Raw genomic sequence first — 72,089 nt, forward strand, 5'->3', positions numbered from 1 at the left:
TATTGGGATTTTATTGAAGCGATTTTGGAGGCCTAGGGGCTGTTTGGTAAATCAGGTATCAAATTTGAAGGGGATTTCCGAAGCTGGGGTAGAAAAGGTAAAATTTGGGCTTAGTTTGAAAGATATGGGAAGAGAGGGACTAATTGTGGCATTATGGAAAAATGTTTAAGGGCGTCGGGTATATAGGGAACAAACCCTAACCCTATTTACCATTTTATGCAGCCGTCACCCTCCAACCTTATACCTCCCTCCAGCCGCCACCATTCACCTCTTCAATCTCCGGCGCCGCTGCTACCTCCGACCACTAAAGCATCCACCGCCAACTGTTGATGTCGGCGAGACGGTGCACTGCTGTTACTTCTTCACCGATGAGGACAAGAACCGTCGGCGGGAATTCCTTCATCTGTTGCCGCCGCCGTATGGGTTGTCTCCGTGGTTCCGTTCATCGGTCGCCACCCCGAAGGGCTATCATGTTCGAGTGACGTCGTTTCAGCCGTCGGAAGCGCTGTTTCCGCCTTCCTGAGTTGCTGCTGCCATCGCCATCCACCACAGGTGGGTGTTGAGTTCGTTTTCCAAGTGAGGCTGTTGTGTGTGGATTTATGTCGAAGGGAGATAGTGAAGAACCACCATGGCCGCCGGCCATGGTGGCTGCCACAAATGACGAAGCTGCTGTTGTCCCATTTTCTTCCGCCGTGCTGCTGCCGCTGCCACCTTTTCGTGTCATTTCTGCCGCCGTACGCCACCAGGAGGGTGGTTGGCTTTCCTTTCCGAGTAAAGAAGCAAAGATGCGCGTTTCAGTTGGTGTGTGTGTATAGCTGTAGCTCTCGGTAATGGCATCACCACCACCTTAGGGTGGTGGCTGCCGCCATGCGTCGTCGCCGGCCACCACAGTGTGGTTGTGTGTGTATGTCTGTTCTTTTATGAGTGTGTGTGTGTGTCTGTTGGATATTATTGTAATTGTGATGTAATCGGAATAATAAAGGAAAATGAAAAAAAAACCACCACCTTAGGGTGGTGGCTGCCGCCACCGGCCGCCGTGTCGGGTGGCGGTGTGCTTGCCTCGTTAAGTTTGATTCGTTTGGGGTGCTTGAAACCCTAATGGGTCTAATGGACCCTAATTGGCCCAATAAAGTCCTAATTGACCTAAAAGCCCAACAAATTGATAAATGGGCTAGTATTTGGGTTGGAAACCCTAATTAGGGTTTGGAAAACCCTAATGCCAATAAAACCCTAATTTTGAGAATTAATCAGGACAAACACACGGGAATTATTTAATAGCTGAAATATTAAATAATAATCATTGGCAAAGATTAATCTAAGCAATATTGGACTTAATGGATTAAGCCCTTCGTGGATTAAGTCCTTATTGGGTTAAGTAGGAAACTTAACCCTAATCATCATTTTATGTGAAACCCTAATTTGAGTTGGGCCTTTCTATTGGGCCTAGATGACTGGGATGATAATGGGCCATCCAAGAGAATAATTTAATGGGCCTAGAGTAAGGCCCATGTAAGGGGTTTGGGCCTAATTTGGAAAATTGGGCCATAGATGGGCCATAGTGGGGCATTAATGATTACATGATGTTGGGCTTTAATTCCTAGTTGACTTTGGGCCTAAGGATTGGGCCTTGGGCTTGAATAAGCCAAGCTTATGGTAATGCAGTAATTATCCAAAGTATGTACTTATGGTTATGTAGTGAGACCCAATTATTAATTGGGTGTTATTTTGGTGTTGACAGTTCGAGAATCTGTCATTCAGTAGATGGGGTTGAGTATGCGGGACTTCAGCAGTGTGGGATTGAGTCTGCGGGACTTCAGCAGTGCCAAGTGAGTATTCTCACTATACCTTACCTAGAGTGGTAATTATGTGTGACCGGAAGGTCTTCTGTGCTTACATGAGTTATGTGATATTATGCATTTTGTCTATGTGATATTATGCATTTTGTTTATGTGATATATGTTCTTATATATGTGATATGTATATGCTATATCCTGAGCTTGCAGGGTGTGGATCGGAAGGTCAATAGGGTTTGGACCGGAAGGTCATCAGAGTATGGACCGGAAGGTCAGTAGAGTAGGACCGGAAGGTCTACAGAGTTAGGACCGGAAGGTCATCATTGGTAGGATCGGAAGGTCTACCAGAGTTGTGGGATCGGAAGGTCCCACTGAGACACATTGACCGGAAGATCTAGTAGAGCTATAGCCTCGAGTGGCTAATTATATGTGCGCGGTATTTAGGGGAGCTCACTAAGCATGTGTGCTTACCGTGTTATGTGTTATGTGTTTCAGGTACTTTGTTTTAAATGAGAGGAGTCGGCTTGGTCGCAGCGTATCACACTATGTTTTCCGTACACGGGATCCTTGGGATTACACTCTGATATGTTTTATGATACTATGTTTTGATTATTGACACTTTGGTTTTGACATGAGATATTATTATGAAAATTTTTATATTGATCAGTTTTATGCAATAATTTAATTAAAATGAAATTTTTGGCCTCAATTTTTGGGATGTTACAACTTTATATCTATGTGTAAGATGAAAGTAACTATGCGCTCACTTGTTAAAGTGATGACTCGAATGTTGGACAACGCTTTGCTTCAGCACTTGGCTTTTAGTTTGATATAACCTAGGTTCAATTATCTCTAAGTCTTAGTTTACTATCTCTTATGACTAATTAATAGTCTAGATTTCTCAACAATCCCAATGTCTACTGATCCATAGCTGATAAGAGACAACCATATAGGATCATATTGGAGGTAGGGTCTATTTGGTATACAAAGTATACTGTTTGGAAATCCCATTTTAAACACCTCACTAAATCCAACCTAGACATCATCCTCGTAAGTAGATCAGTCAGTAATATGACGTTGGAATTACCGACAAATCTAATTTAAAAAATCATAACAACGACTATGAATTTAAATATAAATTACACTAAAATAGAAAAGAGTGTAATCTAACTTACAGAGATTCTCTAGACAAAAGTTTGGAAATTCCATTAGAAGAGTTCCAATTTTATAACTACTACTTGTCGGATACTCAAAGATTGTAGGGATTCGCCGGGATACTAAAACTAAGGGAAAATGGCTAGTAATCGAAGAATATCGAGAGAGGGGAGTTGTAGGGGTGAGGAAAATGGACATGAGACTCGAGGCTATTTATAGGGTGAGTTTCACCAATACGTGTCGCATATAGGGGTGTGCGCCGCTCACCTCGGTCCACCCGTTGGCTGACACATGTCTAATTTTGGCTGGAGCCACGTCGCCCCCTTCTAGAAGGTATGAGCATTGCGCACATGCGCATGGCGAATTTTTAGAGTTTCAAAATTGTGTAACTTCTTCATACATACTTTGTTTTTGACATACTTTATATCCACGTGTAGCTATCGACGAGATCTACAACTTTCATTTAGACTCCGTCGGATGGTTTTGACTTTATTTATTTCACACAGGCTTAGATTGTTAAAGTCCGTGTAAAATGCATAACTTTGTCATTTGACGTCCGTTTTCGACTGTCTTTATATTGTTGAACTTTGATCAATGAGATCTTCAACTCTCGTTTAGATTATTTCGGCTAAAAATCGACCGATCTAAAATTCAATTTCTAAGTTGTATACTACTATGCTGAATGTTAGAAAAATCATAAATCCCTATAATGAAGTCAGATTTTGACGTTCTTTATATGTATGCTCTCGGTTTAATCACTACTCCGACTTTCGTTTAGATTACTAAGTCTAAAAAGCGATTTATCTTCGATTCACTATTTACGATATCCGTAGCCGTATCAGGTCAAACGTTAAACTTCAACGAATCATAACTCATTTGTTATAAGTTGGATTTAAGCATTCTTTATATCTCTGGAATCCTTGTCACGATTACTTCAACTTTCGTCAAGGATATGCGTCCTAATTATTACTCTATTTAGACGTGTATTTTATTCTTATTTTATTATGTTGCTATAAGCACGTATACTACAAATAACTACACATGGAACACATAATATTCATAGAATTTTCCTTTATTATACCAAATAGGTTACCATTACTAACCCTAACTATTATATCATCTTATTAATTGCCTAGCGGGAAACACGGGTGTTATACATTATCGTTCCCTCTACGGGTGACCATATTCATTCAATTGTATCCACCATTTATTCATCATTTCAGAAACATCTTGATGATCCATCGTATTTTCAAGATAAAGCTATTTTGTTCCCTACAAACGAACAAGTCGATGTTATCAACGACTACATGTTCGAATTGATGAAATATGAAGGGAAAATGTATCTGAGTTCAGATTCTTTATGTGAGATTGAGGCATAAGATTATTTTGAGGAATCAATATACTCTTCGGATGTGTTGAATGGTTTTAAGGCTTCCGAAATTCCCAACCATAAACTTCTTCTAAAAAAGGTGTTTCGGTCATGTTACTTCTTAATATCGACCAAACCAAAGGACCGTGCAATGGTACTAGATTACATATCGTAAGGCTTGGAAGACACATCATTGAAGCCCGAATCATATCTGGTAGATTTTTCAAGGAGACCACTTATATACCTCGCATGAAATTAACCCCGTCCGATAAAAGAATTTCATTCCATTTTCAGCTGATGCAATTCACTCTAATTGTTTGTTTTGCTATGTGTAACACTTGAATCTCGGTAAATTCCTCTCTTGACCTTGCATTATTAAGTTGTCCCATTTTTACCCTTGAGTTATACGCGAGGCGTACAACAAGGTACGCTTAGTGTACAAGTGATGAAGCAAGTACGCAGGGCGTACAAAGTGGTATGCTTAGCGTACTCATGCGAGGGTGTGATCGGGGTCCCCGAATGCGTATACAGGGCGTATAAGCATCCTTATGGACTTGAAACGCTCATTTTATCAGCCTCCTTGTCCCCTGCATTCGAACCATAATTCCATCTTGTGTGTTTTTGAGCTTAGAAGGGCATTTTGAGGTGTATTTTAGTGCTTTGAAGGAAGGTGTCCATCCTTGAACCTTCATTGAAGGAATGAAGGCTTATAGATCCAGAACCTTATCATCTTTTGGCACTCATTTGAGGTATAAAGTCTTGAACTTGATGCTTATTAGCTTAGATCTCTTTTGGTTTGGGTTTATGGACCATTTTGGTCCCACTAATGAGATCTTATAAGCCCACATCATTTTTGAAGCTTAGAGTTGCCACTCTTGGTGTTATTTGGGTCCTTGAGTCATAAAGTTGCCATATTTGCGGTTGAGATCCATCTATGCATGAGTTAGGCCATTTTTATGGAAGTAGAATGTTATATTTTGAGTTTGGGTTCATTTGGGGCATGCAAAGTCACCAAGTCAGTGACTTTATGGATCTAGACATCGATTAGGACTCAGATATGTGGTTTAGACCTTTGGGCTAAGCATTAAGTGCTTAATAGAGGAGTATATTAGGCGTACAAGTCTGTACGCGCAGCGTACAAGCCAGCAAGCATGTACGCCCTGTATACAATTGAGTACGTCCTGCATACTCAGTCAGAGTGGGCTTCGCATATTTGTGCCTCGGTTTGGGCCATTTCTTGGACCTAGTTGCTTTGGGCCTTAGGGAACCATCTGAAATCAGGCTTTTTGGACTAAGGATATTATTGGGCTTTAGGGATAGGCCCATTAGAGGGTTTTTGGCCTAATTTGGAAAATTGGGCCATAAGTGGGCCTTGGGAAGATTATCTAGTGTTGGGGCTTTTATATTGTGGAATTTGGCCTTAGTCATGAATCAAAATAGGACAGGGGTAAAATGGTCATTTTACCCCAAGTATGGATTATTGGATATTAATTGAAACCCAAGTATTGATTGGGTGTTATTTTGTAGTGATAACTCAAGGAGTCGTCAAGGTAACAGTTAGGGATTTCTTTTTGTGAGATTCAACATTTGAGGTGAGTTTCCTCATTGGGCTTTAGTGGGTCTAAGGTACCAATGTCGGCCCTCTCTAATTATGTTAGGATGCTAGGAGTCTACGTGACCCTTGCATGTGTTATGTGCTGCTATGTATACCGGGCGGGGCTCGATGTCAGGCGAGGCTTGAGGACTGGAACATATGCTAGTGTTTATGATCATTATGTGTATTAGCATGATTATGTGATATTGATTGTATGTGTATAGCGGGTGAGGCCCAGTGACAGGCGAGGCCTGAGAATAACAGATCTATAAACTGAGTGGGGCTCGATGTCAGGCGAGGCCTGATGTCGGACGGGGGACCAATATGTGATTTATTATGTATGGTATGGGATAGTTTGGGAAACTCACTAAGCTTTGTGCTTACTGTTTTTAGTTTATGTTTTAGGTACTTTCGGTTGCAAAGGGAAGAGCTCGAGTTGACTTCATCGCACACACCATTAGGATTCCGCATATGATATTTTACTCTTATTTTTATGACATTTGATACATTGGTTATTTTAAGATGTATGGTTGATATTTGGAAATACTATTTTATCTATTTTAAAAATGAAAATTTTGGGACCATATTTTTGGGATGTTACAAGTTGGTATCAGAGCCTTGGTTTAAGGGATTCGGGCACACTCTCGGGTGTGTCTGAACTCAAACTAAGGACGTGGTAGAATTTTCAAAAGAAAAACATTTTATAAAAAAAGGATTTCTAAAAAGAGATGAAGGGTGTGGTACATGCAATCGACTGAGCTCAAGTAAGTTTTCCCAAATTACCTATACATGTTATTTGATATGCTTGAATATGTGAATTTGTGAATCACAAGCTAGTTAAGGCTAAGGATCTGATCAGTTTTGCATGATCGAATGTGTGACAACCGTCAATTTCTGGTCAAGTCAAAGTCAAATAAAGTCACCAAGTCAAACCGGTCAACTCAATTAACCCTTGTATATTAGGGTTTACCTTATGTTTACTATTGTACAACGCACCATTTAAATACAAAGCATCGCTTAGAAGTTTCACGTGTTCAAAAAAAAATCTTTACACCCAAATTAGGGTAAGTGATGGAATTACTCGATAAAACGTTAATACATACCCTTCGGGGGCGTATAACATTCATAACAAGACTTAACGGGGTTTACACACCTTGCGTAGCGAAGCTAAACATCCAAAAAGGTCTCAAACGAAGTCTCTCTCAAATCTCTCTCGCTCTATCTCTCGCTACCACAAATCTCTCCCAAATCTCTCTAAGCATGTGAAATCTCTCCCAAATCTCTCTAAGTATGTGAAATCTCTCCCAAATCTCTCCAAGTATGTGAAATCTCTCCAAGTATGTGAAATCTCTCCCAAATCTCTCCAAGTATGTGAAATCTCTCCCAAATCTCTCCAAGTATGTGAAATCTCTCTCAAATCTCTCTAAGTATGTGAAATCTCTCCAAGTATGTGAAATCTCTCCCAAATCTCTCTAAAAATCTCTCTCTCATAACCTCCCTCAACTTTTTAAAATCATTTGGGGCATCCCGACCCTTAACTTAGTCAAAAACTGCGCAAAACGGGGAGTTTATGCGAAAATCAGCCAAATAGGGCCGAACCTCTTAAAGGTGAACCTCTGAGGACCGAAGCCCATTAGAACCGAAACCTTAGGGACCGAAACCATGAAGAACCGAACCGAGCTTGCTGGACCGAACTGCTGAAGAACCGAACCCGAAGCTTCTGACCCGAACCCTGATGGACCGAACTTCGCCTTCGCTTCCTGCCTTCGCCTTCGGCCCATTTCACCTATTTCGCCTTCGGGTCCAAGCTGCTAAGGACCAAACCTCCGGCCCAATCTGAGAAGCTTCGCAGGAAGCCCTTTTTCACCCGGTTTTCGACCACGACTGCGTTTTAAGTCCGTTTTTGATTATTTTAACGTGGGATTTTCACCCAAACTTATATTTTGACATATAAGACCCCATATATTCATAAATTAAGCACAATTTTTAGCGAAATCTTTATTTAAGAATAAAATCTAGTGGGTGAGGTATTTAGGTGGAGTGTTGACTTATCCTTTGGGCAAGGACACAAGTTACCTCCCATACCAACTCCATGACCATTCCCAGTCACTATTCACCCATACCTAGTCAATCATTGTCCTTTTTACACTCATTTCCAGCCATAATCTTGATCAAAGGCTAGAAGGATCTTTATCTCTCCTCCCATTTCACTCACTTTTCACCAAAAAGCAAAACCCATTCTCTCTCACTTCCTCTCACCAAGAATTCGAGATTCAAGGCTGATCTTGAGCTCTTCACACACCTTTGGTAAGTAAATCTTTTCCCACACTTGATTTCCTTACACTTCTTCACTCAAATCATGAGTTCCTTACACAAATATCGTCATATTTGTTGTTAGATCTTCGAATCTTCAAGCATCTTCTAAGTGTTCTTGAGTTGAACACTTCTTTTCTTCATCATCCATCTTCTGAAATCACTCAAGGTGAGTTCATACCCCCACATTTTCATGCTTTCTTCAAGTTTTAGGGGGGTAATACAAATAAAAACACCAACAACTTAACTAAACTCAAACATCAGCTTTCAACAGAAAAGTTAATGTCCATTCACGAACTGTTTTAGACATTTTAACTTTCATTACACTTTGTAACATGTTGAGCAAAGTGTTAATCTTTGAGGATTTCATATTTTACATGTGTTTCTTGTTGTGGTATAGTTATATAACAGAAAATACTCACTAATTTGTAAGAATCCTCCATCATTACCAATAGTACAAGACAAGGCATGATAAAACATAGTTATGTTTTTGCTATACATTCGACTTACATAGAAAAAGGTTCTTTTACATTACAAACACTTATGATAAACTATGGTAAGTATAGTTTATGTTTCATACACATTACAAACAATTATGTTAAACTATAATAGGTATAGTTTATGTTTCCATTAACACAACAAACACATTTCGGAAGGTTTTATTCCCACAGAAAAAGGTTTTACACTCACGCACACTACACGTAAACTTGTTAACGTAAATTGTGAGACATTCTTCTTAGTACTCCTAGAGTACGGGTTAAAATTCCTGGTAGTTATAACCAGAGTCTCTTGTAGGGAGAACGTGATAGTTGTGTATAGAGATCATAGACTTAGAATCTGTGGTCATTGCCTTACTTCCTTTTCCTTGTTTGGATGTGGACCTAGGGTAGGATCACTTTTTCAAAGGTCTATCATATCTCTGTTATATGTAATTAGTATGTACTATGTCATTATAGAAGTAACTAATGAGGATCAAACCCCTATAAGTATTTCTAGGGATACGACTAATATATGCTTCCTACCCCTCCTATTCTCGCACGTATAACATGGCAAGATTCTACTTACCAGGAGACCCCTACTTTCCGAACCCGGAGACTTTGTGGGCGATTGGGAAAAGAGTCGGAAGTAGAGCCAGAGGTCGACAACTCTCCTTACATAGCCAGGACTCTCGCGAACCGTTTCGACTACATCGAACATGTGCCCCGTTGGGCAGCATGGATCGAGGGGTGGAGTCGCCATCAGAAACAACAATCGCCATTTGGAGACCAACGAGGTTGCTATGACCTCATCCATGGGGGACCGACTGACAGAGCCCTCCCGGCGAAGACCCGGCAGATCGCGAACATCGGGGATTAAAAACAGGGAGACTGCAAATTGAGTTCGGAAACTGCGCGCTACTACAGACCCTATCATCTCACGTACCCGAGACTTGGAAAGAGACTGATATTTCAGAGACCAACTCCTTAAGAACCTTATCGCCGCTCGGGCAGAGGCAAAAGAGAAACAGGGTAGACGCACGACACTCGAAGAGAGAATGGTTGTAGCCAAGCGTCGATTGGCAGAGCTGCAAGGTGCATCGACTTTGTCTCAGGCATCGCAAGGGATGGATCGTCGTGAGTAGAGTTCATACTGCTCACAAGACCTTGTAGATTAGGTTCATGAGTATGCGTTAGTGCTACTCTATTCTATGTGTAAGCTCAACCCTGCGATTTAAGTGGTTATTTTAATCGGGGGATTTATTTGTTGTCAAAACTTTTCCTTACAATGAAGTGGTGTAGACCTGCATCGCGGCCAAAACTTTTCTCTGAAACTAAAATTACTAGAATCATATCAACAAAATGGGCTTACGGCAGACCCATCAGACTCAAAGGTCTATTAAGTCTTAATCATACCACTAAGCATACATCAAGTGGTCGTAAGAAGGACCTAGCTTGGATCAAATTACAAGGTTTCACTTGGATACAGAACTACTAAAATACATGGGTTTATTACAGACTTTCGTTAGGAATTGCTTTCAGAACACCATAAAAATCGAAATACAATACACTTAGAACTAAGATAAACTTAGTTGGATAACCCATGACGCATATCCCTTTCTAACGACTCATTATCGTCTCACCTTTAAAACATTTTGGTTGAAACGTGCCTTCTTCGTAGACCTACAGGGTGCGATCATACCAGCACTAATGCACCGGATCCCATCAGAACTCCTCAGCTAAGAGTGTTTTGGCAAAGATAGTAACTAGGATGGGTAAACTTAACATTTGTACAAAACCTACTTCTACCCATTTCCGTAACTCCATCTCAGGAGTGTTTAGCAGAAACACTAAGAATAATGCAGCAATGTGCGAAATTTATATATGTGAATATAAATTGTAAGAATGCACTTGAGGTAATCATTCCCCACTCACGAAATCGTTCTTCATCATGAAACATAATTATGTCTTCACCAAGAGGTAACCAACCAACTAGCAAGGCGCCAACCCTGCAGATAGACTATGCTCCTTTTCAAGCTGCAGTCACGGCAGCCGTGGCAGCCGTCATGGCGCAACTCAATGCTAACCACGCCAGCGGGCGCGGAGATGGTGTCAGAAATATTAACCGCAATAACAATCAAGAACACCAGCGGGCGTCTACCAACGAAAATACCTCAGACCACAAACTTAAGAGCAAGAAACAGAAGTTTTGGAACAGAAAGAAGTGTAACCAATCTCAAAAATTCTCTAAGAGACAGCAATCCGTGGCTGCCCCTACAATTACGACAGCAGTCACAACACATGCCTCGACATCAGCCACAACATCTATCGCTCAAGCACCAGACAGGAAATATATGGGAACACTTCCAAAGTGTAACAAGTGTAACTACCATCACACAGAAGCTTGCCGGATTCCACGCTGTATCAACTGCAACAGGAAAGGACATACCGTCCGCTTCTGCAGGACCCCGACCCAGCGCATCGCTTCAACCACCAATACTGGTGTAAGTCCAGTATGCTTCCTATGCGGTGAAACAGGACACTTCAAGTGAGACTGTCCAACCGAGAAGAATGACGGAGGAGCAGGAGGAGTGTGACAACTGAACCAACGGAAGCAACAAGGAAACTTATTAGGACTTTTGTAATGTTTCCAACAACGAAAACGTTTAAGTACCATATGCTTGTAATGAATTCGGTGTGTTTGCTAAAAATTACCGTCTTTCAAAAAGTAGTTAAAATACCCTCTCGTTAAATCAAATCAAAGACACTCATATATGACCTTAGGATCATTACCGGTGAGCTGTGATGAATTGATGTATACATCAGGATTAATTATAATCAAAATACTACAGACTTAAAGCGAATAATTCCATCCTAATTCATGTTCCATGTCTAGTGGTGGGATTGGGGTAGAGCCATTTACTCGTCGGTTTCATCAATATCAAATGACATATGACTTGCATATACCGATCGATCATAGAATGATCGGTCGGGGATCGCGATATAAAGTATCATTGCTAGTTATCAGAACACATTTACTACCAGCACTAGCTACTGTGGTATAAATCATTTGCAGTAACAATAACATCGATCAAAACGGAAAACACAAAAAAGAAACACAGGACGCACTATCACTCTAACGAATACCTCTTACGAATACGACTTGATACATGTGTCATCAAGAAAATCCGGTGTCGTCATTCGATATGGATTGGTTTGGATCATCACCTTATCAATTGCATATGTTACGAGAAGACCCTCCACATAACCAGCTGAATATCGAAACCCTCGTCTCTCATAACCCTAAATCTGACTCTGATTCCCTAGTCATCCTTCACTGCGAAACCCCAAAGCACTTTCTGGAGGTGTGTTATACCTTCTGTAACCCTTTCAAATTATTCCTAGTAAACCCTTCAAGAATATCACTCGTATAGCAGGTCAAGATCAAGCACGGAAGCTTGGGACGAATACGGTTAGTCTATCACTACTAAGTGTATACGCGAGGATAATATATAATTAAGATTCTACGGACATTGGATGTGTGCTTCCGTCCTATTTCCTGTTCCTTGTCTGGTTGTGGACTTGGAACAGAGTCACCCATCCAACTGTCTTACCAACCCTAGTTACATACGACCTTTATGCGCAAGTTAAAGATAGATGGACCAGGTACGAGTCCTACCAGGAACTTCGGGACAAGGCTAACCAGGAGTGCGAGTGAACGTTCTACCATCCGAATAAGTCTAGTCGCGTAAACTAAACCCATAAGCTCCCTACCGAACTAATTAATCGAGAAGCTCTACAGTAGGCCCTATGCAACGCTCCGAGGAGAAGTTATTACTTATGACTTAAGACAGCTAAAGACGTACGGGATCGGCTAGGTCACGCATGACCTCGAACTAGGAACGGTAGTATTCGCCCTAGAGATCTAGAGGCACTATCTCCATGACACGAAGTGTACAATCTTCACCGATCATAAGAACCTAGAAGGCAAGAGCGACATGGCATGTTATCCCATGAACCGGATCTGGACACCGAAGTTGATGGAATCAGAAATGACGTCAGGATCAAAGCACACAAAAACTCGCCACTCAGTTCATCCAGGTTCAGACCAGATGTATCTGGACCTTAAGAAACATTATTGGCGGCCGAACATGAAAACCGACATCGCTACATCGGTGGACAAGTATCTGACTTGTGCCAAGGTCAAGGTAGAATAACAGATGCCTTCGTGTTTCCTACAACAACCAGTGATACCCGAAAGGAAGTGAGAGCGGCTAACCATGGACTTCATAACCAAGTTACCCAAGACAATGGGTGGTCTCGATACCATTTGGGTAATCGTCGACAGACTGACCGAATCCACACACTCCCTACTAATTAAAGAAACCGACAAGATGTAAGAATTGGCTAGAACGTACATCAAAGAGATTACACGATGGCATGGTGTGTCAATATCCATTATCTCTGACAGAGATAGTAGATTCATTTCGCGATTCTGGCAACCCTTACAGGGACTAGACTAGGCTTGAGTACGACCTACCACCAGCAAACCGACGGGCAGAGCAAAAGAAACTGTTCAAACCTTGGAAGACATGCTAATAGCTTGGGTGATTGACTTCGGTAAAGCGTGGTAATGCCCACTTACCACTCATTGAATTTTCAACAACAACAACAATCACCCTAACATCAAGGTCGCTCCATTCGAAGATCTCTAAAGCAGCAAGGGCAGATCACCACTGCGCTGGGCTGAAGTGGGAGATACACAGCTAGCGAAGGAGCAAGTCCCTAACAGCACCCTCAATGGCCCTGAAATCATAAGAGAAACAACGGAAAAGATCGTGCAAATTCGAGAAAGACTGAAAGCGTCTTGAGATCGACAAAAGAGCTATGCAGATAAGCGACTCAAACCCTTGGAATTCCAGGTTGGTAACCATGTACTACTGAAGGTCTCACCGTGGAAAAGAACGGTACGTTTTGGTAAACGTGGGAAACTAAATCCAAGATACATCGGGCCATTTGAAATCCTTGCCAGGATTGGCCACTGGCGTACAAACTTCGACTGCCACAAGAACTTAATAACGTACACCCGACCTCCCACGTATCAAACTTAAAGAAGTGTCTATCCGATGAGACTCTTGTAATACCACTCGACGAAATCAAAATCAACGAGAGTCTCCACTTCGTAGAAGAACCGGTTGAAATCATGGATCGGGAAATCAAGAGAACGAAACAAAGTCGCATTCCTATTGTGAAGGTCCATTGGGACGCTAAACGAGGACCCGAGTTCACCTGGGAGCACGAAGATCAGATGAAACAAAAACACCCACATCTTTTCCCCAACTCTTGAAGTCCCAGTCGAAACGTTATTTTCGGGACGAAATTCCTTCTAACGGGGGATGATGTGACAACCGTCAATTTCTGGTCAATTCAAAGTCAAATAAAGTCAACAAGTCAAACCGGTCAACTCAATTAACCCTTGTATATTAGGGTTTACCTTATGTTTACTATTGTTACGCACCATCTTAATACAAAGCATCTCTTAGAAGTTTCACGTGTTCAAAAAAAAAATCTCTACACCCAAATTAGGGTAAGTGATGGAACTACTCGATAAAACGTTAATACATACCCTTCGGGGGCGTATAACATTCATAACAAGGCTTAACGGGGTTTACACACCATGTGTAGCGAAGCTAAACATCCAAAAAGGTCTCAAACGAAGTCTCTCTCAAATCTCTCTCGCTCTATCTCTCGCTACCACAAATCTCTCCCAAATCTCTCTAAGTATGTGAAATCTCTCCAAGTATGTGAAATCTCTCCAAGTATGTGAAATCTCTCCAAGTATGTGAAATCTCTCCCAAATCTCTCCAAGTATGTGAAATCTCTCCCAAATCTCTCTAAGTATGTGAAATCTCTCCAAGTATATGAAATCTCTCCCAAATCTCTCTAAGTATGTGAAATCTCTCCCAAATCTCTCTCAAAATCTCTCTCTCATAACCTCCCTCAACTTTTTAAAATCATTTGGGGCATCCCGACCCTTAACTTAGTCAAAAACTGCGCAAAACGGGGAGTTTATGCGAAAATCAGCCAAATAGGGCCGAACCCACTTAGGGCTGAACCTCTTAGAGGTGAACCTCTGAGGACCGAAGCCCATTAGAACCGAAACCTTAGGGACCGAAACCGTGAAGAACCGAACCGAGCTTGCTGGACTGAACTGCTGAAGAACCGAACCCTCTGAACCGAACCCGAAGCTTCTGACCCGAACCCTGATGGACCGAACTTCGCCTTCGCTTCCTGCCTTCGCCTTCGGCCCATTTCACCTATTTCGCCTTCGGGTCCAAGCTGCTAAGGACCGAACCTCCGGCACAATCCGAGAAGCTTCGCAGGAAGCCCTTTTTCACCCGGTTTTCGACCACGACTCCGTTTTAAGCCCGTTTTTGATTATTTTAACGTGGGATTTTCACCCAAACTTATATTTTGACATATAAGACCCTATATATTCACAAATTAAGCACAATTTTTAGGGAAATCTTTATTTATGAATAAAATCTAGTGGGTGAGGTATTTAGGTGGAGTGTTGACTTATCCTTTGGGCAAGGACACAAGTTACCTCCCATACCAACTCCATGACCATTCCCAGTCACTATTCACCCATACCTAGTCAATCATTGTCCTTTTTACACTCATTTCCAGCCATAATATTGATCAAAGGCTAGAAGGATCATTATCTCTCCTCCCATTTCACTCACTTTTCACCAAAAATCAAAACCCATTCCCTCTCACTTCCTCTCACCAAGAATTCGAGATTCAAGGCTGATCTTGAGCTCTTCACACACATTTGGTAAGTAAATCTTTTCCCACACTTGGTTTCCTTACACTTCTTCACTCAAATCATGAGTTCCTTACACAAATATCGTCATATTTGTTGTTAGATCTTCGAATCTTCAAGCATCTTCTAAGTGTTCTTGAGTCGAACACTTCTTTTCTTCATCATCCATCTTCTGAAATCACTCAAGGTGAGTTCATACCCCCACATTTTCATGCTTTCTTCAAGTTTTAGGGGGGGAATACAAGTAAAAACACCAACAACTTAACTAAACTCAAACATCAGCTTTCAACAGAAAAGTTAATGTCTATTCACGAACTGTTTTAGACATTTTAAACTTTTTAGTTTTCAAAATTGTATTAGGTGTAAGTAGTTCAGGTTTATACCTTTAAAATGACTACTTGCACATGTCCATACGATTTTTCTACTATTTATGGTGATTTTTACAAAACTGCCTATCACTGTAGCTACGAATTCGGACCAGTCAGTGAATATGAACGTTTTCACACCAGTTAGAGACTTTTAAAAATCATAATAAAAATTATGGACAAACTAGACAAATTTTCTAAACTCTCAGAGTTTACGGATTTAGTTTTCGACTTCGTATTATTTTTCTGTGATTTTTCTAAGGCAGTACAGAAATGTTAAAAACAAATCAACGGCTTATAACTTTCATTACACTTTGTAACATGTTGAGCAAAGTGTTAATCTTTGAGGATTTCATATTTTACATGTGTTTCTTGTTGTGGTATAGTTATATAACATAAAATACTCACTAATTTGTAAGAATCCTTCATCATTACCAATAGTACAAGACAAGGCATGATAAACATATGTGACATCCCCAAAATCACGCCAGAAAAGACCGTTTTAATTTATGCTTTTTAAAATAGTTTCAGAGTAAATCCTTTGATTTAAAAGAGTTCCGGAATTTGTTCCCAAAAACAAAATATGATAAAATAATATTTACCAAATCATTTCATCAAGAGATGCATTTTCATTATATAACAATATTCGGGATGTCATGTTCCGATAAACAGACCAAAAGCATAAACAACAAAAGATAGACCATACAATAGTTACATATAACAACTGGTCTAATATCAAAAGATCTTGATAAGTCATCCAACTTATGCTCTCGCGCCACTACCTGTAATACAACAAAACTGAGTGGGTCGGGCTTGGGAGCCTGGTGAGAATATAGGGTTTTCAACCCACAATAAATAATTATATTTAATTTCACCAACCAACAATAACCCGATTACCCATTCCCGTTATCCTCACTTTACGTCCTTAAAACAACATCTATCTCAAGGGACCTAATCTATGATTTTCATCGGGACAGACATTACTGCAAGGGGTTTCCTCAACAATAGATGTCCTAAAGGCAACCATGAGGGGGATAGAGTACACCGGTGAACATATCGTTCACAACACCTACAGGTTATGAGCCTGCTAGCGTTCCATTGGACTGTCTAGAAAGAGTCCGTGGTCGTTATCCATACTCCGCTGAATAACTAGATCAACAACAACAACATCGAGGCCTCTCATCTGTTTATCACACATCAACTATCTACCCATGTTCTACCCAACATATTAGTAGATAAAAATATATATATTTTTTACATAGTTTAAAACTTGTATAGCATTCTCATTCAATACATATTCCAAACAACAGATGAGACACATACACATAACACGTATTTCATAGAGAATAAATCATATCTATGAGATAGAAGAAAGTGAATATACATTCACACATATAACAACAAAATATACACATAACACGTATTTCGTATAAAATACTTCATAATTATGCGTTAAAAGAAAGTAACCACACACTCACTTGATCTGAAGATGATCGGACAGCACTACGGCTTTAAAAGTAGTATTCTTTGGTGAAACCGGGATCACTTCGCACACCGGGCTTCTCGCGGGCAGAGCTTCGGCTCGGAAACTCTTTTCTTCTCGGGATCTTCGGGCTTCGGGACTTGCTTCGGGTCTCGGGATGATACCGGGGCTTCGGGGGTACTTCTTTGCACGTAAATCGAGGTAATATTGGTGAGAGAGAAGAGATTTGGCAACCACAAACGGTTGTCCCTTTAAATCTATTTATAGGGTTGTTTTCTCATTTTCCACGTCGTGGGCACTTCTTCCACGTCGTGGGCTTGGTCGTCACTGCATGCTTCATCGTCCACTTGCTCTGTCAGGCTCCAGAAGGCGTCAGAAGCATGCCACGTCGTGGTCTCTGACAGTTTTGGGGTTTCGCGCCCCGAACTTCAGAAATTCATAACTTTCGCATACGAACTCCGTTTTCGACGTTCTTTATATCGACGCGTAGGTAAAAACAATATCTACAACTTGCATTTAGACTTTGTAGGCTAATTTTGACTTTATTTTTAATATATTAATAATATACTATTTTTAGTAGGCCGGGACAGGAAAACTCCGTTAGAAATTCATAACTCCTTCATCTGACGTCCGTTTTCGACTGTCTTTTCACCGTTGGACTACTATTGATGAGATCTTCGATTCTCGTTTAGATTGTTTCGGCTAAATATCGCTCGATCTCATATTCGAACTTCGGGCTGTACACTGGTAAGCCGAAACTTCGAAAAATCATAACTTCCTCATACGAAGTCAGATTTGAGCATTCTTTTTATGCACGCTCTCGGTTTAACGAACTCTACAACATTCGTTTAGATCGGTAAGGCCAAATATTGCTCTAACGTAAATTCACTATTTACGTCTCGCTGTGTCGTACCGGTTCTGTCGCGAAACTTCGACAGGTCATAACTTCTTCGTTATAACTCGGATTTCGGCATTCTTTATATATTCGAAAACCTCGTTTCAACTACTACAACATTATCCATAGATATCGGCTTTATCTAACATTTCATTTTGACGCTTATTTTCATACTTAATTCAATTAAGACACACAATTAAGCACAAAACACATAATACTCAAATAATACACTTCTATTATTTCAAAACGGGTTACAAAGGTTAACCTAGACTATTATATCAACATTAATGACAAGCCCGGAAACACAGGCGTTACAATTCTCTCCACCTTAGAATGATTCCGTCCCCGGAATCACACATCAACAAACAAATGCGGGTAGCGACTCATCATGTCACTCTCCGTCTCCCAGGTGAGATTTGGCCCATTCGTGTGTTTCCATCGAACAAGCACTAACTTGACCATCTTGCGTCGCAACTTCTTAGTCTTTCGATCAACGATTGCCTCTGGTTCTTCAATTAACCTTTTGTTCTCATCAATTCTTAACTCAGAAAGTGGAATTATATCGGGAACTTCTCCCGTGAACTTCCTCAAATAACACACATGAAAAGTGTTATGAATACCATTCAGTTCTTCTGGTAGTTCTAGCTTGTAAGCTTGGTTCCCAATCCTATGAAGAACTTTAAACGGTCCAATAAACCTTGGACTTAATTTTCCCCTTTTACCAAATCTTATAAGTCCCTTCCACGGCGAGACTTTAAGCAAAACCGAATCTCCAACTTCAAAAGTCATCGGTCTTCTTTTCTTGTCAGCATAGCTCTTCTGACGATCCTGAGCTGCTAACATTCTTTCCCTGATTATTTTTAGCTTTTCAGCGGTTTGATGAACCATCTCCGGTCCCATAAACTGCTTTTCCCCAGCCTCAAGTCAACAAGACGGCGTACGACACTTCTGTCCGTACAAAGCTCGATAAGGTGCCATCTTTATGCTCGAGTGGAAACTATTATTGTAGGAAAATTCTACCAAAGGTAAATGTTCATCCCAGTTACCTTGGAATTCCAGGGTACATGCTCTCAACATATCTTCAAGTGTTTGTATCGTCCGTTCGCTCTGACCACCAGTCTGTGGATGGTAATCTGTACTTAAACACAACTTGGTACCCATTTCCTCTTGTAGACTTTTCCAAAATCTCGAGGTGAAACGGCTGTCACGATCTGACACAATCGTTAACGGAACACCGTGAAGCCTCATAATTTCCTTCACGTAAGAATTCGCAAGCTTATCCATAGACCATTTCTCCTTGGCTGCTATGAAGCGCGCACTCTTAGTGAAGCGATCAACGACCACCCAAATCATGTCGTGACTGTTCTTTGTTCTGGGCAGTTTAGTGACAAAATCCATAGCAATGTCTTCCCATTTACCCATAGGCACAGGTAAAGGTTCTAAACTCCCGTATGGTTTCTGATGTTGTGCCTTGACTCTCGCACAGGTCACACACTCCGCCACATACTTCGCAATGTCGAGCTTCATCGTCGGCCACCAGTAATAGGGTTTTAGGTCCCTATACATTTTAGTGCTGCCAGGATGAATCGAGTACATGGTTTTGTGAGCTTCTTCCATCAGAAGATCTCTGACTCCTCCTGTCTTAGGTATCCAAATCCGATCTTGGAACACCTTCAGTCCATGACTGGTTATACCGAACACCATCGTTTTGCCCAAACGTTCTTCCTTTCGGTCATTCTGCTCAGAAGCTTCTTCTTGAGCTTTCTTTATACTTTCCACAATGGTCGAGACAACTTCTATTCTCAACGCTCTTGGCCTTTTTCTCTCAAGATTGACTTTCCGACTGAGAGCATCAGCGATAACATTTGCTTTACCAGGGTGGTAAAGTATCGCACAGTCGTAGTCCTTGAGTAGTTCTAGCCAGCGTCATTGCCTCATATTCAATTATTTCTGATTAAGGAGATATTGGAGACTCTTATGATCAGTGAAAACTTTGCACTTCGAGCCATAGAGGTAATGCCTCCATATTTTCAGAGCGAAAACTACCGCTGCCAACTCCAAATCATGAGTGGGGTAGTTCCTTTCATGCTCCTTCAGCTGTTGAGACGCATATGCTATCACCTTTTCTATTTGGGTCAAAACACAACCCAATCCAACACCAGACGCATCGCTATAGACAGCGAAGTCTTCAACTCCATCGGGTAGAGAAAGTATCGTTGCTTCACATAGCTTCTTCTTTAGCAACTCGAATGCTTCTTTGTGCTTATCACTCTAAGCATATGTAGCTCCTTTGTGAGTCAAAGCTGTTAATGGGGTAGCGATCGAAGAAAAGCCTTGGATAAACCTTCGGTAATATCCGGCTAATCCCAAAAAGCTTCGAATCTCCGTGGGACTTTTCGGTTGTTCCCACTTCATTACAGCTTCAATCTTTGCTGGATCAACCATTATCCCTTCTTGGTTGACCACGTGACCTAAGAATTGGGCTTCTCGAATCCAAAAATCACATTTGGAGAACTTAGCATACAACTTCTCCTTCTTCAAGACTTTCAACACTTCTCGCAAGTGTCTGTCATGCTCCTCTTGGCTTTTCGAATAGATCAGAATGTCATCTATGAACACTATCACAGATTTATCATGGAACAGATTGCAAACCCTGTTCATTAAATCCATGAATGCTGCTGGAGCATTGGTTAGTCCAAACGACATAACCAAAAACTCGTAGTGTCCATATCGTGTTCTGAATGCAGTCTTCTCGATATCCTGCTCTCTTACTTTCAGCTGATGATATCCTGACCTTAGGTCGATCTTTGAAAAATAACTTGAACCTTGTAGTTGATCGAACAGGTCATCAATCCTTGACAACAGATATCTATTCTTTATTGTTGCCTTGTTCAACTCTCTGTAATCAATACACATTCTCATACTCCTGTCTTTCTTCTTCACGAATAACACCGGAGCTCCCTAGGGTGATGAACTAGGTCTTATGAAACCTTTGTCCAATAACTCCTGAAGTTGCATCATCAGCTCCTTCATCTCCGTTGGTGCTAATCGGTAAGGTGCTTTTGCTATTGGCGTCGTTCCTGGTAACAAGTCAATACGGAATTCTACTTGTCGATCAGGCGGTAATCCGGGAAGATCTTCGGGAAATACTTCCGGATAATCACACACGACAGGAATGCTCTGCATCTCATTTTTCTCCTTCTTAGCATCGATCACGAATGCCAAATATGATGTACATCCTTTGGCCAAACACTTTCTGGTTTTCATTAGCGAAATGATTCCAGAATTTACCCTGCGTTTGTCCCCATACACCACAAATGACTCCTTCCCAGGCGGGTTTACCTTTACAATCTTCTTCTTGCATAAAATCTCGGCATCGTTGGCGCTAAGCCAATCCATTCCCAGCACGATGTCGAAACCATTAAGTTCGATAGGAAATAATTCCTCGTGGAACTTATTCCCATTCAGGTCGATTAAGATGTTTTTCATACGATGGCTAACAGGTACAAACTTACCACTAGCAACTTCGACTAATAAAGCATTATCTAGTCTATCGACAGGCAAAGCTAGTTTTCTACCAAATTCATGCGAAATAAAGGAGTAGTTGGCTCCAAAATCAAATAAAATTTGGGCAGGCAATTCGTTTACGTGAAAGGTACCTGAAGCGACATCAGCTTCTTCTTTAGCAGCTTCCAGTGTCATCTGAACGGCTCTCGCTTTCGGCTTTGGAGGAATGTTGGGTCTTGCTGCCTCCTTCTTTTTCGGACAGTCCCTAGACATGTATCCCTCCTCACCACAACCATAGCAAACTTTCTTGGTGAGAGTGCATTCGTTGGCAAAATGCCCTGGCTTTCCACATTTGAAGCATGTGGCCACCACGTCACATTTTCCGTGATGCTTCTTCTTACATTTGTCGCACCATTTCGCTTCGCCTCCTCCTCCTCTCGAACCAGATTTCGAGAATTTACTTTTCTTGTTGGACCCTGAAGGTCCATCGAACTTCCTTTTCTCACCAACCTCTATTCTTTCTATACCCTTTTCCTTCTGCTGGGCCTCCACATTCTTAGCTGCTCGAACAGCTGTTTTCAGAGTGGCTGCCATCTTGACTGTCAGGCCAAAGTCGACAGGCAGTCCATTAGCAAACCTCTCAATCTTGGAGAGTTCCGTTGGCACTAGGTACGGAAATAACTTCATTTTCTCAGTAAATGCAGTAGCATAGTCGTCTATGCTCATTCTCCCCTTCTTCAAGTTTTGGAACTCATTGTTCAGATCAATCAGATCTATCTCTGAATAATACTGCACCCTTAATTGTTCCAAGAACTCCTCCCATGACATTTTCAGGGCATCTCCTCGTGGCATAGTATCTGCCAACAACTTCCACCAGCTCAAGACTCCGGTCTTCAGTTGTTTAACTGCAAAGACAGTCTTCTGTTTGTTGCTACAGTCGCAACTTTCAAACACCATCTCCATTTCGGAGATTCAGTCCATAATCTCAACAGGCTTTGGGCTTCCAGAAAGACTTGGCGGCTTGGCGCCCAAGAAATTCTTGTACATTCGCCCATCCTTGTTGTTTCCCCTTTCCAGGTCATTCCTTTGTTCTCCTTGAGTCCCAACTTGACTCACAGTGCGACTATTGTTCCCTTCCTCTGATCGCTCAGGAATCGGTTCGGGTTCCTCAATGGGTATGATAGGTTCGTCCCTATTTCCATGCAACATCTGTCTCATTTCTTCCTTTTGTTCGGCTAACATAGCTCGAATCATGGCTTGCACTCCAGCCATGGTGATTGGTTATGGTGCAGCAGCTACAACAGGTATTTGCTCAATCACTGGTTGTTGAGGCTGTTGATTCCTGTTTTCGTTCGCATTTCCAACTCCGCTTCTTGTTCTTGTCATTCTTGATCTATACACCGAATAAGGTGAAATTTAGATCTTCGTTCGTGATAGATATTACGATCTTCCATATCACTCCGAAACGTTTACATGCTAGTTCTAATACCGTCGTCATACACTTAGAATCCTAAACATATAAGGTTTCCAGATCCGGTCGGCAACAGACCATAGATCCGAACAAATAATATCATATAAGGCAACATATAACATTTAGCACATAAAAACATTTTAGGCAACTTTCCTAAAATAAACTAGTGCTCGTGTCTAAAATACAATAGACACACACCTCATAACCCTTGCTTAGCATTCTAAGTTTAAGTCTAGAAATCCTACAAATTCCTAGTTCGCTTAAACTAATGCTCTGATACCAACTGTGACATCCCCAAAATCACGGCCATAAAAGACCGTTTTAATTTATGCTTTTTAAAATAGTTTCAGAGTAAATCCTTTGATTTAAAAGAGTTGCGGAATTTGTTCCCAAAAACAAAATATGATAAAATAATATTTACCAAATCATTTCATCAAGAGATGCATTTTCATTATATAACAATATTCGGGATGTCATGTTCCGATAAACAGACCAAAAGCATAAACAACAAAAGATAGACCATACAATAGTTACATATAACAACTGGTCTAATATCAAAAGATCTTGATAAGTCATCCAACTTATGCTCTCGCGCCACTACCTGTAATACAACAAAACTGAGTGGGTCGGGCTTGGGAGCCTGGTGAGAATATAGGGTTTTCAACCCACAATAAATAATTATATTTAATTTCACCAACCAAAAATAACCCGATTACCCATTCCCATTATCCTCACTTTACGTCCTTAAAACAACATCTATCTCAAGGGACCTAATCTATGATTTTCATCGGGACAGACATTACTGCAAGGGGTTTCCTCAACAATAGATGTCCTAAAGGCAACCATGAGGGGGATAGAGTACACCGGTGAACATATCGTTCACAACACCTACAGGTTATGAGCCTGCTAGCGTTCCATTGGACTGTCTAGAAAGAGTCCGTGGTCGTTATCCATACTCCGCTGAATAACTAGATCAACAACAACAACATCGAGGCCTCTCATCTGTTTATCACACATCAACTATCTACCCATGTTCTACCCAACATATTAGTAGATAAAAATATATATATTTTTTACATAGTTTAAAACTTGTATAGCATTCTCATTCAATACATATTCCAAACAACAGATGAGACACATACACATAACACGTATTTCATAGAGAATAAATCATATCTATGAGATAGAAGAAAGTGAATATACATTCACACATATAACAACAAAATATACACATAACACGTATTTCGTATAAAATACTTCATAATTATGCGTTAAAAGAAAGTAACCACACACTCACTTGATCTGAAGATGATCGGACAGCACTACGGCTTTAAAAGTAGTATTCTTTGGTGAAACCGGGATCACTTCGCACACCGGGCTTCTCGCGGGCAGAGCTTCGGCTCGGAAACTCTTTTCTTCTCGGGATCTTCGGGCTTCGGGACTTGCTTCGGGTCTCGGGATGATACCGGGGCTTCGGGGGTACTTCTTTGCACGTAAATCGAGGTAATATTGGTGAGAGAGAAGAGATTTGGCAACCACAAACGGTTGTCCCTTTAAATCTATTTATAGGGTTGTTTTCTCATTTTCCACGTCGTGGGCTTGGTCGTCACTGCATGCTTCATCGTCCACTTGCTCTGTCAGGCTCCAGAAGGCGTCAGAAGCCATGCCACGTCGTGGTCTCTGACAGTTTTGGGGTTTCGCGCCCGAACTTCAGAAATTCATAACTTTCGCATACGAACTCCGTTTTCGACGTTCTTTATATCGACGTGTAGGTAAAAACAAGATATACAACTTTCATTTAGACTTTGTAGGCTAATTTTGACTTTATTTTTAATATATTAATAATATACTATTTTTAGTAGGCCGGGACAGGAAAACTCCGTTAGAAATTCATAACTCCTTCATCTGACGTCCGTTTTCGACTGTCTTTTCACCGTTGGACTACTATTGATGAGATCTTCGATTCTCGTTTAGATTGTTTCGGCTAAATATCGCTCGATCTCATATTGGAACTTCGGGCTGTACACTGGTAAGCCGAAACTTCGAAAAATCATAACTTCCTCATACGAAGTCAGATTTGGGCATTCTTTTTATGCACGCTCTCGGTTTAACGAACTCTACAACATTCGTTTAGATCGCTAAGGCCAAATATTTCTCTAACGTAAATTCACTATTTACGTCTTGCTGTGTCGTACCGGTTCTGTCGCGAAACTTCGACACGTCATAACTTATTCGTTATAACTCGGATTTCGGCATTGTTTATATATTAGGAAACCTCGTTTCAAGTACTACAACATTATCCATAGATATCGGCTTTATCTAACATCTAATTTTGACGCTTATTTTCATACTTAATTCAATTAAGACAAACAGTTAAGCACAAAACACATAATACTCAAATAATACACTTCTATTATTTCAAAACGGGTTACAAAGGTTAACCTAGACTATTATATCACCATTAATGACAAGCCCAGAAACACAGGCGTTACAACATAGTTATGTTTTTGCTATACATTCGACTTACATAGAAAAAGGTTCTTTTACATTACAAACACTTATGATAAACTATGGTAAGTAGAGTTTATGTTTCATACACATTACAAACAATTATGTTAAACTATAATAGGTATAGTTTATGTTTCCATTAACACAACAAACACATTTCGGAAGGTTTTATTCCCACAGAAAAAGGTTTTACACTCACGCACACTACACGTAAACTTGTTAACGTAAATTGTGAGACATTCTTCTTAGTACTCCTAGAGTACGGGTTAAAATTCCTGGTAGTTATAACCAGAGTCTCTTGTAGGGAGAACATGATAGTTGTGTATAGATCTATATTGGGTTTGACAAACCACACCTGAGCTGCATGCAACAGCTAGACCGACAGGTCTGGGGTGACAAGTGTCATTAACTTTTTCGACGCCTGAGAAACGTCGTGGCAGGTTCATTAGTCATAGTATGGTTATAGCGACTCACATAGGGAGTTAACAACACATAAAGTTTACGGGGATTTTCTCAAATCAAAAAGGGTTTTATGTCGATTTAAAATCACTTTTTATATCAATAAGTATGGATATTACTATACACTTTCGGTCTTGACTTTTAAGACTACAATGCATTCTATAAGGAAAATATTGGATTTTTCTTGGTATCACACAATTCATTACAAAGATCGGTTTCCAAACTCTTCACCTAAAAAGCTTATGAACTCACCAACTTAATTGTTGACACTTTTTCAAAACTACTTGTATTCTCAGGAAATCAACGAAACCAGGTAATCACAAGCTTTTGAGGATGGAACGCTACGGAGTTGAACAACTATTTTTATATCATGTTGTAATCAATCATTGAAATATGTAACAATTGAAACCATGTAATTCTTTTCCGATTATATTTATGATTGGTTGTATTGCTTTGATCACTATTATACTCGTTGTTATGATACTGTACATGAAGTCCGCTACCCCTGGACGTTTCTGCCATCCTTGGTTTGGGGGTGTGACAAAATGATAGGAGAGATGCCTTTGTACGCCTGTTGTATGAGCTTGTAGACTTGCATGCTAGTACTGATCAGTCAGTGATAGGATGGTCTGATTAGGTTATGCTTGATTCTGATACTTGATGCTCGAATGCTGCTTGCTTTGTGATTTTAGGAGTCCTAACTAGCTTCATCTAGCTAATAAACGAATATACTAAGTTACATATCATGTGAACTAAATAATTTTAGAAGGTTAGGTTTTAACTCTATTGCGCAGCTCTTGTTTGATTCCAAACTTTGTAGTGTGAGACCTCGCATTTGAAGAATTATCTAGTTTTAGTGATATGTGATGGTCTTCGCGAGTTAGTTAGAAGGAGATAGCTGGGATTCCTTATGCAGCTGATGGCGGAGAGTGGTGTGGAGTTGTCTAGGAAAACCTAGGAGAAGATCTAGTGTTGGGAGCCTTATCTGTGAGGGATGGATAGATGGATTTAGAGCAACCTGGTTGAGTCAAAGCAATTCTTGAGGAGAGTACATATAGATGTAGAATGTAGTATGGGCCCGTACTACTGGAAGCAGAGGATCCGTACTCGATTCAAGGAGGGCTGCGATAAAATCAGGAAGCTTGTAGGGTTGTGATTCCCCGGTATATTTTGATGTGTATTCTGATAGTTTTTGTGGTCTATTTTCAGTATGGTGGTATTGTGAGGCAGACCAGTCGGCAGTTCTGGTGCCTGTGAGGGGTCAGGCTCAGGATCTGGAGTCGGGCAGCTCGATGAGCAGACTAGGGAGTTTCTCTCATCAGAGATTACTTGTTGCATTCCCGATCAGACTCCTGTGATCTTCGGCTCGGTCAAGGAGGGTATCTTAGAGGTTTTGGAGGATCGATTGAGCTCGTTTCGTTCTGAGATAATGGCTATTGTAGGAGCTCGATCTTTTACATTCAGGGAGTTTTGGGCTTATGGAGCTCCAGATTATCATGGGGGAGAAGGACCCCATTGCGAGCAGGCATTGGTTAGCAGATGTTGCTAACACTTTCCGCACCAGTCGTTGTCTTGAGGTGGACAAGGTCAGACTAGCTTCCTGCCTTTTGAAGGACAGGGCTCGAGACTGGTGGGAGGAGGTAGGTAGTGTTGATGGGATGACATGGGATGATTTTTCGACCAGGTTTCGAGCTAAGTTTGCACCGATTATTGAGGTGCAACAGTTGGCGCGAGAGTTCCAGGATCTCCGCCAGACTATTGAGACAGTGGTTGAGATCGCTGCTATGTTCAGGGAGAGGGCGCTTCTGGTTCCGCAGTATGTGGCGGATGAGGAGATGAAGAAGGCCCGATATCATGAGGTGCTGAGCAGCGACATCCGACAGTTTGTGAGCCGATCCAGCTGCAAGACGCTGGAGGATATGATAGCCCGAGCCAGGGAGAGGGAGATTGACCTGGAAATGGAGAGGAAAAGGAAGCCAGATGAGGTTCAGACATCAGGGGGTTCGAGCAAGAGGCCCAAGGTATCAGATTCCAGATCGAGGGGCCATCAGGGCCGAAGCCACCGTGGCAAGTGCGGCAGGACACACGAGGGTGCGTGCAGTAGTGGTAGTGGTGGTGGTTCTGGCTGGTTCAAGTGCGGCCGTACCAGTCATTATAGCAGGGATTGTACTGCTACCACTACCCAAGGATCAAATCTGATTTTCTTTCATTGCAATCAGAGGGGCCACAAGAAGGCCCAATGTCCGAGTTTAGCTGCAGCAGGATCGGTGTCAGCACCCGCTCCTGCGACTTTGGGGATTACTGACGGCCGTCAGGGCCAGACAGATGCGCCTGCGGCGAAGAGCAGGGCTTTCCAGCTGACGACAGAGGAGGCGCGTGCAGCTCCTGATGTTGTGGCGGGTATGTATCTTCTCCTTATCTCTTTATTTATATTGAATTGTTCCTTATGTTTATGTGTTTTATTTTAGGATCGTTCCTTGTGAACGGTATCTCTACTTTGGTATTATTTGATTCGGTGTCTACCCGATCTTTTGTGTCGCTTGTGCTTAGCAAGAGATTTGTTGGAGCTCCGAGGGAGCTGGATCGTCCTCTTGATGTGGAGATTGCTGATGATAGGATAGTTGGGGTTGCGAGAGTTCATCGGGGTTGTACTCTCCAGTTGTTCAGCGAGCCATATCTGATTGATCTGGTTCCCATTCCTCTGCATGGGAACAAAGTCATCGTGAGCATGGATTGGTTGAGCCCTAATGGGACAGTGATCGAATGTGAGCAACAGTTAGTGCGGGTTCGGACCCGAAGTGGGGGAGAGTTGGTGATTCAGGGTGAGAGACCGCAGTGTGGGCCGATTATGTGTTCTGCAGCGAGGACCAGACGCTATCATCATTAGGGTTGCTTGGGTTTCTTCGCCTATGTCATGGATACCCGAGATAAGGGTAAGTCGACCGTGGAGGATGTGTCGATTGTGCGGGATTATCTGGATGTGTTCCCGGAGGATTTGTCAGGGGTACCTCCGGAGAGGCAGGTGGAGTTCATGATTGATTTGGTTCCAGGTGCGGCTCCAATAGCCAAAGCACCGTATCGGCTGGCTCCTCCCGAGATACAGGAGTCGTCTACACAACTGCAGGAGCTGTTAAACAAGGGATTCATATTACTATTTTTTAGCAAATAATACAAGATGCAAAATAAGTTTTTCTCTGGAAATAACAAATTTTCTATTGTTCATAACAAATTTTTACATTTATATTTTTTTCCTCAAGAAATTTTAATTTAATAGTTTTCATTCTTTAGAATTTTAAAGTTAAATTGTTAGTATTTTATAAGTTGCAATTTTAGTCCCTTTCTATATTAAAAAATTATTTTTTGTTTTATTACATAAACTTTTTTTATAGTTTTTTTTTATTAATTGCAAATAAACTTTTCGATGCGATAACTTAAATATTAGTTTATTATAAATTTCATATTCCATTAACAAATATGATTTTTTTAGTTTTTTTAGTTTGACATAACGATTCATATTATTATTTTTTTCATTACTTCAGACAAAAACACTATTTTAATATTATAACATTAAAGTATATCTTTTTTATATTTATAAATTAACTTATTTTAATTTTTTTTTATAAATTAATATGTTGATAAGACCATATTAATAATTTATAATAACTTATAAACTAATTTTTAAACAAACTATTTAAAAGTAATTTTTTAATAAACTACCCTTTTTCTTTAACATTCGAAACACATTTTAATACTCTTGACTACAAAAATATACATATTTTTGTCATTTTGTTAATAATTTAATATAACAAACTTTGCATGTTTTAACATTTTCCCTAAAATTTTGCCAAGTAGTGAATAATGGTATGGCAAAGAGTGGATAAAACAACTTCCAACCCACCAAGTCTTTCATCTATTTAATCAACCCCCCTTCACATATCCCATTTCTCTCTTCTCTCTCTCTCTCTCTCTCTCTCACGTCAGCCACCACCACCCACCGCCAGATCTTCAAATCGAAAAGCATCTCCTCTATCTCTTCGGCCACCGATTCAGCATTTTTCAGCTGCTGATTGCAAAATTCAGTGGTTGAACGTTTGCTTGTGTCGAAGAAGATAGTGGAGGTGCCAAGCTTTTTTCAGTTCACGGTGGCGGTGGCGTTCGACTTCTAGGTTTAGGGTTTCCCTGAATTGGATGAGTAAGGTGGTGCTGGTGGTTTCTTTCTTTGTTTCCAGAGAGATTTTAGATTGTGTTAGGGGAGAGTGTGGTTTGGTGATTCATAGTCGCGGTAGGTGGGATAAATGTGGCTGATTTAATTATTCCTTTCCCAATTCCGGCATCAATCGCTACTACCCTTTTGTTCTTGTTAGGTTTCTTTGATTTTTCCTACTATTCGGTTAGTTTGTGGGGTTCTCTTGATCTGATTTCCAGAAACAGGAATTACACCTTGTGAGATCAATCTCAAGTTTCGAACGATTACGATGCAACAAGATCCGCGCAGAAAGGTTTACCTTCATTCTAACTTAACTTTTCATTTGATTCATCTTCGTGCTCAATTTCATTGCCAATTTTGTAATTTCAAACATCAGAGATCTAATCTGTACCCTTTTAACTGAATTTTGAAACTCGAGCGGTTATAAATTATAATTGCCAGTTGATAGAAATTTTAAGCTGGAACTGCACTATAATTCGGTCTTGAAATTTCTAACTTCTAGAGGTCAATGCCTCCGATTCTTTCCTAACATAAAATCGCCTATCATTTGAGATTTCCAACTCCAATTATGGATCAATGAGTAAAGCATCTGTGATTTGATCTTGCAATTGTTACTTTACAGAATCCAAAAGAGGTTGAATTCTTCACGGAGTATGGTGAATCAAATCGATACAAAATTTTGGAGATCATAGGGAAGGGAAGTTATGGAGTCGTTTGTTCAGCTATTGACACACACACCGGGGAAAAGGTTGCAATCAAGAAAATAACCGACATTTTTGATCATGCATCCGATGCTATTCGAATTCTGCGTGAAATCAAATTGCTAAGGCTTTTAAGGCATCCTGATATTGTTGAAATTAAACGCATCATGTTACCACCATCAAGACGAGCCTTTAAAGATATTTATGTAGTATTTGAACTCATGGAATCCGATCTTCACCAAGTTATAAAGGCCAATGATGACTTGACACATGAACACCATCGTTTTTTCCTCTATCAAATGCTACGAGCTTTGAAGTATATGCATACAGGTAAAAACTTATTCTCTGGATAAAATAAATTAACGATGGCCCACTTGGGAAAATGACAATAAAAAGTAAATGAGAGTAACAAATTTGTAAAAAGTTAAAGACTTGATAGGATACTTTCTTTTAACTCTTCTTTCTGTATTAATACTGATGAATTAACAAATCTTTATTGATTCAGCAAATGTTTATCATCGAGATCTTAAACCAAAGAACATATTAGCAAATGCAAATTGTAAGCTCAAAATATGCGATTTTGGATTAGCTAGAGTTGCATTTAATGATGCCCCACAAGCCGTTCTTTGGACAGTAAGTTTATATATCTTTTTAAATATATACATTTACACAAGGGCGTTTTTGTAATTTCCCTATTGTGTTGCAGGATTACGTGGCAACAAGATGGTACAGGGCACCTGAGCTATGTGGATCATTTTCTTCAAAGGTATATACATATATTATAGCTGTTGTTTTTTAGAATGTAAAAAAACCACATGTTCTTATTCTTTCTAAAAGATCTTGAAAAAACTAGTTTATTTACTTTTGTTATGGTAAATGAAAGGTTAGAAAAGCTTATAGGTTATTTTGTAAAAATTACTCATATAACCTTATGTGGAGCATATTTTGTCTTTTTCAGAGATGTATGCTGCTGCATGGGCAAAGAATGATTCTTGAGAATTGAGATATGTCAGTAAATATATGATTATTTGTGTATACAAAGTTCTTTGAGTCAATCTTGAACACTGTTAATTCCATTTCTATCCGATTTTAGTTAATTTTAGATTTAAATCAATCTTTAAGTGCTATCATGAATGCTTTTATGTTTTTCTGATATCCCAATTGTGTTTTTTTTAAAAGAAAATTAATTAATTGTGAACTTTCTAATTGCAGTATACTCCAGCTATTGATATATGGAGCATAGGGTGTATATTTGCAGAAGTATTGACAGGAAAACCGCTTTTCCCTGGTAAAAGTGTTGTTCATCAGTTGGAATTAATAACCGATCTTCTCGGGACACCATCAGCAGATACAATTTCTGGAGTATGACTCTTCACCTTTTTTTTTTTTTTTTTTTTTTTTATAAAAATTCAGGTAGTGTTTGGTGTGGTGGAATCGGAAAAGGAATGGAATGTTTCATTCCATTGGAATTAAGAAAAGCTGTTTGTTTTGCATGATGGAATGGATCATTCCATTCCTGAAGGAATCTGATTCCTTCCATTTAGTTAAATTTCATTACTTAGGTGTTGGAAGTTTTTTTTTTTTTTCATCATGGAATGGAATTAAAAAAACAGGGTGTAACCGATTTTCTTTATAAATTTTTTTAACGACACAATTTTTATTTAGGAATTTCATGATTTTTAATTATATTAAATCTTATTTTATAAAAGTAACTACTGTTTTTTTTCTTAATTATGATTTTATTTGGGTTTTTAATGAAATTTCATAGTAACTAGAAAACCATAATGAGAGATTTTATCATGGTTAATTTCTTTCTTCTGTAAACATGATTCTTATTTTAGCTCCTTTTTTTTTATCCAACACAGGTTCGTAATGACAAGGCAAGAAAGTACTTAATGGACATGCGTAAAAAGCAACCCGTTCCATTTTCACAAAAATTCATAAACATCGACCCCTTAGCACTTCGCCTCTTACAAAGAATGTTAGCATTTGATCCAAAAGATCGCCCAACTGCCGAAGAGGTATCTTTCATCATCTTATATTTATTAATATTATACACAATATTATTATATGTGATTGATGACAAACATCTTAGAATATATTATATATATTTTTTTTTATTTAGGCTTTAGCGGATACGTATTTCAAGGGGTTGGCTAAATTGGAACGCGAGCCTTCGTGTCAATCAATCTCAAAGATGGAGTTTGAATTTGAGAGGCGGAGGGTTACAAAAGAGGACATTCGGGAATTAATATTTCGAGAAATTCTTGAGTATCATCCTCAATTGCTAAAAGATTATATGGCGGGAAACGAAAACACAAATTTTCATTATCCAAGGTATAATAACAATAACAGGTTATACTGTGTTTGAAACTCACTTTACCGTGCAACAAATGGACCCTACATGTTTCCTTGCTAGTATTTTTGTTGGGCCTAACATTTTTTTTGCGTCCGTGCAGTGCTATCGGTCAATTTCGAAGACAATTTGCGTATTTGGAGGAAAATGGCGGGAAAAGTGGGCCCGCTATGCCTCTAGACCGAAAACACACATCCCTCCCAAGATCTTCGGTTAATTCAAGCATGATTGCTTCTAGACCGCAACAAAACACAGTGTCATTTGACAATAGACGAGTAATAGATAACACAATCACTAGCACTAGCAGTAGAGTAACCGATACTCCCGGAAACGTGCCACCTTACAAGGCGGCCGCCTCCACTACTCGGCCGCCACCCAAGATGCCAACGCCCACCATCGGTACATGATCTTTCTTCATTACTGACATACATCCATTTGCCATATCTCATAATCATAATATTCAACAAAATCTATCTGTCATATCTCATAGTCATAATATTCAACAAAATCTATCTGTCATATCTCATAGTCATAATATACATCTGTCATATCTCATAGTCATAATATCCAACAATATCTGTTTATCATATCTCATAATCATAATATGTAAAGCAATATCTGTTTGTCATATCTCATAATCATAATATGTAAAAATACTGATTTTCATTTGAAGGTAATCAAGGAAGAGCAATAGGGCCGGTGGTACCTTATGAAGAAGTGTACGACCCGCGGGTCATGGTTAAAAACACGGTTGCACCACAATATGTATATATGACAACAAACGGGCCGGAACCCGTTAGGGACCCAATGGGTCCAAGCCCACACCCTTACCAACAACCAAAATTGAGTGGGGGGGTTGTGATTGACCTAAATAGTAACCCGTATTACACCCAACCACCACATGGGCACCATGTGGTGCACACACATGGACACGAGGTGCACCCACGGGGTCAAACACAGTTCGGTCATGGTCATGGTCATGTAACCGCTCATGCGGCTCATACTGTTGTTCAAATCGGACTTTCTTGAAAGATGTTTTATATTTGGGTCGCGTCGGGTTATGGTAACTTGGAAATGGTGTTTAGTTGCTAGTTTCTTGTCTTGTAAATGATGAACTCCTTTTAGTGATGAAAAATGGAAGAGTGGTTTTGTTATTGCCTTTTGTTATGAGTCCGTTTCTACTTTTTTCCCCCATTTTAGGTCATCAATCTACTTTTCTCTTTTACTAGAATTGGTGACCTATTTGTGCTAGATTAGCTTACACGGGAATAAATTAGAACCGAGTTGTTACTTTCAATTAAAAAAAGGTAAATGAATAAAATTTTCACGAAAGTAGGTTGCATTTGTCCCTTTGAAAAATTTGATATGTTGCTTAAAATATAGGGGAAAGGGTACATTGCATGAAATAGAATGAATTTAGTCTTTTGGGAATTATCATAGCTTAATAGCCTTTAATGAGTGAATTAACGAAACTAGAAAAGATCGTTTTAACCAAAAAAAAAAAGAAAAAAAAGCTGTGAAGATCAAGAAAACTATAAAAGGTTGTGGGCATTCTAGACCACTAGAATACGGTTATCTTCAATTCTATCAAAAAGACAAATCCCACATTTAATAATTGAACAGTTCTGAAAGGAAAAAAAAGGAAAAAGAAAAAAAGGACAGCCATTAACATTTTCTTTATTCAATTGCCGACATGTTTTTTCTTACATTGCCGGCGGCGTTAAATCTATTCCAAAATAATGCTTTTTTCTTGATTAGTCGACAGTCTAATTCTAATGATTCCATCGAATCGAAAAAAAATTACACCGTAATTACTTTTGATCATTAATAATTATGCATAAAATATATGAAAATAATATGAGCATCTTCAACTCATTAATAATCCAAAATAAAACCAACTCCAACCACAAAACACTAAAACATACTAAAATGGTATTTTGATTTTTTACATCAAAATACAATTTTCACTCCAATCACATGGAAGAGGCTGCTTTGTGGTTTGATAAAGGGTTACGTGGCTCGATTGAAGACATTGTGTTTTGGGGGGGTCCGTTCTTTGGGGACCTTTAATGACGACTGGCTTCGTTACCAATTAGGTTTGATGGTTTGAGGTTGTACTCAGCAGTAGGGATGAGATTTAAAACCGGAAAACCGGACCGGAACCGGAATCGGACCGGAACCGTTAGAACCGGAATATATAGAACCGGTTCCGGTTCCGGGTTTAAAAATTGGCTTTATCCGGGTTCCGGGTAATCCGGGTTTGGGTCCATCGGGTCCGAGTAAACCGGGTCTAAGAACCGGAACCGGTGTTAGGAACCGGAACCACTTTTAGGGGCCGGAACCGGTTTCTGTGAAACGTTTAAAACATGCATATATCATTCGTTTTAAGTCCGATTGACATACGGTTTTTTACAATGTGTAGTTTAGAGTTTGTACATGATTTTAGACTACAAATTTGTTATTTTTAGTTTTATATTCATAGATTTACAGCCCCCCAAAGTCGAGATATCAAAGCTGAAAGTTTTTACTTTTTTCAAATTTTTTGTATTCTATGGAAGTTTTAAAACGTTCATATCTTATTCGTTTGAAGTCGGATTGACACGCGGTTTTTTCCAACTTGTAGCTTAGAGTTTGTACATGATTTTAGACTATACTTCTGTCAATTTTGGTTTAATATTCAATGACTTATAGTCCCCCGAAGTCGAGATATCAAAGCTGAAAATTTTCAACTTTTCAGCTATTTGTTTTTGTACTTTGTATTATGTGAAAATGTTAACACATGCATATATCATTCGTGTAAAGTCAGATTGACATGCGGTTTTTTCCGGAGTGTAGATTAGAGTTTGTATATGAGTTTAGACTATAATTTTGTCAATTTTGGTTTCATATTCAATGACTTACAGTCCCCTGAATTCGGGATATCAATATGAAAATTTTCAAACTTTAACCCACAAAGTAGTAAGTTATTGCCAAAAAATTCTAGTTTTTTCGGGTTTTCCGGTTCTAAACCCACTTTATCCGGTTCCAACCTACCCACTTTGATGTTTCAGGGTTTTCCGGTTCTAGACCCACTTTACCCGGTACCGTACCCGGAACCAAATCGGAACCGATTCCTATATACCGGTCCGGTTTCCGGTTCTATAAAATTTCGTTAACCGGTTCCGGGTCCGGGTCCATCCGGTCCGGGTTTGGACCCACTTTCATCCCTACTCAGCAGTAGAGGCTTCCTCCTATGCTTTTGTGGCCTCACAAGCTCAATCGTGGGTGTTACAAGACCACATCTTACGAAATAGCGGCATATGTGGTATGGATTCATATTATGTTTGTGCTTTGGCCTATCTTCGTGATACGATTCCGGGCTTTGACTTCAGCAGTTTCACTAATAAGGACACCGCCCCTCCAAAAGCCCAACATTCATTGACGAGTGCCATTTTTAGTAAAATTGTCCAAGACATGGAAGTTCACTTCGACATGACGATTAGGCAGAAAACAATTTTTGAGTGTCTACGGGCCCCACATGCTCATGATTTTCTTATGACTATTCCTATTGACGGTCTTGGCCAGTATATGTCGCTAGTGGAGTATCGTGTCATCCTCAAGTATTGCCTTATGATCCCTTTATTTCCAGCTGACGAGACTTTCCCTGTTTGTCGCAAGGCATACTTGGACTCCTTTGGGGAGCATGCAGTTCATTGTAAAGAGCTCCCGGGTTTCAAGTACTGACACGATCTGGTTAAGGATGTTCTTTTCGACATATTTAGGCGCGCTGAGATTTCTGCCAAGAAAGAGGCCCCTGTGAACTTTCTGACTGACCCATTGGAAGGAAGATCAACACTTAGACCAACTGATGTTTTAGTATTTGGATGGGCTGGAGGAAAACATGCATGCATGGATCTAACAGGGGTTTCCCCTCTTGTGGGCTTGGGGAGTGGAGTTTTCACTGTGGGGCAAGCTGCTTTAAAAGCTGCATCAAGCAAAGTGGCAAAACATGAGAAAGCGTGCATGGAAAATCAACACACGTTTATACCCTTTGCATTTGATACTTTCAGTTTCCTTGCGCTAGAAGTTGTGGAACTACTCAATAGAGTCTAACGGGTCATGCATAGTAATGTTATGACTCCAAGATCTATAGATGTTATTTTTAAAAGAATTAGTTTTGCCATCCAAAAAGGGGTTGCGGCACAACTTGTTGCTCGTTTACCCGCAACGTCTATGTAAATCTTTCTTATGAATTTGGTAATGAAAAAGAAATCACATACTAAAAGTTTACACTAAAAACATATTTTAATAATATTATAATAAAATAACATTTTCTTTATTATTATATAATTCTATTCAATTTATTTGAAGACACTTTATTTAATAAATTAATAAAAATAAATAAAAAGTGATTTGGTGTTGGATGAGATGCACCGCCAAAATTTGTCCCACAAAAATAGCGACCATTATGCCGGACGATTGGAACAATTTTGACTCTATTTAATCATCTTACCGGCCAGTTAGAGTTGGCCTTAGGAGACCCCTCTTAGAGAGATATCCCTAACAACACCATCCCTCTCCAGACCCAATGCATCGATTCCGAGAACCTTACCTTTCGTGGCAAATCCATCAACCCAAAGTTTTTACGACTCCAATACACCCTTGCACTTGAAGCTTTCCAAAGCTTCACATGTATCTCGAGTCTCCTTCAGTGCTCCTCAATCCAAAAAGAATACCTAGTGTCTCATATTTTCAGTGCTCCTTAATCCGAAAAGAATACCTAGTGTCTCATATTTTCAACCATTTCTTTAAAATATAATTTAAACAACCAAAAACCATTTTCTTAAAAAGAAACATAATTATCCTTTAGGTTCAAACATCATAAAAACATATCATGGAGTCAAGCGAAAGTCTTAAAAACATAACAAAAATGTGAGTGAAGGCACGTTACACCTTTGCGCTTCTCATCGGAACAATCTGAAAAACATTTATAGATAACGAGTAGGTAAAAAGCTTAGTGAGTTCCGCAATATACCACATATTCCATCATACATACTATGCAATTTAAGGGCGAGCATCAAACCGCCCGCACCACATTATAACCGCACCACATATCGCGGTTTAAAACAATTACGGTGCGGTTTGCGGTTTGTAATTTTGATAAACCGCATTGTGTGGTACGGTTTGCCGTTTTCAATTCCAAAACCACAGTTAAACAACACGACACTACATTATATATATATATATATATATATATATATATATATATATATATATATATATATATATATATATATATATATATATATATATATATAGGGCTAGATTATAATGTGGATTGTAAGTATTGTGTGGATGTAGGAACGAATATGGATCAAGAGTTTAAAATACATATTCTAGCAGAATACATATTCTGATTGAACGAACATTTTGAAGAATAACAACATTCATAATGAATAATTATTTATTATTAACATTATTGAAGAATCTAAGGTCCAAAAATAAACAAAAAAGTAATTTTTATTGTCACATTCTATTAAAATATAATGTTATTTTTTGAATTTTTGCCACATTTTATTAGAATACAAGCTTCATAGTGAGTCATTCTTGAAAAAATCTTCATTCTATAAGAATACAATGTCATTCATGAAAGAATCTTCATTCTTATAGTTTCATGTTGTTATATTCCATCCTGGTCAAATCAGCTGGAACAACATACACAAATTGACCAATGGTCAAATCAGTTGGAACTAGATATCTGAAATAAAAACTTTAACTTATTACCATTTTGTGGGTCCCATCACATTTATATCTTTTTATATAAATGACACCATAAAAAGAAAATGTAAAAACTGTAGTGATCTAATCAAATCGATGAAAGTAGTTTGTTATTTCTTTCATATAATCCTATATAAACTAAGATAGATACAACAAATGGGACAGGTTAACATTCACATACTTCTTTTTGTCTATGTCAGGAATGTCAGATTTTTCAGCTTTCTCAACAATCACCTGAAACCAAAATTTTACTCAAGAGTTAAGAGACAAATAAAATAGCATAAAGTTTGATTGATAAAGAAACAAAATGTATTACTAGAACTCTACCAGGATACTTCTCTCTGATGCGAGAGGATTTCAATTTCCTCTTCTCTACATAAACAAAAAGGAGAAATTCAGGTTTATCAATTGATCTTATTATCTAATTGCACATCTTGATGCAATAATCGTTTAGAAAACAATCATCGAAACACCCAATTAAACAAATATTCTTATCTAATGATCAAGAATGAAACAGGAAAACCGCAAAAGGAAAGGAAATTGTGATTAAAGGCACAATACCCAATGGGTGTTCAAGCTTGAACAAGCATTTAGCCATATCTGCACTCTGATTGCTTTCTGCATATTTCAAACAATCGAAAAACATTACAACAAAACCCACAACAACTGAATTGAACACTTAAAACACGATTAAAGAAGAAAACAAGGTTATCGTAGAAAAAAAATACATGAAACGTGACAGAGTTGCTTCTTTAAACCCAATGAAGAACGCAACGACAAGAAATTAAAATTGATGGGTTTACCTGTCAAAATCAAGAAAAGAACAGAGAGAATGATTGGTATAATCCAACTTTGTAAGGCTTCTTTAAAGGAGAAATTGAGTACAAGGAAAGGGGCGGGATTCTTGATTCCAACACGGAAGGTGATGAAACAAATTTTGGGTTCTCCCAACTCTACACGGAATGTGTTGTTGATGAACAGATGAAGGGGTAGAAAGGGTCGACGACTAAAGAGTCGACGACGGACGCTGTAGTGAGGATCGACGACGAACTCAAGGGCTTACGACGACCGGCGACGGCGTGAAGGTGAAGCGATGATGAAGATGGACTGCGTGGAGAAACCTCTGATCTGATGGTTGGTACAACTCGCCGGAAAGCAAACCTAGCAACCACTGTTGCTCACCGGTTCTTACTTGGTGTTACCAACATGCCGATAAAGATGATAATGGCGGTGATTGTATACCCTAAATCTAATGGTTGAAGGCGATGATGACTCAAGGTCGTCTGATGGGGCCGAAGGTCGATAGAAGCGGGAGGGATACAATTTTGTGGGTTTTGATTGAAGAGGCAATAGGGTTTTAAATAAAGTAATTTGTCTAAATTAAAGGGTAGATGATTTAATTAATTATTTATTAAAATTAAATAATACTTGGCCCATATTAATCCCTACATCCACAAAATATTTGTTCATCCACATTTGAACCTACCTCTCTCTCTCTCTCTCTCTATATATATATATATATATATATATATATATATATATATATATATATATATATATATATATATATATATATATATTTATAGGGCTAGGTTATAATGTGGATGGACAACTATTGCGCGGACGTGTGGACAATGCTATTCTATGAGAATTACTAAAAGAATAAGTTATTTAGTAATGTGAATACGTTTAACCTCACACAATTATTGTCATTTCCATTCATTCTCACTAATTCTTATTCATTTTTGTTTTCACGCATCGTTTTTCACTCATTTTCATTCTTACAGAATACGACTTAACAAACATAATGACAACATTCTGACAGAATGTGACTAAGAAAAAGTCTATAATAACCTTATACACGATTTAATTGGTGAGAATGTGTGATAATGACAATAATTATGTAAGATTGAACGTATTTACATTATCAAATAACATATTTTCTTTGTCATTCTCACTGAATAGCACTGTCCACACGTCCTCACAATAGATATCAAGCCACATTCGAACCTATCTCTCTCTCTCTCTCTCTCTCTCTCTCTATATATATATATATATATATATATATATATATATATATATATATATATTAGTACACCAAATTACAATTATCATCACTCTATTAAATGTCTAAATGTCTGAAATGTCCATATTATTCATTTAGTTATATAAGTTTTTAGTAATAGTTAGTTAGTGATTTATAGTATAATAGGTATGTAAAACTTCTTTTAACTTATCAAATTTTTTAATGAGAACTTAGATAACACAATCTAACATGGATCGTCTATAATTTTAAATTATAAAAAATAAATATACAACCTCAACAGAATAATGTATAATGATGCACCTTATATATCTAAGTTATAATACACCAAATTAATTAGTAAAAAAATACAATGTATTGTATTTTTAAAAAGAATGATTACAGACAAATGTTATAGAGTCAAGTGTAGTGAACCGCAAAACCACATGTAAATCACACAAACTGCCCCCACCAAATCACACCACAATATGCAGCTTAAAATTTTGCGGTGCGGTTTGCAGTTTCCAAATAACTCAAATTGTATATGTGGTGCGGTTTGTGATTTTGGCTCTAAACCGCACCAAACCGCACCACACACCCCTACTATGCATACAAACGACAGGCTTACGATATCATCGTAACGCCTCCATCCCACTGGACATGTAGGCTCGTGGTCCAATACGATTCTGCCATCATCCCATTGGGCCTATAGGCTCTCGTCGTCATCCTATTAGACCTGTAGGCACACGTCCTAATATCGTTCCGCCATCATCTCATGCGAAGGCATATGATCTCATTATAAGACCTTCCAACTATTATAACAAAAGACTACTTTAGTACGTATACATCCTAACATACAAAGGATATATAATGTCACACACAATATAGTGAGAAAACTCATCTAAAGCTAGAAATCCAAGTCTCAGACACAAGTCTCCACAAGTGAATCAACTAGCATGAACCACCTAAATTATAAATCCTCAGTCCAAAATTCATTGTTCGAAAAAGTTTGACCAAAAGTCAAATCGGTCAAAGTGATCAACGCGCCTTGATAAGCACATCAACTACAATAGTCCAAAATAGTCGGGATATCATCTACGCTTCGTGTCGCGACAAAGGGGTCGTCGATCAATGTTGCGTCTACCAGGCGATTCAACCACTTATAAAAAGTGCTTAATCCGTTAAGTAAAGGGCTATAACTTTCCAGACACCTTCTTGGGGGTGTCTAATGGATAATGTAACACTCGTTTTCCATGATAGATTGGTTAAGGGCTTGGGGGATTAAAAGTAAGGTTTTTAGGAAAAACCTTATGCCACGACGTGGTGAATGGGGTACCATGACGTGACATCTCTAATGCATGGTTCGAGCATCTGATGATCGTCATGACGTGCAAGGAGGGGTGCCACGACGTGGCAGCTGCTGAAGCCCAAACCCATAATTTTTAGGGTTTCTTCCATATTTAAGCACCTAAACTCAAGGTTTAGGGCATCCTCTTCAGCCTCCAACCCTTCCAAACGAAACCCTAGCCTCCATGCTTCACTTCTAAATTTAGAGCTTATTCTTTGGATTTTGGTGAAGCTTGGGGAAAGGAGAGGTTCATCTTGGTTCAAGGGAAAATGGAGCAAGTTTGGATCCATCATTCTCATCAGATTTCTGATCTGTTGAAGGTATAAAGTTCATACCTTGGCTCTTATTCTCATAGATTCAAGTTTGAGGCCATATTTGGGTGGCTTTGGTCCGTTCTATGGATGCTCTTGGAGTTTGAGGAGCTCTAGAGCTTGGTTTGGCTCCTCTATGGTCAATATGTTTTGTAGAATGGGAAAAAAGCCATGTTGGAGTCACCTTGTGTCCATACACAAGTTTTGTCCCCATTAAGGACTTAATGGACTTGTAGATCTAGCCTTAGAATGGAGTCCTAATGGATAAAGTTGGAAACTTTATCCATTAAGTCATTGAAAAAAAGTAGATTTGAAGTTATGGTTTATATATGTAAGGATTAAGCACTTAATGAAGATTTTGGCATTCGGCCAGAAACCATGACATGGACAAGGGTTTGCCACGATGTGGTGGTGCTCAGACGCTCGACTGTTTTGCCCTTAGTTGGCGACGACGTGGCTAAGAGCTTGCCACGTCATGGGGGTCGTAGACTTGTTGACTATTGACTTTTGACCAGTTTAAATTTGGGTCAAACTTGAAGGACTTGGGATATTGATTACGATTTTAATTGTATTTGGTGCCCGCCGGTTCAAGGAAGTGATCAGTGCGGGGATGTAACATCGTGTTTTGAGAAGTTTCTCATTTCGGGATTGTGGACTATAAATGGATTCATTAAGGCCTTGGGCTTCAAAGGAATGGGGTTTAGACCTTATTGGATGATGATAATGTTGGTTAAGTGATTAAAGCCTTCGATTTGTGCTAGGAAGAAAAAGGGTAAATTGGGAAAACTAATATTCCAGGCTTCTTGCATGAATTATGGTTTTAGTTCGACATGTATTAAGTCAAAAGTAATGAGATAGGGTTGTGAGGCTCGTCAATACCTTTCACATGCATATAAAGATCGCAGACAAAATGGATTTGAAATGGAGAAGTTATGAATGTTTGAAGTTGGAATGGAATTTGGTAAAAACCCGTTCTCACGAGGTGAGAAATATAATCTCAAGACGTGAGAACTGTGCAACCCAAGCCCACAAAATTTTAGGGTTTTTAAGGTATTTAAAGGTAAGGATTCATGTTTTAGGGCATTTTCTTAACCTCTATCATATCTAGAACCCCTTGGGAGAACCCTAGAATCCATTTTCAAGATTTGAGCCTCCCCTCCCTTTTCTCATCCATTTTTGGAGTTTTTGGTGAGTTTGGAGCAATATTTTCATGCAAGATTGATCCTTCAAGCTTGACAATTGAAGATCTCAACTTTCATCAACCTTTTAGACCTTTGTAAGTTATAAAGTTCCAAGAGTTATTGTATTTCATCTTGGATCTAAGTGTATTTGGTATTTTGGTCAAATTTATTGAGTTTTGAGTGAGAGTTGGGAATAAAGTTTGCAACTTTATTAATCTATAAGGTCCAAGAACATTGTATGTTTCAAATATGGACTCCAACATATTTTGATCAGTTTGGGATGCTTCTTGGACCTCATGAACTAGGAAAGTTATGATATTTTTCCTTCCCTTTTAGCCATGCATGTTATCTTGGTCATTTAGGTCACTTTGTTGTATTAAAGTTTAGATCTTGAAAGTTTGATACATTTTATGGATAAATTTGGAAACTCTATCCATCTAAACATCATGTTGATTCAGATCTATAGGTTGGAGACTTGGATTTAATGGACAAAGTTGAGAAAGATGCATTCTTGGCCCTCTTGAGACTTCAAGACTAGATCTTGGTTGTTTGGACCATCCTAATGGATAAAGTTGGAAACTTTATTCATTGTGAAGCTATTTAGGATCTAGATATGATGTTATGGGCCTTGGTCTGAAGAGATTAAGCACTTAATGAAGATTATGATTTCTCAGAAGGCACGGCGTGACTCAGGATGTGTCACGATGTGACGGTGCCCAGAATCACGATTGTTTTGTCCTTGCATCCTCACGATGTGAATGTTAAATGCATTTTATATGCATCTTTTAACATGTTTTTCTCGGTATTTTTCTATAAAAGCTAACTATCTCCCTAATGTTATTATAAATTCTGTTTTTCTCATTATATTTGCAGAATGCCCGTACTACTCACTTTTGTTATGATTTTCAGGGAAAATTGGAACATATTGACATATACGACATTTCGGGATGCGTTCTAGGAAGCATTGGAGCTTGATTGGAGATGGAACTAAGGAAGGATGCTGAGGAATGATCTGGAATAGTTTGAAAGGAAGAATTACCACCAAAATGAGACAAGAAGGAAGAAATGAGATCACAATTCCCATATATGCGATCGTACAAAATGCTCGCATACTTATTTCAAGGTTTCTACGTGCCAAAAATTGGAGCTGAGAAAAAATGTCCATTTCTGCGATCGAAGATCCATATATGCGATTACAATTTTGCCTCTAAGTCTTAAAAAGTTCCAAAACAACATCTTATTTCATTAAGTTACTTCGAGACACGTTTTCACGAAAAATGCGATCACATTTATCATATATACGATCACGAATTATCCCCGCTTTTTGACCGAACGTATAAAAGGCTTCTAAAAACATCCTAGTGACAAAATTCGTGATTCCAGACGACTGAGAGGCGATTTTCAGAGGTTTTCGAGTGACAAACACAGATATGAAGAACACAATTCAATTCTTATTTTCATTTAGTAAGATTTCTCAATTAGGTGTTGTTTCTACTTCTTGTAATTCGTTTTAGATTTTAGTTTCGCAAATGAATCGACTTTTTGTGAAAGTAATCATTAGGAACCATGTTTGACTGTGTTTACTATTTAGTTTGATCAGTTTTATGCTTAATTGAAAGTTTGATTTTGATTCAGTTTCTGTTGGCCACTTTAAGTGTTAATGAATCATTCCAGTTATCTGATTTGTTTAGATCCTTAACTGTCTTTATTAACCAGTAAAAGTAACAAATATTAGATTAATTATGTGTTTAGGTTTAACTATAATATAAAATGATCAAACAAGTCTTTATGCTTCAAAGCCTGTGAGAAGTATTGGACTTTACTGAGAATTTTACACTATATCTAATGCTACTTTTCTAAATTACTTAAGAGCTTATTTCGTTAATTCAGTAAAAAGTAAGGTTTAATTCAAAGAGCTTGTTTTGGATAAAAATTTTAGTAAATTTTTTTTAGAGCTTATTAATAATTTTCAGTACCAGTTTAAATAGTACACAATTCAATTATCATGTTGAAGGTTATTTGCATGATTAGGAGAGTCACCGCGAAACTAAAATTGCTTTTACTTTCTGAATTTTATTCTAGTATTTAAATTGCAATTATCTTTTATAAATTTTTGTCCAAGTTAATTTTAATAGTCAACAAATTCCCCCATTTTAATTACTGTGAATTTAGTGTGTGCCTTACACAAGAGAGGCATATACCTTAGGACGTGTCCCTATGGAATCGAACCTGCTTTCCTGTACTACCCCCTAGTGTATTAGAGCAGTATTTTTACTTATATTATTTGTTTGGTAGGCGTTGCAAGATTCTGTTAACAAATTGACACCGTTTCTAGGGACACGGAAAACACTAATCATTTTATGCTAAGATCTATACGTACAGGTACTCCACTGCAATTTGATTCGAAGATAGAGAAGACAACAAGAAAACTCAGAAAAGAAGCACTTCAATAGAAAAGGTTACAAAGTTTTTTCGCATCAACATCTTCTCCAGCTCCAGGGGAAACAAATCCACAAGGAACTCCCTTGTGGAACGAGCCTAAAATAAATTTCTCATCTTTTCCCAAAGCACCCCATCCTCTCCTTCCCACAACCCATTCAAAAAACATTCACCAACATATTCCATAAAATCTGAAACACCTGAACGCTCTGATTTAGACACTAAAACAGAACTAGTCATGAGTGTTCATAGAGACGAAGAGGAGGAGACTCTCAGAGAGTGGGCGACACAAGATGTTACACAACAACCTTTGTGTATCACGTTTCCACAAGGTGAGAACTTTGAGCTGAAGTCTGGTTTGATTCATCTGCTCCCGACTTTCCGAGGCCTTGAGAATGAAGATCCGCATAAGTCACTACAAGAAAATACCCTTTAATGATATGCAAACAATGACACACACTGATTTACGATACACAATTTTTGTGTGTCCTAAAAATAATGTCAGCCTTCCAAAATTTGAAGGATAGAGGACACGCATTTGTGCGTGCCCTAAAATTATCATCCCACAAAAAAAATTACAAACACGAAGGGCGCTTATTTTAAATATGCATCCTCTGTGAATGTCGCTTTATAATTTTTTTACTCAAAACGCGAGTTCTCAAAAGGGGGAAACGAAATCCTCTTAAAATTCTAAAATTTTTAAATACCCCGCTTCAAGATCTCCCTTCATTCTCTTCTTCCCTTCTCTCTACAAACCCTAATCGATAACATCTCTGCTATACACCTCCGACAACTCATATAATCATTGTATAATTTTTTTCTTAAAAACATGTGTCCATTCCTGAAGATCACAAAATGGCAACAAGCAACTAGGGCTTTTATTTCCCACTTCCATATAATCGTGATTTTCATCCAGAGTTTCAAAAACACTTCCTTCACATACGCTTTTCTTCTTTAATCTCACATCCATTTAGGATTTTGGCATACAAGAACTCTATTCGACTCATCACACACCAGCTATTAAGGGAAGACGTCAAAGCATTCATAGGTCGGATGTAAGTGCGTATAACAGAAAACGAGGAGTCTAAACCCTCAATTCAAGAAGTATTGATTGAGAACTACAAGTTCAACAACAAATTGAATTCTCAACTCATTTTCATACTCGATTCTCTCTGCAAATTTCATGTGCAGATCAAGTGGAGGCAGTCGATAGCTACCGATGTCTTCCTTTCCACATATCTCCATTTTACTCACCAAGTTTGTGTAACTTCTGCAACTCCACATTTTTAATCTTCTTTCGTTTGATTCGAATCTTTAGCTGATTTCTGATATCAATGACGATGTTTTTTTGCATTGTGATGCTTTTTTTCATCAAATACTATGAAATTTCGAAAAATTATATTTCGGTTTACTGATTGTGAGATTTGTGCTCGAGTTTGTTTATTGTTACTAGAGATCACTTTGTGAAGAATCCTTATGGTTCCAATTATTAAATGGTCGTTAAAGTTTATGCATATCGTAAATGGTTATTAAAGTTTATGACACACAAATGCGTGTCATCTTCATTTATGACAGGGGCTTTAATGATACACAATGCGTGTCATAAACGCGCGTCGTAAGGTTACGACATGAAAATGCGGGTCGTCTTCCTTTATGACAGGGCCTTTCTTGACATGCAATGCGTGTCGTAAATGTGCATCGTAAGTTTACGACACACAAAAACGTGTCATCTTCCTTTATGACAGAGACTTCGTTGACACGCATTTGCGTGTCATCTGTACCCTTTTATGACTTGCAATGCGTGTTATTAAAGGGTATTTTTCTAGTAGTGAGTTTCTCAAGGAGTTTCACATAGTATGTTCTGGGATGAAGCCACACGCTATAACTGAAGACCAGATCAATTTAAGGGCATTCCTCTTTTCTGTTAAAGACGCATCAAAAGAGTGGTTGCATGACCTTCCGTCTGGATCAATAACTACATGGAACGAGCTAGCTAAAATTTTTCTGGAAAAACATTTTCCAGAAGTGAAAGTGTCCAACCTCTGCAGAGAAGTCCTGGCCATAAAGCAAGGAAAAAGAGAAGCCCTTCACACTTATTGGGAGCGTTTCAAGAAGTTGCTGGTCTGCTGCCTACAACATGGGATCAGTGACTATTAGATATACCATTGATTCTATAAAGGTTTGAATTTAATGGAAAGACGACTGATCAACGCTTCAAGTGGTGGTTCGCTTGCAGATATGATGCCGACTGAGATCCGAGAATTAAAAGAGAAACTGGTAATTGAATCAAAACACTCAACAAATGAAGAAGAATGGTACCCAAATCAGCCGCGACGAGTGAAGGAAATCAGTAATGGCCATCTGGAGTCTCAGATTTTAGAATTGACAAAGGATGTTCTTTAACTTACAAAAGAAAAAGGTGTTGAACCAAAGATCAAATCTTGTGGGATATGCACGAAGACTGGGCACCCAACAGACATGTGTCAAATATTATAGGAAGACACAAAAGTTGTACATGCCATGAGAGGTTATCAAGCAGAACAGAGACAGTTTGACCATTCGTGCAACAACCAAGCTTGGTGAGGATTCTAGAACAATTTCTAGCCAAGACCCCAACAAAACTTTCAGCAGAGAAATCAACATCAAACCAATTTTCAGCAACCACCTGTTCAGCAAGAAGCTAGCAGTTCCATCATGTCTTTAGAAGACATTGTTAAAAGCCTTGCTACTAGTACCCAATATTTTCAGAATGAGACCAAGTCTAGTACAAAAAATCTGGAGCAGTAGGTATCACAACTCGCGAACTCTATGAGCAAGCTGGAAGCACAAGCATAAGGAAAATTCCTATCTCAGACTAAGAAAAACCCAAAGCACAATGCTTGTGCTGTGACTCTCTGAAGCGATAAAAACTACAAAGGACCAGATCTACAAGAAGGCAAGGAAGAAGAGATCTTAGTTGAGTAAGAATTTGAGGAGACTAAAGAGGTACAGAAAAAGGACAAACCTGCTGAAGCTGAGGTAAAAATTACTGCTCCTCCTTTTCCCCTCAAGACTAAAAAATACGAAAAAAGAGAAGGAGGACAGAGATATTATGGACTTGTTCAGAAACGTTGAGGTAAATATCCCACTTCTTGATGCTATAAAACAGCTACCCTGATATGCGAAATTTCTGAAAGAACTATGTACTTTAAAAAGGAGAAGAAAAGGTAACGAAACAGTTAAGGTTATAAAAAACGTTTCAGTTATTTTACAAAAAAGGTTATTCCCAAAATGCAAAGATCCATGGGTATTCACTGTTCATTGCAAGTTGGGGAACCTATCAGTGCCACGTGCCATGCTGGACTTAGGAGCCTTAATAAATATTTTACCTTATTCAGATTTTAAGACTATCAGGGCACGACCACTATAAGGAATGGGTGTTATCATTCAATTGACTGATCGTTCTCTAGTACACCCAAAAGGTGTGCTGGAGGACATTTTGGTCCAAGTGAATGAGCTGATATTCCCAACTGATTTTTATGTCTTAGATGCGGGAGATGACAACTCACCGAATTCAAGTTCTATTCTTTTTGGGATACCAATTTTGAAAACTGCCAGAACAAAATAGATGGTTATGATGGCACCCTTTCCATGGAATTTGATGATGAAGTTATCAACTTCAATATTTATGATGACATGCATTATCCAGACGATGTTTCGGCTCTTAATTTTATTGATGTAATCGAACCATTAACTATTGAATATTTTGACATTACTAACCAAGAGTCACTAGCTTTAGTGATCCACATAAATTTGTCTGTTAACGCAGAATGGGTTTTATCAGAAAAATATGTTCTTGACAAGAAAGTTAAAGAAATGGTAGCTCACATGGACTAGTAGAAGAAACTCAGATATGACAATCAGATTCTGAAGTTCCCTAATTCTAACTCCAAACTTTTTCCTTCTGTAGTCTAAGCACCCATCTTGGAGCTGAAGACTCTACTAGAACATCTAAAATATGAGTTTCTTGGAGAAAAATAAACACTCTTAGTTATTATATCCAACAAGCTTTTATAAAAGGAGCAATTTGAACGGATTGAGATTTCGAAGTAGTACAAGAACACGATTGGGTGGACCATAACTGGTATAAAAGGACTCATCCCATCTTTATGCATGCACAAAATACTGATGGAAGAAGATTTTAAGATTTCACGAGAAGCCCAACGAAGACTGAACCCACCAATGATGGAAGTTGTTAATAAGAAAATTATGAAACTTTTAGATGTTGGAATGATATACCCGATATCTGACAACAAATGGGTTAGTCCAGTTCAAGTCGTTTCAAAGAAAGTTGGAGTGATAGTTGTGGAAAATAAAGAAGAAAATTAGTCCCGACTTGAGTTCAGAGTGGATGGTGTGTCTGTATCGACTACAGGAAATTAAACGCTTCCACCCGAAAATATCACTTTCCACTTCCATTCATTGATTAGATGTTGGAGAGTCTTGCTGGAAAGGCACATTATTGCTGTTTGGACGGATTCTCAGGCTTTCACCAGATTCCAGTTGCTCCAGAAGATTAGGATAAAACAACTTTCACCTGCCATTCAGAACTTTCGCTTACAGACGCATACCCTTTAGACTCTGCAACGTGCCTGCCTCCTTCCAAAGGTGTATGGTAAGTATTTTTTCTGAGTATGTAGAAAATATCATAAAAGTCTTTATGGACGATTATACTGTCTATGGAGATTCCTTTGATACTTGTCTTAAAAACCTCATCAAAATTATTCAAAGATGCTGTTAAACCCGTTTGACGCACCTGATTTAAACAAATAAATTTATCAGTGCTGGTTGCACTAAAAATATTGCACAGGGAAGCCGGTTTGAATCCTCAGGGACACAGCCTAAAAGTCAATGCCTTTTTGCATCAGACATATTCTAGTCAAAACAAAAATTATAAAAGGGGGGGGGGGTTTGAATTGACTAAAAACTAAAAAAAATGCAGTGATATTAAACTAAACGAAAATCAATAATAAAAACGATTTCAGTTATGTTGCGACTTTCCCTTTCATGCAATCAACATCAACCTAGTTATTCAATACGCGTTCTAAGCTGGTACTGAGAAAAACTAACAAGCTCTAGTAAATTCTCTTTTACCTAATTAATTAACCAAACAAGCTCTTCAACTAACCCTAACTTTTTACTGTCTAATCAAACAAGCTCTTAATTAAGATCAGGAAAATTGCATTAAGTTCTTTGTAAAATTCCCACCAATACCCAATACTTCTCACAAGCTCGGAAACGTAAAGATATGATTTTTCAGTTTATAATAAAGTCAAATAACAAACTCGGAACCGATTTATTACATGTTACTAATTACCAGTTAATTAGAACAATTACAAATTCAATTGACTGATTAACGGGAATGATTAAACCCTAATTAGGTGATCAGACTAACAAGAATTTAAAACCAAACATTCATTAAGAACAAAACTGAAGAATCTAGATAGAAACACAAATCAAAAACCAGATTCAATGACCAATCACATGAAAAGTACTAGTCTAATTCAGAACAGAAAACTAGGGTTTTAGCCAGACATGGCTAAAATTTGATAAAACTACTAGAATTAAGTAATAAACAGCTAATCTTACTAATAATCTAATTAAAGGAGAGGATCCACAATCTTCAGATCTTTAGAAAACGTTGAAATCAGAGAAGAAACACCTCCAAAATCATATTTTCGTTGCATGGCACTTCAGGAATTGACTAGGGTACCAAAATCCCCCTACTGGAATGTCATTCGAGTCTTTTTATAATCCCTACATGAAAAACGGCAATACATGCGATCGCATGTAGCAAGGTTGTGATCACATGTTTTTAAGAAAACGCGTCTCAGGCTTTTTAATGAAGTAGAATGCTATTTTGGAACTTTTTGGCAAAGATGCGATCGCATAAGGTAAAGTTGCGATCACATGTTTACATTTTTTCTCCCAGATGAATTTTTGGCACGAAAAAACCTCGAAGACAAATCATGACCATAAATGCGATCACATAAAGGCTCCATGCGATCGTATGGACAAGAGTTGCGATCACATGTTTTTCCTAAGTCGTCCGAAATTTCTTCTAGTTTTCAGAACATTTTGAATCTCGTCAATCGGAGTTACGGTTCATGAGATATGGTAAAAATACTGACAGGGGGTCAAAGCTGCCAACAACATCCTTTAGCTTCAGATCGTAGAATCTATCTTCGTGTGATCAATTCGATCGAATGTTTCTTGAAAAAAACATCTTCCAAGAATTCCTCGGAATCTTTCATATGTTACAAGCTCCATTTTAAGCTCCAAACACGCATCCAACTGCTCCCAAAGCACTGTTCCACTCGAACTATCTAAAATTGACATAAAAAACATGAGCAGTATGGGAATTCTAACGAAAGACATGAGCTGAACATTATTTAAGCTTATGCACATGAAATAACATAAAATATTATGCAAAATACTACTAAAACTAATCCTACATGATGCATAAAATGGCATCTAACAAATCTCCCGGCCCTGAACTAACAAAAAGATCAAAACATTATAAACAAATGGAAAGATGTAGATGACCTAAAAAGTATTTAGAATAAAAGAAAATAAAAATACTTCATTCTTTTTTATATATATTTTATACGATCATACTTTACATCGAGAGAGTTCCAATCAGTACTACCTAGACGAACATCCTGCTACCTTTCATGTATCACAGACTCCCAAAGTGAGGAAGATCACGAAACGGTGTAACCCAATAGTCTAGCCATAGTTTTATTTAAACTTTACACTTTAATTAGTTTTGTGAGTGAATATAACATAGTCCAGGATCTCATGTCCTTAATAATAGATAGTCAAGAACCAGAATGAACACATCCTTAAGAACCCGTCACGACAAATCAGCTTTTGCTGAAGCAGTGGGCCTCACCCGTAGGGGTCCAACTCCTATGCTTTCACTTTTTCAAGAGCCACAAATATCATATCACACATTTCTTCATTCGCTAAATTTGACATTGAGATGGATTCATTCTTCAATCAAAATTTGAATTTCTTGAGATTCTTTCGATAAAGTTGTAATACCCCGGTTTTCAAGTATTTTCAAGTTCATCTCTTGGTTTTAAAGTATGTCATTTTGGTCCTTGTTTTGGAAGGAAGTAGTCGCAAGAAGCCCTAGTGGCAAGATCATAATTTTGGATGAAGGAGTGGTACGCTGAGCGTACATGTGAGTACGCTAAGCATACTAAGGTGTGCCATAGTACGCTAGGTGTACACATGTGTACGCTGGGTGTACTCATGTCCAAAAGAAACCCTAAGTTTTAGGGTTTGAGGGGTATTTAAGCATCCTTATGGTCATCTATCCCCATATTTTCTGCTTCCAAAGCCTTAGACCCGTTCTTGCTAAACCCTAACCCCCCTTGAGTGTGATTTTGAGCCCTGAAGTGAGTTCTTGGTGTTTTTGAGGAAGGAAAGGTGCATCAAGAAGCTTGGAAGCTTGAAGCAAGGATTGGATCAGGAAGTTTGGCTCTTTTCTCCATCATCTAAAGGTATAAAGTTCATACCTTTATGGTGCATTTGATAGATCTCATGTTTGGGTCTTTTTATGCTTCTTTTTTGGTCCCAAATGCTCCATCTTGAGCATGACATGTTCTGGATGTTTTGAGTCATCCTTTCAGACACTTGGAGGGGTCATTGGTCATAAAAATGAGGTCCCAATGGGTAGATGTGTGTCATACTTTTGGTAGAAGGGTCTTAATGGATTAATACCTGTTATTAAGAGCTTTATGGACATGTAATGTCGTAAAGTTGGAGACTTTATGACCCTAGTATGTCTCTAGACCTTGGATCTGAAGTGTGAGCTTAAGTGCTAAAGCTATTAAGCACTGATGAAGAAAATGAGACTTACGAGGGTATGCCCCGCGTACCCAATCAGCCACCCCGATGGTGGATTCTGCGCAACCTCGTGTACACTGAGCGTACGCCCAGAGTACGCCCATGTATGTGGCAGTATTGGGCCTCTTCGTTTTGGGCTTCGGTTTTGGGCTCGGATTGTCTGGGGCTATGTTGGGCCATCTGGATTTTATGGTTTGGGCCTTTTGTCTTGTTGGAATTTCTTGGGTGAAGGCTTACGAAAGGAATTGGGCCCAATTTAGAAAATTGGGCCAAATTTGGGCCTTAGATGTTTATTTTGGATTTTGGGCCTTTGGTCATCTAGTTTGGGACTTGGCTTTGGGCCAAGCTTGAGGAAGGGTAAAAAGGTCTTTTACCATAATTTGGACTCATAGTGTGAGTCAGGGGCTAGATGTTGATGGGTTGTCTTTGTGGTATCTGATAGCGCGTGGATTTTTGTGGACCTATAGTCAAAGATTATTCGTGGGATCAGCTGTTGATGGGGTGTTGTCTTGATGTTGGTGGTTCGAGGATTTGTCAGCCAACAACCATGGATCATCTGTATGATTCGGTAGTGCGATGTGAGTTGTCCTCACTATACTCTCGGGTCGAAGGCACCAATGCCGACCCTTTGGATTGTTATCCTGATTTTATGTCATTGATCTTGGGAGGCACTGATTTTCAAATAATGTTTTGAGAACACCATTTTGTGAACATTTTATTAGTAAAAGGATCGTTTTGAAAAGTTTAAAATTTGTTGAAATTTTTGGGATGTTACAAAAGTGCTTGAAATTTTGATTTGGGTACTGGATATGATAATTATACCCTTTCTTCCTTCTTGATTGTGTAGATCTGATATAAGGGCTCTCTGTAACCGTGAGGGTAACGCGTGTCAATAAATAGGTCCGAGTTCTGTGGGTCTAGAGTTGTCGATAAAGCCTCTTTTTAAACATTTAAAAGCAAATAATCCCAAAATTGTTATTACTGCCCACAAAAACGTTTCAGTATGGCATTTTTTTATTATCTAAGGTCGGGGTCTCAGATTACGGTGTTTGGGTCCCCTATTTATGACAACTGATTCTACACTTCCAATAACAACCCGTTTGCTTCAGACTTCATTTTCCTTCTTCGCAGAGTTATCGAATGTAAACAATATCCTCATCTCGTATTTTAATTTTTTTATGCAGAAAGTAAAAATAAAAATAACTAGAAATAAAATGTTTTTGGGTTTTGTTTTATGAATGCAAAAAAATAAAAAAGGTAATTAAAATATTTTTGGATTTTTCAAAATTTTTATATGCAAATGCATAAGAATAAAACGCAAAATGAAAAATAAAATTTTAAAATTTTAAAATTTTTAACAAAAAATGCAAAATTTTTACTTACCCCCTCCCCAAGCTTCAAATGATGCATTGTCCTCAATGTTCGGAGAGGAATGAACAGCTCAATAAAGCATATAAAAACAGAAAAGGTGCATCTAGGAATGAATGTACATGATAAGTTCGCATAAATTCTGATTTTGGCGAAGATGTGGCGCAAAATCGGAATTTCAGCAACTCTGTCGATCCTCTAATTTCCCCAAGCTTGTTTGGAACTGCGATCATCTCTTTATTGAAAGCTTAAAAACTAAAAATCTAATCCTTTGGTTGCCTCTCGGGAAGCCGCCCATTTTAAAGTCGTTGGCTTGACTTTGCCCAACCAGATTAACTAACTAGTATGGTTGTGACTTTGAAGCTCAACTCTTTTTCTTGTGACTCTAGATCCCTTCAAATGTGGCAAGATGGGTGGATCTGGAACTTGTTCAACACATTGGAAAGACTCTAGAGTGTCTTCAGATAAGTATTTCAGATGATTAGACTTCTTTCTCTTTCTAATATTCTTTTTCTTTCCAGAGGTCTTCTCTTTGAACTCCTCATATTCTTTTCTTTTCATATTTTTACATTTCAACTTCTGTTTTGGTACTTTCTCGATTAAAATCATCACTTTCTCCTCTTCTTTTTCCAAAAGGTTGTTTCTTTTCAAAATTTTATCTGATTTTTCTTCAACATGAATCAGATACTCCTCCTTCACTTCCCCAAGCCTATCTTCTGCCAGCTCCTCTAATGTGTATGATAAATTCCTGTTTGCAAAATTTTCTTGCACAAAGACATTAGAAAGCCCACAATAGCCCTCTAATAAAGGACTGTTGGTACCCATATAATTGAAAAAAATATTTTCAAAAGGAGAATCTACATTATTAATTTTTGAAATTTAACCACTTCCTCATCAAACTCCATTGAAATCGTTCCATTAAAAGCATCAATTTTTGTTTTTGCAGTTTTCATAAAAGGCCTTCCCAAAATAATAGAGTTTGTATCTGAAGTGTCCAAGTTCCCCATGCCAAAAATGTAAAAATTAGTGGGAAAATCAGATTATCCACTTGGTCAAAACATCCTCCAGTACACCTATTGGGTGTACTGTTGAGTGGTCAACCAACTGTATAATTGTCCCGGTCTTTTGTAAATTTCCCATTTTTAATTTTTCAAAAAACAGAATAGGGAAGGACATTGACTGAAGCTCGTAGATCAAGCACGACTTTTGGAAAATCAAGGTTACCCAATTTACAAGGAACTGAGAAAATCCCCGGATCCTTGCACTTTGGAGGCAAACCTTTTTGCAGAATAGCGGAAATATTTTCGCCAGCTTTTACAATCTCAATAAATTTCAGTTTTTTCTTTGAAATACATAAATTTTTAAGAAATTTAGCATATCGAGGAATGTGTTTGATAACATCCAAAAGTGGGATATTTACCTCAAGTATGCGAAAAATTTCCATAATATCTTCACCCTCTCTTTCACGCTTAGAACTCTTCAGTCTCGATGGGAATGGAGGTAAGGGCTTATATTCTTTCAGATATGGCTTCACTGGTGTTGGAGTTTCTTTTTCTTCCAGCTTTTTAGATTCTTTTTCAACCAATAGCTCTTCAAACTCTTCAGCTTCAACTTCTTTTTATGTCCCTTCTACATCACCTTCTTCCACCAGAACTTCTTCAAATTCTTCCTCAGCCTTGTTTTTTGGTTCAGATAAGCTTGGGCCTTCATAAGTCTTCTCACTTCTCAAGGAAATAATACTCACATTGTTGTTCGGATTATTTTTTGTTTGCCCTGGTAACTTTCCTTGAGACTCCAGAGGGCCCACAAAAGTGGCAAGTTGAGAAACCTGTTGTTCCAGATTCTTAATACTAGCTCTGGTTTCTGTCTGGAATGCGTGGGTGCTCGTGGCAAGACTCTTAACTATATATATTCTAAGGACACACTATAACTGATTGGTTGCTGATTTGAAGATTGATGCTGAAAATTCGGATTCTGGAAATTGGGCTGAAAATGAGAATTCTGCTGAAAGTTTGTCTGCTAAAAACCCGGTGGTGGCTGAAATTGCTGTCTTTGTTGATAGTTGTTCTGATAAAAATTTGGAGGCTGATTATAAGTCTTATGTTGCTGGTATCCTCCTACAGATTTGACCGGAGCAACATCCTCTTGCAAAATCAAACACATATTAGTTGGATGTTCAGTCTTCAAGCAGATACCACATGGTTTCTTCACAACTGCTTTTTCTTTTGTCAGGAGCAGAACAACCTTTGTTAGTTCATATATCTGAGACTCCAGATAAGCATTGCTGATTTCCTTAACACCCCTTGGTTGATCTGGATACCACTCGTCTTCATTTCCGGAATGTTTAGACTCGATCACCAGCTTTTCGATAAGCTCTTTGATTTCAGTTGGTGTCATATCACCCAAGGAACCACCACTGGAAGCATTTATCAAGCGCCCCTCCATGGGTGTCAGGCCTTCACAAAATAAATTATAAAGTTGATAATCGTTGGTACCATGTTGTGGACACCGAACCAGAAGCTTCTTAAAGCTTTCCTAGTAAGTGTGTAAAGCTTCTCTTTTTCCTTGTTTAATCCCAAGGATTTCTCTTCTGAGATCAGAGACTCGCGTTTCTGGAAAGTATTTTTCTAAGAACAGCTTCATGAGTTCTTTCCAAGTGGTGATGGAACCAAATGGGAGTTCATATAACCATTCCCTTGCTAAATCTTAAAGTGAAAATGGGAATGCCCTTAACTTTATCTGGTCTTTTGTTATCGCATGTGGCTTCATTCCTGAACAAACCACATGAAATTCCTTGAGGAATTTATGTGGATCTTCGTTTTCCAATCCTATGAAAGTGGGAAGAAGGCGAATCAACCCAAATTTGAGTTCAAAGTCTTGGGCTTCTGGAAACGTAATGCAAAGGGGCTGTTGGTTGACCTCTTGAGTTGCCCACTCTCTAAGGATCTTTTCTACTTCGTCTCCACTCATGGATGATTCTTTAAATTCAGATTCTGAAGAATCTGTGGGTTTAGATTTGATGGGGGAGGGTGGGGAATATGTTTTGTAAGGGCTGTTTTGAGGAGAAGATGGGGGTACTTTCGGAAAAAAATGGATCTGATTCATTCCACAAGGGACTGCCTTGTGGCGTGGAGGTTTCTGGTGGTACGGAAGATGATTAACCAAAGAGACCAGCTGATCGTTTCTCTCATGCTGTTTCTTTCTTCAGTTTCCTTGCAGTTCGCTCGATTTCTGGATCAAAAGCGAGAGGTGTACCTAAACAAAAAATTCTTGGCATAAAACTATTAGAAAGCATCGTGTCCCCGAAAACGGCACCAATTTGTTAAACCCATTTGTCGCACCCGATGTAAACAAATAAATTTATCAATGCTGGTTGCACTAAAAATATAGCACAAGGAAGCAGGGTCGAATCCTCAGGGACACTACCTATAAATTAATGCCTATTGCATCAGGCAAATTGATGTCATATATACAATGACTTGAATTATTATGTAAAACTTATACATTATTAATGCAATGGTTGTTGTACTTTGATTACTATGATGCGTGTGTTGTGATACTTAACATGAAGTCATCCACCCCCGGACGTTTCCGCCGTTCTGGTTTGGGGGTGTGACGGATTGGTATAAGAGCATTGTTTATAGTGAACTCAGTATATCAGTCCATAAAAGATATACAACTATAAATACATTGGGGGCTAAAGAGCTCTGACTAAAAGTATACTTTTAAAATATAAGTATTTTTATAAGAAGTATACTAACATACATACATTCCAGAAACAGTATCACAGTCGTGACAACATAAAAGTATTTGGATGTTGGACACTGCAGTTAAACCTAGACAGTTACGTAATCATATCTGGGATAAATATAGCCTGATCAACTATATTTATTTGAGATACAACCAACATGTGTTTGGGAGTGATGGTAGAGTTGCGACAAGTCTAAAACTTACCAACTATATACAAAGGAACGCTAGAACAGAACATAAAGTTAAAATACTATAGGAGTATTTTAGACACTATAATACTAAGAACCAACTATGTGAAAACAAAGGACCCTTGCTGGTAGATCTATAAGTACTAAGTGTATGCATTACGGTTATATATAATTAAGGTTTTATAGACTTAGAATGGGTGGTTTACCTTTACTTCCTTTTCCTTGTTTGGATATGGATATAGAGTAGAATCATTTATTTGAAGGCCTATTCAACTCGAGTTATATATAATTAATATACACTATGTAGTTATAGGGGGACCCAATACGAGTCATACCATACAAAATATATTAACAATACGACTATAAGTTCTTATATAGAAACTTGAAAATTGTTTATTTTCCTTTACTAAATCTATTAGATGTCTCTTATACCCCTATTCTTGCATAGATAACATGGATGGATTTCATCTACCGGGAGACCCATACTTTCCCAATCAAGGGAATGGAGGATGGCTCAATGTAGAACCGGAAGACGACCCTGTAGTTCTAATAGAAGAAGACTTCGAGGAAGAGGTTCCAGAAGACTCTGACTCAGAATCAGAAGTCTATAACCTACCTCAAATTGCCCAAAATTCCAATCCCCGACAGAATTTCCAAGGTTCGACACCTCACTGGGCAGTGAACTTGGAAAGGTGGAGTCATGAACAGGGTAAACACCTTCCCTATAATGGAGACCGAAGCGTTTACAACCTTGACGAGGGAGGCTCAGCAGACAGAGCCCTCCCTGTGTTAGTGCGTAGAGTTGCTCGTAACGATGAACAAACAAGAGCAACCATCGACCGAGTCATACATGTTGGTACTACAACTGAAGTCAACACAGTTCGCCTTCGCCACCTAGATAACGACCATGAAGTAACCAGGAATCACACTGAGTTCTTGCAAAAGGAACTGGCTGTAACCCGAGCTGAAGTCAGCGAACTTCGGGAACGCCAAGTATCATTGGAAAGGCGTATGTTTGAAGCAGAACGCCAGTTGGCTAAATCTAGGGCTGAAACTAGTAGGAAACCGAACAACACTCCTCGCGAGTAGAGCATACTCTACTCACTCTTTTGGATAGAGATTAAGTCTACGTATATACAATAGTGATGTTTTCATGTTCATAGTACGACCTCGGAATTTCACTTTTCGATAGGTCGGTATGCTGTCAAAGTTTTCCGTTAAGATGGTATATTGTAGACCTACTTCAAGGTCAAATTTTCCGAACACTATACATCTAATATACCAATGAAATTGACAGGCATCTCATCTCCTTTGAAAAATCACTATTTTATTTCATATGATCGCTTTACAAGTTATTTCTTGTGGTAGACTTCTATTATAACTTCTTACCGTATACATGTGGAACTAGTGTAATTAGTTCAAAGACACCCGATTTATAATCACTATTGATGTCTTACTACATTTTCATCTTTTAAATCTTAAAGAAAAAGATGCCTCCAAGAAGAGGCGTATCAATGTCAATGCTGCACCGACACCACCTCCACCCCCGCCACCACCTCCACAGTTTGACGCTGCCATGTTTTAGGTAGCGGTCAATGCAGCTGTGGCAGCCGCCAGGTCACACATAAATACAACCGGTGCCAGTGGATCTGGGAGTGGTGCTCATACCTCCATTCATGGTGAAAGTCATGGACACCCATGGGAGTGTTCTTATAAGGACTTCACAAATGGAAAACCTAGAACCTTTAATGGGACTGGGGGTGTCATTTCTCTAACTCAATGGGTAGAGAAAACCGAAGCAGTCTTTGAGATCTGCTCGTGCCCTGAAGGGAGCAAGGTGAAATTTGCTACCTGCACCTTCTCTGATCGAGCCCTCACATGGTGGAATGGCCATGTAAAGTCACTAACTCTTATAGTGGCTAACTCAATGGGCTGGGAGAATCTGAAATCGATGATGATGCAAGAGTACTGCCCGAGGGGTGAAGTACAAAAGCTCGAGCAAGAGCTTTGGAACCTTACCATGACAGGTTTAGACATAACAACTTACACCAATAGATTCAGTTATCTAGCGATCCTATGTCCTGGAATGGTTCCCTTGGAGAGCAAGAAAATCGCAAGGTATATCTGGGGACTATCACCTCAGATCCAAGGGAGTGTGTTAGCTTCAAAGCCTGTTACATTCGATAGTGCCAAACAACTGGCACAATAACTAGTAGATCATGGAGTTCGTCAAGGCTTCATGACTGTCGTTCCAGAACAAACCAAACCAAACAAACAAACAACAACAACAATAACAACAAGAAAAAGTCTTGGAACAAAAGGAAGGGTCAATCTTCCCAAGAGCCCTCCAAGAAACAACAAATAGTGGCCGTTCACGCTGCTACTGTTCCTACCAATGTTCCTGTTACCCCTACCCCAGCAAAGCAATATGATGAGAATATTCCGATGTGCAACAAGTGTAATTTCCATCACATAGGAAATTGCCGTGAAATGCATTGCAAGAACTGCAACAGAAAGTTGCATACTGCCCGTTTCTATAGGTCACCTGCACAACCAATCGCTCAAGTTCCTGGCATTGGAGTAAGCTGGGCATGTTATGAGTTCGGTGAAACTGGACACTTCAAAAAGGACTGTCCAAAGGCAAGGAATGCTGGTGGTGTGGGAAGAATATTGGCTATTGGTCACGAGGAAGCTATCGCGGATCCTACCATGGTTACCGATATGTTTCTTCTCAACAATTCATACTCATGCATTCTATTTGATAATGGTGTAGAGAAAAGCTTCGTGAGCCATAAATTTGAACACCTACTTAAACAAAATTCCCAACCACAAAAAGATACCTTCAATGTAGAAATGGCCAACGGGAAAACCGAGAGCAATAACAATATATACATAGGATGTACCCTTACTCTAAATAACATTTCCTTCCCAATCGACCTTATGGCGGTCTCCATAAAAAGTTTCGACGTCATCACTGGTATGGATTGGTTAAGTCCTAATCGTGCCGACATCCTATGTTACGAGAAAGCCATTCGCCTTAACCTGCCGAGTAACGAAACCCTTATCATTTACGGCGACAAACCCGGTGGAACCTACAAATCATTTCCTGCATCAAGGCGCAAAAGTATCTTCGTAAGGAGTATTGTGCTTTTCTAGCTCATGTGGTAGACAAGAAACAAGAAGTGAAGGACTTTGAGAGCATGCCCGAAGTCTGTAAGTTCCCTGACATATTCCCCGATGATCTTTCAGGAGTACCACCAGAACGACAAGTCGAATTTAGAATCGACTTAATCCCTGGAGCTACCCCCGTAACCAAATCACTTTATCGTCTTGCACCAGCAGAAATGCAAGAACTATCCAGCCAACTGAACGAACTTCTTAGCAAAGGTTTCATTATACCAAGCTTCTCACCTTGGGGAGTACCGGTCTTGTTCGTGAAGAAGAAGGATGGATCTTTCAACATGTGCATAGACTACCGCGAGCTAAGTAAACTTGCCATCAAGAACCGATACCCTTTACCTCGTATTGATGATATGTTCGACCAACTACAAGGTGCAAATTGCTTTTCAAAGATTGACTTAAAATCTGGGTATCACTAGTTACGAGTTCTGGAGGAGGATGTTTCCAAAACAACATTCCGAACTCGTTATGGTCACTACGAGTTTGTAGTAATGCCCTTCAGACTAACTAATGCACCAGAAGTGCTCATGGACTTAATGAACAGGGTGTGCTGACCATACCAAGATAAATTCGTGATAGTCTTCATAGATGATATCCTTATCTATTCACGAAGTAAGGATGAGCATAGCCAACATCTTCGACAAGTCTTGGAAACACTGAGAGTAGAGAAGCTATATGCGAAGTTCTCAAAGTGCAAATTTTGGATTAGGAAAGTAAATTTCCTTGGTCACGTGGTCAGTGAAGAGGGGATACATGTGGACCCTTCCAAAATAAAGGCAATCGAGAACTGGTCAGCACCCAAAATGCCGACGGAAATCCATCAATTCTTAGGACTTGCTGGATATTATCACAGATTCATCCAGAACTTCTCCCGAGTCGCTAAACCACTTACCACCCTGACTCAGAAGGGTGTAACTTTTAGCTGGGGAGAGAAACAAGAAACCGCATTCCAAACACTGAAGCGAGCCATGTACATCACACCTATCTTGTCTCTTCCAGAAGGGACAGAAGACTTCGTAGTATACTGCGATGCGTCTAACCAAGGGCTAGGATGTGTTCTTATGTAGCGAGGAAAGGTTATCTCCTATGCCTCGAGACAGCTTAAGACACATGAGGTCACTATACAACTCACGACCTCGAACTGGGAGCAGTGATATTTGCTCTGAAGATCTGGAGACATTACTTGTATGGCACGAAATGCACAATATACACAGACCATAAAAGTCTTTAGTGTTACACCCCAGCCGTCGGCGGAAACACCGGACGGTGTAACGTCATTTCTCGTATCATAGTTATCAACTTCCTAAAAACACATGCATTTTAAAATACATCAACATAAAGTTGGTGAGTCCACAGGTTTTGATTCCATATAAAAATAATACATTTTCCAAGTTCAAAAGTATAGTGTTGAAAGTATCATTTTGACTCTCTAACGTTTAGTATATATATCCTAGGTATAATGGTTTACTTACCAAATAAGTATATACCTATAAGTGTTATATATTATAAATATAGATGTTTGTAATTCCATACAAACTAAGTTGCTACGTATAAATCTTATTTCAATTCTATACGAGTAAAACCGCTACGTATAAATCTATTTCAATTCTATACGAGTAAAACCGCTACGTATAAATCTATTTCAATTCTATACGAGTAAGTAGGATAGGTATAGTGGTCTAATTAATATACAAGTAATATACCTACTAGATTCTTATACTTAGAGTATAAGTCTTTGAGAAACTTATACCTAACATTCATACTTGTATATCGACAAAGTATAATGCTTCTAAAGTTGTGCTACCATGAGTCTGTAGCTGCGACTGTATGACTTAGTTTTATACCTCTTATTATTATTACAAGGATCACACCTTGTGGTAGTTACAAGTATCACACATGGTGGTAGTTACAAGGATCACACCTTGCGGTAGTACAAGGATCACACCATGCGATAGTACAAGGATCACACCTTGCGGTAGTACAAGGATCACACCTTGCGGTAGTTTCCGCACGCTTCATCGACGTCGGAAGGTAGTAAATTAGGCAAGTTCGTAACCCGAATACCGTTGGGTTGGAGCTAGCAACCACGAGTGGGGTTGTGAACCCGTATAGATCCATATACAACTTCCTCGCTCTCACGAGATTAACGGTTACAGGTCAGAGGATTTCCACTAAGATTTCCAATCTTAGTTGATGAATACAATAGCTCATGTAAACTTTGATGGCGTTCTATAGTTCTAATAACAAAAGCATTTTCGTGTCTAAAACCCTAAGTTACTAGACTATGCTTTTAAACATTACTCCTAATTTCATAACATTTAGGTAGTATAACAGCTATAACTTGAAGTAAAACCAGGTTTTATCTTGACATAAAACCAACAATAATATATAACATATCAAGTTTTATCTTGACATAAAACCAACAATAATAGCATATAACATATTAGGGTTTATCTTGACATAAAACCAATAATAGCAACATACTTTTTTAACATATAGAACTCCCAAATATAACTTCGGAACTATATCGCACACAACATATATATATATATATATATAGAATTCTAAGTATAAATCAAGATCTACATTAATACAAGAGCATGCTAACAAGTTGATAATAGTTGTATATATTCAAAATATTATATTTAGAACAACTATAACCCGGTTAATATAACTATCTACGTTGATACTAGAGTAAATTACACGAATAGTCCCTATGGTTTGAGATAATTTGCACGTTTGGTCCTTAACTTATTATTTTAACTCGGAAGGTCCCTACTGTTTGTTTTTGTTACACGCTTGGTCCCTAATGTTTGTCTTTGTTACACGTTTGGTTCCTGTCTTACCTAAAAAGACTATTATTTAAATAGGGAAAAATGATGTGATAGGTAAGGTAAGATGAGGGAGGTGAGGTTGGGGGTATGTTTATTTAAATAAATTAAAAAATCAAGGGAAAAATAGTCTTTTTAGGTAAAACAGGGACCAAACGCATAACAAAAACAAACAGTAGGGACCTTCCGAGTTAAAAAAACAAGTTAGGGACGAAACGCGCAAATTACCCTAAACCATAGGGACCATTCGTTTAATTTACTCTTGATACTAATATACTATCATATAGACATAATAGTAACGTATATACAATATTTAGCTTGCGTTTTCCCCCGAAAATATTAGAAAGTGGGGCCGTGAAACTCACCTTAATATCGTGCTTCGATAGAATCTAACTGAAAAAAGTCAGCGGTTCGCGATCACCGGGCTCGGGAAGCGAAACGGCTTCATCAAACGAGAGAGAGAAGAGATTAGGTGTGAGGAATGGCTGATGTCAAAGTCTCTATTTATAGGGTGATTTTTAGCCCTCACGACGTGAGAATGATAGATTCACATCGTGAGCTATGGCAAGAGTCATCTCGTAGCTTTAACGCGTGTTTTCTAGCCTCGAATAGTGTCCTGTAGTGTCCTCACGTCGTGAGAAAACCTTGCTCACGTCGTGAGCTTTTGGGTTATCATTCCGTAGACTTCTATCTTCAAAATGTGGCGGTTTGACTCCTCACGTCGTGAGTTTTTATGCTCACGTCATGAGTCCAGTCAGATTAGGGTTTCTGACACGTGTCATGCTCTAAGACAGCTGTAACTTCGGAAGGTCGTAACTTTTGCATACGAACTACGTTTTTGACGTTATTTATATCCACGCGTAGGTAATTCTGAGTACTACAACTATCTATTAGAGTCTAATAGCTAATGCTAAGCCTATTTTAAATTCCTCTTGTTATAGAGATTTTATAGTGTTAGAGTTTATCATAACTTCTTCACACGAAGCCAGATTTCGACGTTCTCTATATTTTTGGAATCGTATGGACGTATAATTTGATTTGTATCATAAAATATGTATGAAAGTTCATATTTGTATTAGAATTTATCAGGAACTACATAGTAAGTTTATCACATTACTAGTTTAACAAGATCACATTACATGATTGGTATAATCACATGTGATTGTTATTGACCTATTTTAACTGGTGTTACATTTAGCATATCTTCGACCAGAAAGAACTAAACATGAGACAACAACGTTGGGTAGAGCTACTCAATGATTACGAATGCAAGATTCGTTATCATCCAGACAAATCCAATGTAGTAGCTGATGCCCTCAGCAGAAAAGAATACTCGGGACGTCGAGTAAAGTTGTTGACCATGAAAATGCATTCACACCTGTCCACACAGATCAAAGAGGCTCAATTTTAGGCCTTGAAACCCTAGAATGTGGAAGTTGAAACTTTAAGTGGAATGGACAAAAACTTAGAAATCAAAGGTGATGGAGCCCGATATCTCATGAACCGGATCTGGACACCAAATTTAGATAAATGAGAGCCTCAACTTCATGGAAGAACCAGTAGAAATCCTAGACAGGGAAGTCAAGAGGACTAAAAAAAGCCGTATCCTGATAGTGAAGGTTCGCTGGAATGCAAAACGGGGACTTGAATTCACGTGGGAGCGGGAGGATCAAATGAAACATATGTATCTGCATCTTTTTCCCTAGTCCAGGTCTATCTCTATAGAGTTAATTTCGGGACGAAATTCCCTTTAACAGGGGGATAATGTGACAACCCGTTATTTTCAATCTTGTAAAAGTCAAACAAAGTCAACCCAAGTCAACAAAGGTCAAACATATCTAATAACACTCAACTTTGTTGTTTTGATAATTTAATAAAGTTAAATGAATAATGTTGGTATGCATAAACCTTTTAGTAAAAGTGTTACAAAAATTAGAAGAGAAATGCACAAAAATCCGAGGAATCTTGCCTAGACCGAAAACCCTCGGACTGCCTTATCTCCTCGGACCGAAAACCCTTTTCGGCCGTAAACCCCTCGCACCGCAAACCCGTTTCGCAATACAAATGCGTGTCCAGCAGAAAACTACTTCGGTGGGTTTCCTTTCTCGGCCGAAAACTATTTTCTTGGAATGAGTTCCTGACCGCAAACACCCTCAGTCCAATCCTATCTTCTCGGGTAGAGTTCGTGACCGAGAACCTCTTTCCTCGGTTTGTGTTCTTGGCCGAAAACACATAATATCTAGATATTTATCTAGATATTTATGTTAAAACCGCCACAATATATATATATATATATATATATATATATATATATATATATATATATATATATATATATATATATATATATATATATATATATATATATATATATATATATAAACCGAAAACACTCCCCCTTCTCACACAATTCAGCCGAAATCAACACCTTTTTCTCTCAAGAACATCAACCCAAATCACTCTTCCCTCTCAAGAACACATGCGAAATCCCTCAATCTTCTTGATTATCATACGAAAATCCTTTGAATCTTCTTAGGATCTTGCGAGAATCATCTATTGTTCTTGATATCATCCAAAAACACCTTCCAATCTCCATATCTTGGGCCGAAAACAACCAATATCACTAGTTTTCATCAAGAACGCACTAAGAACACAAAGAACACCCACACACTGTTCTAAGGATTATTGTAAGTTTTCTTAAAATAATTAAGTGTTGTTTAACACTTTAAAGATTACTAGATTATCTAATTTACACTCGCTATGATGTTAATATAAATTAGGATTCGGTTTTGTCACGTGTTCTAACTTGTGGAATTAACTCTACTACACCATATATTCACTCGGACACTCACAAAATGTGAGTTCATTCCCCTGCGTTTTTACTATTTTTCACTGTTTTAGGGGGGGGGGGGATACAAGTCTAAGACAAGGATATTGTGTTTACAATTATATGATTTTTAAATATTACTTAAACGATTTTTAAGTTACTGAAACTCTTTTAAATATTGTCAAATTCCTTTAAATGTCTTAAAAACTCTTTTAAACTTATATTTTGCCAAAATTATATATATATATATATATATATATATATATATATATATATATATATATATATATATATATATATATATATATATATATATAAGATTTAAAGGGCTTATGACTAATAATGCGCTTTAATTCATTTTCCTTGTTTGGATGCGGGCTTAGGGTAGAGTTGTAACGACGTAAAATTTTCAAACAATTTTTCTCATTTTCAAAAAAAAATATATCTCATTTCATCATTCTCAAAATCACATATGTCTCAAATGTCAACAATAAAACATAAATCCCAGAATCATAAAACAATCTCTCGCCAGTGTGTACAATCATGCCGGTGCCTTGGCGCGATCCTCGGAACTACCTGAAACACATAACATATACTCGGTAAGCATAAAGCTTAGTGAGTTCCCCAAAATACCACACACAGCTCATTAGCCACTCGAGGCTATAACTCAATAAGACCCTCCGGTCAATGTTTCTCAATGGGACCCTCCGGTCCCACAACTCAGATGGACCCTCCGGTCCCTCAACCCAGCAGCTCAATATAATACACAGTAAGCATATCACAAAACAAATAGCAGAATATCTCATTACATAGCTCATACACATAAGACCCTCTGGTCACACACAAAATTACCACTCAAGGTAAGTATAGTGAGAAGACTCACCTCGTAAGCTAATGAATGGAAATCTCGTACTCGGGATCTCGAACTCTACCCACCGGTCTAGCCTCCGCGTAACACATAATAATTATCCCTAATTAATATAGGCCCTCCAGAAGCTAGACTAACCCTTCTACAACTCACAGAAGGGTAAAAGACCATTTTACCCCTCCAAGGCTTAAAAGTCCTCAATCTTGACCAAACCCTAAAAGTCAACAAAAGTCAACAGCAGAGAGTACGCTGCGCGTTCCACCTCCGTACGCTGGGCGTACTCGGCTGCTATACAGAATCGGGGGTGCTCGACCCATACGCTACGCGTATTGGGGTTACGCCCAACGTATGCCCCAGTTTCACTCTTCTCCCATTTTTGGTCTTAATCAGTTAAGACACAAGCTCATATCTCAGATCTGGACTCTGTAATGTTTCTTAGTCCATAAAGTCATCAACTATAAGCCTTTGCATGGCTGAATAGTCCCCATTCTAAAAAATACACACTCTTTTGTCTCAAGGATCTCATAACTCATGCATGGAGTGATTTCACCAACCAAGATTGGATTTTTATGGCATAACACTACTCATACACTCAAAAGGGGTTGGTCCTAGGCTCTGGAGTTCAAGATCTCATCAAGACTCCACCTTTATGGGACAAAACCCTAAAATGCTCAAATAACATGCTCATAAGAAAGGAAAGGCACAGTCTGAAACTTTATACCTCAATATGAAGCTTCCCACTCAGATTTGCTCAGATCTAGAAGCTTGGACTCCAACTCTCCTTCTTCAAGACCTTATCTTCTCTTCAAAACTACACAAACACTCTCTCAAGGCTCAAGCACACACACACAAGCTCTATAATGGAGGTTAGGGCACTCTTAGGGTTTTCTCTCTGGGAATGGTGGCCATAAATGAGGCCATCATATTCCTTATATAGGGGACTTACCCCAAATTAGGGTTGCATTCTGGGCATAGTACGCCCAGCGTACTCACGGGTACGCCCAGCGTACTAGGTGGTCTCCGTGTCACATGCACGCTGACGAGTACGCTAAGCGTACACCTCAGGTACGCCCCGCGTACTCGGTTTTCACTTTTTCCATAATAAGGACCAAACTAGACAATAGCTTAAAAGATTAAGGTTCTCGAAGTATACCTGGACTCGGGATGTTACAAGAGTTATTTGTCCGACTGTCATTTCAATTTTAACTTATATAGGTTATATATATATATATATATATATATATATATATATATATATATATATATATATATATATATATATGAATATAAACAGTTACTTTAATCAGATTCATATCCCCTTTGTAACATGCCGAGCAAAAGGGGGTACTTGCACGAATAATTCATAACAAACATAATACATATATAAATTATAATAGATATAATTTATGGAACTCTCATACTATTTTCACTAGTCAAGTATACAAAGTTTGACTATATACTCTCGTACAAATAGTTTACACTAACAGGGTACAAATACAACGTACCAGTTTACACTAAAGGGGTACAAATACAAAGTACCGGTTTATACTAAAGGGGTACAAATACAACGTACCGGTTTACACTAACGGGGTACAAATACTAAGTACCGGTTTATACTAAAGGGGTACAAATACACCGTACCGGTTTACAACAAAGATAATATAACAATATAGAAAACAGTCTTTTTATAGTTTTATGATGAACTAAATCTATGTTACACAATTTTTTAGTACAACAACACTTACACAGAATGATTTTATGGTATTAAAACTACTTTACAATTATATTGGAAAATATTGGATTTTCTGGAACAATAAACATATTCGCTATTTCAAGAAACAGATAACAAACTTCTAAACATAAATACTTATGAACTCACCAACTTAAATGTTGATACTCTCTTTTTCAAGATACTTGTATTCTCAGGGAACCAGTAGACAGGTATATTCCCAGGATTTTGAGGAGACAGAGCAGTATAGAGTCACGTCTTTTAGCTTTTGCTATATAACTTTTGATGTCATATATACAATGACTTGAATACTTATGTAAAACTTATACATTATTAATGCAATGGTTGTTGTACTTTGATTACTATGATGTGTGTGTTGTGATACTTAACATGAAGTCATCCACCCCCGGACGTTTCCGCCTTTCCGGTTTGGTGGTGTGACATTAGGTGATCATACAAATAAGAATTTAAAACCAAACATTCATTAAGAACAAAACTGAAGAATGTAGATTGAAGCACAAATCAAAAACCAGATTCAATAGTCAATCACATGAAAAGTACTAGTCTAATGCAGAATTGAAAACTAGGGTTTTAGCCAGACATGGCTAAAATCTGATAAAAACTACTAGAATCAAGCAATAAACAACTAATCTTACTAATCTAATTAAATGAGATGATCCACAGTCTTCAGATCTTCAGAACTCGTTGAAATTGGAGAAGAAACACCTCCAAAATCATATTTTCGTTGTTTGAAACTTCTGGCATCGTCTAGGGTACCAAAATCCCCCTACTGGAATGTCATTCGAGTTTTTTTATAAGCCCAGCAGGAAAAACGAAAATACATGCGATCGCATATAGTAAGGTTGCGATCGCATGTTTTTAAGAAAACACATCTTGGTCCTTTTTAATGAAGTA

General features: G+C 38.6%; 1 protein-coding gene across 1 annotated transcript; it reads left to right on the forward strand.

Annotated features, from left to right (window-relative positions):
* The first annotated feature begins 30,125 nt into the window (after positions 1-30,125).
* Positions 30,126-34,632, forward strand: LOC145137928 (mitogen-activated protein kinase 15-like). Its single transcript, XM_079072068.1, has 9 exons — positions 30,126-30,713; positions 31,044-31,452; positions 31,628-31,755; positions 31,829-31,888; positions 32,335-32,484; positions 32,988-33,143; positions 33,248-33,459; positions 33,582-33,877; positions 34,152-34,632. Exons 1-9 carry the CDS (start codon positions 30,690-30,692, stop codon positions 34,505-34,507), a joined length of 1,791 nt encoding a protein of 596 aa, XP_078928194.1. The 5' UTR covers positions 30,126-30,689; the 3' UTR covers positions 34,508-34,632.
* Positions 34,633-72,089: the final 37,457 nt, after the last annotated feature.

This window comes from Lactuca virosa, chromosome 9 (assembly GCF_052849685.1).
Source record: "Lactuca virosa cultivar CGN04683 chromosome 9, Lactuca_virosa_CGN04683_v6, whole genome shotgun sequence".
In the NCBI taxonomy this organism is placed as follows: domain Eukaryota; kingdom Viridiplantae; phylum Streptophyta; class Magnoliopsida; order Asterales; family Asteraceae; genus Lactuca; species Lactuca virosa.

Excerpts from the sequence above, each read along its gene's own strand:
- LOC145137928 (XM_079072068.1), top strand. The coding sequence starts at position 30,690 with ATGCAACAAGATCCGCGCAGAAAG. Across the intron at positions 31,756-31,828 it reads CACAAGCCGTTCTTTGGACA|GATTACGTGGCAACAAGATG; the intron begins GTAAGTTTATAT and ends ATTGTGTTGCAG. Across the intron at positions 31,889-32,334 it reads GTGGATCATTTTCTTCAAAG|TATACTCCAGCTATTGATAT; the intron begins GTATATACATAT and ends TTCTAATTGCAG.